The sequence below is a fragment of the Anoplopoma fimbria genome, chromosome 4 (assembly GCF_027596085.1).
Source record: "Anoplopoma fimbria isolate UVic2021 breed Golden Eagle Sablefish chromosome 4, Afim_UVic_2022, whole genome shotgun sequence".
Lineage (NCBI taxonomy): Eukaryota > Metazoa > Chordata > Actinopteri > Perciformes > Anoplopomatidae > Anoplopoma > Anoplopoma fimbria.
In genome coordinates, this window is record NC_072452.1 from 10,672,198 (window position 1) to 10,725,363 (window position 53,166).

At 43.5% G+C, this 53,166-nt stretch overlaps 4 protein-coding genes across 4 annotated transcripts; 1 reads left to right on the top strand and 3 right to left on the bottom strand.

The window, feature by feature from the left end:
• The first annotated feature begins 3,147 nt into the window (after positions 1-3,147).
• Positions 3,148-8,302, top strand: irg1l (immunoresponsive gene 1, like). The gene is made up of 6 exons (XM_054598185.1): positions 3,148-3,219; positions 5,072-5,126; positions 5,286-5,473; positions 5,818-5,910; positions 6,498-6,703; positions 7,390-8,302. Exons 1-6 carry the CDS (start codon positions 3,148-3,150, stop codon positions 8,300-8,302), a joined length of 1,527 nt encoding a protein of 508 aa, XP_054454160.1.
• Positions 8,303-18,213: 9,911 nt separating this feature from the next.
• On the bottom strand, positions 18,214-19,611 carry glod5 (glyoxalase domain containing 5). Its single transcript, XM_054597976.1, is given in 5 exon segments — positions 18,214-18,601; positions 18,751-18,906; positions 19,208-19,284; positions 19,287-19,362; positions 19,534-19,611. Coding segments are annotated over 5 exon segments (510 nt in total). The 5' UTR covers positions 19,591-19,611; the 3' UTR covers positions 18,214-18,457.
• Positions 19,612-19,784: 173 nt separating this feature from the next.
• rlim (ring finger protein, LIM domain interacting) lies at positions 19,785-28,827 on the bottom strand. Its single transcript, XM_054597977.1, has 4 exons — positions 28,666-28,827; positions 27,571-27,797; positions 24,395-24,508; positions 19,785-24,306 (listed from the first exon to the last, which is right to left on the bottom strand). The coding sequence occupies exons 2-4, from the start codon at positions 27,737-27,739 to the stop codon at positions 22,157-22,159; spliced, it is 2,433 nt and encodes an 810-aa protein (XP_054453952.1). The 5' UTR covers positions 27,740-27,797; positions 28,666-28,827; the 3' UTR covers positions 19,785-22,156.
• A 4,951-nt stretch (positions 28,828-33,778) lies between these two features.
• Positions 33,779-42,770, bottom strand: nexmifb (neurite extension and migration factor b). Its single transcript, XM_054598232.1, is given in 3 exon segments — positions 33,779-35,586; positions 35,589-37,994; positions 42,689-42,770. Coding segments are annotated over 3 exon segments (4,296 nt in total).
• Positions 42,771-53,166: the final 10,396 nt, after the last annotated feature.

Here is a 53,166-nt window from a genome sequence, read left to right on the forward strand (position 1 = left end):
AACACGATCATAAGCTGCTCCCACTCCTACACAAAATAAATTAAAAAGGTTGACGTAAATACTGGTATTTTAGATTTATAAGCTGAGACAGTTAATTGAATCCAGTAACACAGAATTGAAACTGAACAGTTTACCTAGTTTGAACAGCCAGTCTCCTTTGCTGACGATGCAGCTGATGCCTCCTGGATACACATTCCTCATAAACTCCCAGAGCAGAGGGCTGAAGGGAGGTTTGGCTGCCACCAGCTGCTCCACATTAGAGATGCAAATGCAGATGGGCTTCTCTGCTGGTCTGTCCTGGATGAGAACACGGATCACAGGTTGATGAATTTTACATCAAAGTCAAAATGTTTAAACTGGATTTGATGATCCGTGTCAAATTTCACTTCTAAATAATACCAAGTTAGCATATTTTTTATTCTTACTTTAATATTGTAGATTTTCTCTATAGCTTTAGGATTCTTGCAGGAGGCGGCCAGAGCATACACAGTGTCTGTGGGAATACCACACACTCCTCCTTCCTCCAGAATGCCAGTGATCCTCAGGAGACCACTGGTGAGTCGTGAATAAGTTACAGGACAGGGTTGTTCTGGAGCAGACTCCTGCCTCACCTTCTCCTGAGAGAGAGACATTTTCGTGTAAAGGATAGATTATGACAGACGATTATTGAATTAGCAGAGGGGGGACTTATTTGGTTACCTTTATTAAGGGAGGGCCCATAGGTAGCAGCCTATGTGAGAAGATGCAGTTCACCAGTGATGCCAGAGCTCCATATATACAAATTGTTGAAAGTAGTGCAAGCATGGCTACTGCAAAGAAAATGTTGTCACAATGTTTCAATTACTTTATGGATCTTTTTTACAGATAATATTCTCATTTCAGCCTATTCCTATATTTAAAAAAACATATACATACTCTCTAGTTCATGTGGCAGTCGTTGCAGAGTGGAAAGTAGGAAACAGACCAGAACAACCTCCATGACTGCTGTTAGAAACAACAAAACCAGGTTCCTATAGGCAGCTGACGTAGACGATGGAAGAAAGAAAACAAGCTCAAAAACAAACAATTAAATAAATGTATTTGAATTCTATCCAAAAAAAAGGAATCTTGTTGACCTTACCAATCAGCATGAGGAAAGCATTAATGACCAGAAGAGCAATGGCTCCTGCTGTGAAACCGTAAGCTGCCTCTGTGGAAAACTGAAGCAGGTTACCTAGAAAAGAAGAACGTATGATCAGAATTTTGTGTAATTTAGTCACAACAATTCTCCATTAAACATATTTTAACTGACATACCTGCAAGCCTAAACCAGGTCCAGGTTGCCCATACTGCTACATAGATGGTTGGGATGACTGACCCAAAATGGCCAGCTCCTGTGACTTGCAGTCGGCTGACATAGGTCTGGATGATGGCTCCAGAGATCAAGACCCAAGGGACAGTCAGATGAAGGAAGGCAGGATTCATACTGGCTGAGCTTACATTAACCGCTGAGAGGGCTGCAACTCCATTTGAAAGGTAGAACAGGGCATCTGAAGCCTGGTCAGTTTGGGGCAGCACCTCCTGGTCTCCCTGCTCGGCCCGGCAGCATTTCAAAGCCTTCTTTAACTGGTCAGAGGAGATGGGCTGTGATCCTACAGGGATTAGAGACTTCTCTGCTATGGTGTTGATTAGACGCGCAAAAGTACCATACAGGGAGGCTGCGGTGAACAGGGAGCAAGCTACACCAAAGAAGATGTAGTATCCCTGGAGAGGAATCTGAGGGATTGTTGAGAGTGTTAGCAGGACAAACAGCATGTTGTGGATCAGCTCCAGGACATCTGTGTTAAGGCTTACCACGCAGAGCACCACGCCTGCCATCACAAAGAACCAATTTCCCACCATTGTTTCCCTCCCTGAGACTACTTTACTATCCTCCACAACCAGAGCAGAAACCACAAACTCATCCCAAGCCTTGATCAGCCAATATGTGGCATGAAGACCAAACTTAGTCATGTGGTAGCAGTCTTGGCGCAGATGCGCATAGTAGCTGGAGAACAGCTGGGCAACTGTGTTAATTGAGACCCATGTTACTGCTACGCCAAAGGACTTCATGTACCCAAAGCTGTAGAAAGCAAAGATGAAGGGGGCAACGGTGTCACAGAAGAAACCCAAGGCCTGGGGCTCTGCATATTTCGTGTTTTTCGTCTTCTCTTGGCCAATGCTCTGGGCACTTGCTGAGTTGGTTGTCCCTAGCAGGAGAACATTAAAGAGGGGGGTACCGAAGCCTTTGAGGACTAGACGTTGAGTCAGACCTTTGACAAGCAGTGCAGCTGAACCGTAGATGGCAAAAATCAAAATGAGCAGTTCCAGAACCCCAGAGACCACAAGAGCCCAGGAGCTTGCTACCAGACCCACTGCTTCAAAAACTAAGGTGCCTGTAATGGCTCCAAAAACAAAAGGCATGATGTAGTTGACCGTGGCAGAGCAAAACGCAAGGATAAAGGACAGAAGAATATAGGGGACCAGACCAGCGATGGCTGACTCTTTTATGGACGTACATAAATGACAAACTGGGATCTCTGTGGTGGCATTCAGAGACATGTTTATTGTCATGTTTGTGGACAGGGACAAATTGTTCATCATTTGTTGTTGTTGAGTTTCAGCTAAGGCACCAAAGTAGATTTGGGTGGCACCATAACTGCACCAAAGAGCAGCATACCCAATGAAGGCAGTGCCACTCAGATGATCGTATTTTCTAAAGGAAAGCATCCCGGCCACCACCTGGCATAGACCACCAATCAGGATGAGATGAACACCTATAAAAAACATGGCATTGAAAATATTAGGACAATTTTATATTACTTTTTAGTGTATAATTTCCACAGATTTTCTAAAAGTTTTACCCGCAAGTATGTTTTCCACCCCGACTGGTGCATTGCCAGTGTGTGCTGTATTGAAGTTCTGTAGAAGTACAAGGAATGCACTGATCCCATTAGATAACATGCCTAGCACTCCTGGTTCACCATAGAAACTGGCTGGGAATCCATCTGATGTTGTCATCATGTCTTTGTTTCCGTTCCACTGGAATAATAAAACAAATGACAGAGAAAACATATCCATGAATGTATGTATATTTTCCCTTATACAAATTGAGAATATTGTCTTAACATGACTCACACAAAAGTTTACCACACGGAGCAAAACTACCTCAAAGGTGCAAGATCCGAGAATGGGAGCAAGGTAATAATAATAATAATAATGAATTTTATTTGTAATGCACTTTATATTGAGCAAACAATCTCAAAGTGCTACATAAAAAAAAAGAAAAGTAAAAGTTAAAATTTAGAGATAGAACGTCTCTCCAAAGGAAACAACTAATGAAAGGCTTTTTTAAAAAGGTAGGTTTTTAGGCCTTTTTTAAAAGTGTCCAGGGTCTGTGGTGCTCTCAGGTGGTCAGGGAGAGCATTCCAAAGACAGGGAGCGGCGTGACAAAAGGCTCTGTCTCCCAAGGTAAACATTACTCCACGTTATCTTTACAAATCTAACAATTGATTGCTTCTATAATTATCATTATATTTATGATCTGAATTTAGCACTTTTAATGCCTTCTTTTTGTAGAGAATTTTACAAAACGAAAATATAAAACGTATGATATATTATATATTAAAATTATGATAACTTTAAAGAACATAAATATACTGCAAAGTGCAGATGACAAATTGTTAAGTCCTACAAACTCAATTAAGGCAAATTGAAAAGTTCTTCTCTCTTTTCTGCCTTATCTGCCTTTATATTTAAAGAAGCTTGAGTCTTTGACCATGCACAGTCATAAGTGAAGTGGGCTCAACACTGTGAGAAGAGACACAGTGGAGTAGCTGTATTCAACTTCCCTGAGCAGATGACTGGAAAGTAGCCAGTGTCAGCATAAGTAAGCATTTTATTAATTACTAACAGACAGATATTTACTGACATTAACCCAAAAGACAGTTATTTGTATAGTTGAAAGTTTATAAATAATCATAAATAATCATAAATAATTAAAGTTTGTTCTGCCATGACAGATAGATTTTAATTTACTGCAGATATCTACCTCATGTGAAAAGCCTGGTGTCACCATCAATTAATGATGTAGCATTTTAAAATTGACATGAATAAAGTTTTTGTGCAAATTAGTAATACATTAAAATGAATATAAAGCTTACCTGGTGAAGACGCTCTGACAGATGAACTTTAGTTGTTCTAAGCAGGGATAAATAAATACCTCCTTGTGTGTAGGAGGAGTTCATGAAAATTCTGCAACCTGAGAGGTGACATCATTTCTCTTCACCTTAGACAATAAAGTAACACCTCCTCTGCCAGGAATGGTAATGCTAGTTACAATGGTGATGATGGTGATGATGGTGACGACAACTTCTGTGGAAATTCCGCCATTTAAGCTTTCAAATCATGTTACGGATATGCAGGTTATTCCCATTCCTCCCAGATCAGTGTCAGTAGCCATTGTGACTCCTGGACTATATAAAGCAGGCAGCCTCTCAACCTGAAAAACATCAGCATCCTTCCAACAACCTGTTGACTGCAAACCTAGTGCATCTAATATTAAGAAAAACGCAACAACAACAACAACAACTGACTGAAGCCATGATCTCCACATTACAGGTAAAGATGTAAAAATATTTTTAATAACAGGGAACACAATTGTGAATTTTGTTCAAGGTGCTGTTTAACTTCATCCAGCCCAGGATTTAATACAAAACTATAAAAAACACAATATAGCTTGAACTGTGTAGGACACCGTAATAGAGAATTTAACAGGGCTGTTTTTTTAAATGTGTAGTAAATAACACACAGTGTACCATACCTGATACACCAGCACAAGCTCTTTCAAAATAGTAACACAGGCTCTGTAATATTCATTATAGTGATGCCAATATCCACTAAAAGGCTGATTTAATTAGGTCGGAGTCTTTGGCAGAAAATTACGGCCCGTAATGCATCTGAGATGTGAATTTTTTTTAATTTTAATGTAATACAGAAATTGTAGTTGTTTACAGGTAAACAGTAAGGATATACTGTACTCTTTTTCCTGTAGAAAACCATAAGACCAGTGTGGGCTGTCAGAGGACTGCATAAGTCTGCAGTGGAAGGTAAATTGAACTCCATCCTCTTGTCCAAGTACAAGAGGACATTTCGGTCTGGTTTAGCCATTACAAACTAAATTGTACTTGTGGGAAAAATGACCTTTACTTCCTCCTTCCTCCTTCCTTATTTGTGCTCACTACATTACTTGCTCTTTCCATCTGTAGCCTTGAAGGGCCCTGCCCCGGAGGACACAGTCACAGCCAGCTATGGGAAGTTCATCAGTCAAGTAAAGCCCCAGAACTTGTCCTCCGTCGTGCTCCACCGCAGCAAAAGGATGGTGCTTGACAGCATTGGAGTTGGTCTGATTGGCAGCACAACAGACGTGTTTGAGCTGGCCCTGCAGCACTGCTTGGTTAGTAGGGGAAATAAATAACTTTAAGGTGTTATCTCATACGAGGAAATAAAGAAGATAAAAGCAACTGCTTGACCTTAAGCAGACAGTAGTCATAAATCAGTGAAACAGCTGTGTTTGGACGGATAAATTAAAAAAAAATCCCAGATTATTATCATACTGAATTTTGTCTTTTGTTATTTTATGTCTGGTGACCTTTTGCTCCAAATGTCTGTGTTTGACATATTACTTACAAAGAAACGTATTTAGCTTTCAACTTAAGAGGGATATGAACTAAAGTTCACTTTATATATGTGATGACACAATCTGTGACTGTGTACTGTTTTGTTTTTTTTCACCTTCAGCACATGTATGCTCCTGATGACATCAGCTCTGTGTATGGCCACAAGGGCACCAGACTCTCCCCGACACTTGCAGCTTTTGTCAATGGAGTGGCTGTGAGTACAAAAATGTGGAATGGGTCACTATGGTCCCAAGTGCACCTCAGCTGCACTCAGGGACCTACTGGGACTAAAGTTCAACCCAGGACTTTTAGAGAGGCCTTTTATGCAATGCCTGGAAAGCAGTAATTTTAACACTTAAACAGCTCTTTATGGTAAAAAGAGGGGTGATTAAGCTATAGACCTTCAAGACACTTTAGGATGTCTTGCTGACACCCGCCTTCTCAGTTTGTGTAAGCATGCACTGCACCGACACGCCTAGGGGAGCTGGAACACTAGACAAAGTTTGTCACATTCACCATGAAAATGAAGAAGCCAATCAGATATCAACAAATACTAGGATCGCTCCAAATGTGAGGGGCTGCTTATAATCCCTCTCAATATTAAAAGTATTGAATTGGCCCAATCTGACAAGTGGTGTTCCGCTCTGTGCTGTCTGCAGCCACAGTGAACGTTTACATAGAAAGGGGATGAATTGCATCATTTAAACACAACACAGTGTTTACAACTAGCTACTGTATTATTTCATGAAGCACAGTAAATGTATTTACTATTATTCATAATAATTTGTTTGTTTGTTGCAGACTCACTCCATGGATTTTGATGATACATGGCACCCTGCCACTCATCCCTCAGGAGCAGTCCTTCCTGCTGTTTTAGCTCTCAGTGACATGATGCCTGCTAACAGCAAACCTAGTGGTCTGGATTTCCTGCTGGCATTCAACATCGGCATTGAGATCCAGGGCAGATTGATGAGGTTCTCTAATGAAGCCAACAACATCCCCAAGAGGTAAGCACCACAGACAGTGAGTCAAATTGGACATAGATACTGTAATTTATAGTCTAATAGCAATGTTGCAGTAGGTTTTGTACTTTACTGGGTCATTAAAGTGATGATTTAATGGATATAAAGCCAGCTCCTTGTAAGGAGTTTCTATTTGTACTCTACGTGGAGAACAAGTATCCACATGAGTCTAAAGAGATCCATATTTGACCCTACTGATCTCTGCAGTCGGGTTTACAAGGAGGCTGGTGCAGTGTAATGTGCAGCCTCTTAGTGGTGTCTGTGAGCTGTAAAAGGCGTGTTATTATGTTCATCTCAAGGACAGCAGGGGCCCTGTGGGTAGTGTTAGCTCAATTAGCCATGTTAAGGGGAATACTACACAGGATTCCATTTGGAAAGCATTTAACACAAAGTAAAAGGACCCACCACATTATTTGCTTGTTTATCGAACATTGAAATTACTATAAATAAAATATCCTATATCCTTTAACGCCCTGAAATAAGCGGTCTGTGCATGTGGAGAGTCTTGTGAAAGAGTAGCTGTTTGTACAAAGAGGCACATTTACACAAAAACACTCCAACCATAATGATGGAGAGCAACCATTTAAAATGCTCCTTTAGTCACAAGAGTAAATGGTTCCAAAACACCTGAACAAAGTTTTCTTTTTTTCTTCTGTCCTTCTCATCACCAGGTTTCACCCTCCCAGTGTGGTGGGGACCATGGGAAGTGCCGCTGCATGTGCTCGCCTCTTGTCTTTAGATCACTCCCAATGCAGTCATGCCCTGGCTATAGCTGCTTCTCTATCAGGAGCCCCAATGGCTAATGCAGCCACTCAGTCGAAACCACTCCACATCGGTAATGCCTCGCGTTTGGGCCTGGAGGCTGCTCTGCTGGCCTCCCGAGGCCTAGAAGGGAGTCCCCTAATCCTTGATGCTGTTGCTGGTGTGGCTGGCTTTAATGCTTTTTATGAAGACTATGTGCCACAGCCTCTAGAATCACCCAATGATGACGGCCATTTGTTCCTGCTGGAGGAGCAGGACATGGGCTTCAAGCGCTTCCCTGCCCATCTGGGGATGCATTGGGTGGCAGATGCTGCGGCCTCGGTCCATAAGCTTCTTGTAGGCACTTTTTCTCCAGCTCAAGTCCAAAACATCCTGCTCAGAGTACCCAAATCAAAGTACATTGACAGGCCATTCCCTGACTCTGAGCATGAGGCCCGCCACTCCTTCCAATTCAATGCTTGCAGCGCTCTGCTGGATGGGGAGGTGACTGTGGAGTCCTTCTCACCCGCTGCCATGAGTCGCCCTGACCTGCTCGCTCTGCTGAGCTGTGTTCACGTTGAGTATCCCCAAGACAACCCAGCTAATTTCAACAGCATGTATGGCGAAGTCCAGGTGACACTTGTTGGGGGTGACATTCTCAAGGGACGCTGTGACACCTTCTACGGTCACTGGCGCGACCCGCTAACAAATGAGAGCCTGAGGAAGAAGTTCAGAAACAACGCAGGGGCGGTGCTTCCCCCAGAGAAGGTCGAGAGGCTGATTGATGTGGTGGAGGAGCTGGACAGACATAAGGACTGCAGGGTCCTTCTCTCACAACTGTAATGAAAGCTCACAGACATATACAATCACACTACTGGACAAATGTTTTTACATAAATACACTAAAAGAAGTTTTTTCAAAATGATTGACTTTAAATTGTATTTTAAATTACAAATTAGTCCAAATCAATGCTGTAGAATATCACCTGCTTACCTATTGCACTTGGTAATGGTCAAAAGCAGCTAAATGCCTGTTTCCATTTGGTCTTTTAACCGTACTGATAAATACTGAAATATCTCTTGAGCCCAAGTTAAGCCATATCAGAACATATAATATACATTGTCCTGACTTATTTATAGAATCATTTTTGAATTATTCCATTTAATTGTATTACATAGTTGTAATAGTTGAAAAATTAAATCTAGTTACATTGCAAGGGGAAAATGAAGGAAGATGTATGTATTTATAAGATTCATTATGTATTAATACGTTCAGATATCAACATTGTACATATATAAAGTGTTTGCAAAATACTCTACTTTATACAGTTTTTTTTTTGCCAAATGATGGATTGCTTAATGTTAATGTACACAATGGCATCGATTGATGCTTGGAAACAACAGAAGTATCTCTTTGGCTTTCCGAATTTCATTAAACAAATATAACATTTCTGTTTGTTTTAATAGAATTACTAAAAAACATTCTTGGAAACTAAACTGACGACAGAAGAAAATGGTGTAAAAATGAGAATGTGTTCCCTTTGGCCATGAAGAAAAAAACTCATATCTATTCCTGTAAGGTACTTAACCACACTTTTATTTAAACACATGTTGAAAATGAAAGCAAGAGACTAAGAGCGTGAGTTGTATGAGAAAAATATTACAAGCTCTATTTACCTAGTAAAGTATTAGTGTTGCAGAGGCTCTATGATAACAGGCAGGTTACTCAAGGTTGCAATCGCGGAGTGTGCATCTGTTAGAATGCTCTCCCTATTTCCCCCAACTCTTGGTCTGAATGATGATGCTGGAGACAGAAGTTCAGTTTGCTGCTCTTTAATCCAAGACACACTTGCATGTGTGTATGTGTGTTAGTATGTTTGGGGTGTGTGTGTGTTTGGGGTGTGTGTGTGTGTGTGTGCGTGTGTGTGTGTTTGGGGTGTGTGTGTGTGTGTTTGGGGTGTGTGTGTGTGTGTGTGTGTGTGTGTGTGTGTGTGTGTGTGTGTGTGTTTGGGGTGTGTGTGTGTGTGTGTTTGGGGTGTGTGTGGTTGTTTCTCTGGACGCACACACAGGAATGTAAACTTTGGGCAAACTGTCTCTCTGTGTGGAACATCCAACCTGAACAGATGAAAATATGTCTGACTCATGCTGCTCTCACTCACTACCATAGAGAACAGTAGACCCTAAGCGGCCGAGTCTGCGACAGCGCCCCTAGTGGCTGGGCCCTAAAATAGCCAGTTCTATAGTGTCCTTCAAAACAGCCGCCCCCAAATTTGCCCCAAGCAAATTTGCAGTATCAAGTCTTTCGTTGTGTATCCTCTTCAGGAACGGCTGGGAGTCTGATGAGACGACTCACAGGTCGGATGTAGGAACGGTCCCTGACTTTAATCTCCGCTGTGCGAATCAGGCCGTCGGCCCCAGGGAACACCTTGCTAATTTTCCCAACGGGCCACGATGCTCTAGGCAGTTGAGGATCAACGATCATCACCACGGTGCCCAGCTGAAGAGGGGCTGTATCTGACTGCCACTTGGACCGGGTTTGCAGTGTTGGCAGGTAGTGACGCAGGAACCGTGCCCAAAAGCGGTCAGACAGCACTTGACAGGCCCTCCAGTGACGACGGCCAAGCAGCTCCGAGTCATGGTACACGGCCTGAGGTAGCGAGGGGTCTGGCCGCCCCATCAGCAACAGATTAGGGGTTACTGGATCTGGGTCTGCTACATCGGATGACACGTAGTTTAGGGGCTTGGAGTTGAGAATACCCTCAATCTCAATCAGGACAGTGTTCAGCACTTCTCCACTGACGACCTGTGAGCCCAGGGTGGCTGACAGGGCAACCTTGATAGACCTGATCTCGCGCTCCCAGGAGCCTCCGAAGTGGGGAGCACTTGGTGGGTTGAAGCAGAACTTTATCTGGTGCTCTGCCAGCTGGGTTTGTAGTGAAGGATGCAGGGCTTTGAAAGCTTCTTGCAGTTCCCTGTCCCCACCTCGGAAATTGGTGCCTTGGTCCGAAAGCAACTCCGCCGGTTTCCCACGACGGGAGATGAATCTCCTCAGCGCCATGAGGAAGGCGTCTGTGCTGATGCTACACAGCACTTCAATGTGGACCGCTCTTGTCGTTAGACATTTGAAGAGCAGGCCCCAGCGTTTCTCACTCCGACGTCCTACTTTGACCTGCAGAGGGCCGAAGCAATCAATCCCTGTCGAGTAAAAGGCTGGCTGTTGAAGCCTGAGCCGAGCAGGGGGCAGGTCCGCCATCTTGGGATTGACTGGTTGGGCTCTCCATCGTTGACATTCAGGGCATGAGCGCTGCTCTCTCCTTATAGCCTCACGTCCACGGAGGATCCAGAATTTCCTTCTCAGCTCAGCAAAGAGCCGCTCTGCACCTGGGTGTTTCAGGTCACTATCAACCTGTTGGATGAGTAACTTGGTCACAGTATGACGTGGATCCAAGACTATGGGGTGGATCATATCGTTCTCCAAATCCTGACAGCGCCGCAGGCGACCACCCACACGTATCAATTGAAGTGTTGCATCATACTCTGGAGCCAGTGTGATCAAGCAGCTGTTTGAAGGGACTGCTTTCCCAGATGCTAGGCACTGGACTTCGTCGGGAAAGCTGTCTTGTTGGGCGGACCTCAGGACTGTGAGTTCCGCCTCCTTGAAGTCCTCTGCTGTTGGACTCTTACCAGCATTAACAGGCGCCCCCAGAAGATACTTCGCGGTCGCTTTCACAAGTTCGCTGAAGCTGTTAAACTGCTGAGCATCAGGTAGGGAGTGGTTTATGGCGGTTACCATAGCAGCGAGACAGGTTGTGGGCTTGCGCCTCTCTTCAGTGATGTCTTCACTTTCCGTGACTGGATGAGCAGGCCATTGGTCAGGTGGCAGCTTCAGGAACAGGGGTCCATTGGCCCAACGATTCTCACTAGTAAGGTCCTGCAGTTTTTTCCCCCGAGTAAGATCATCCGCTGGGTTCTCTGACGTTTCCACATAGTGCCAAGCCTGGCTGTCCGTCAACTTTAAGGTGTTTGTGGGGACCCGCAACTCAAGCGATGCGGGTCCCCACAAACACCTTAAAGTGGCAGGACTCAGACTTGATCCAGGCAAGGACAGTAGTGGAGTCAGTCCACATGACCACTCTGGATACCTCCAACGTGAGCTCTCTACTCAGCAGGTTCGCCAGCTGAGCGCCAGTGAGGGCAGCGCACAACTCCAGCCGAGGAATGGAAAGCTGACGCTTGGGAGCCACTCTAGACCGGGCTGTCAGGAAGGCCACTTCAACGTGTCCTTCTGCATCTTCTGTGCGCAGGTATCCCACACTACCATATGCATGTTGTGATGCGTCGCAGAAGATGTGCACCTCCCGCTTACTGGCTATGTGGTCCAGGGCCGAGCTCACATAGCAGCGATGCAGTCTGATGTTGTCCAGGTGCTGCAGCTCTTCTTCCCAAACTTGCCATGCCGTGAGCAGGTCTCCCGGCAGTAGGGGGTCGTCCCACTCCCGCTTCTTCTCCCATAGCTGCTGAACGATCACTTTGGCCCTTGTAGTGAATGGCGTGAGGAATCCTATGGGGTCGTACTGACTTGCCAGTACTCTATAAATGTTCCTCATGGTGGGAGGGGAGCACTTAAGCATCCTTGACTTGTAGCGCAGCGTGTCTGAGTGGCATAACCATCGTAGCCCCAGGGCAGGTTCTTGTGGGTCCATATATGTGTGGTTTAGCAACTGTTCAGTGCTCTCTGACTTTATATTCTGAGGCAGGTGGCTGATGACATCTGGTGCGCTGCTTGCCCACTGGCGCAGTTCGAACCCTCCCTCCAACAAAAGACCTCTTAGCTTGTCGATGACTTCCTTGGCCATGTCCGGAGAAGGGAAACTCTGTAGCCAGTTGTCCACGTAGAAGTGCTTCTCGATGGACTCACGGACTTTGTCCCCATGGTAGCTGTGATCGTGCACATGCCTCTGCAGAGCATATATTGCACAGCATGGTGAACAAGTAGTCCCAAAGGGAAGGACCTGCCACTCGTACACACTGGGTTGGGAGTCCCTTTGCAGATCCCGCCAGAGAAAGCGCAACAGAGGCCGGTCTTCAGCAGTCTGACCTGGTGGAACATTCCCTTTATGTCACTGCTGACAGCAATGGTGTGTTCTCTAAACCGCAACAGGACACCCAGAAGGGAGGCACCTAGGTTGGGGCCTGACGATAGTAGCTCGTTCAGGTTCTGGTCCCTATAGGTGAAAGAACAGTTGAACACAACTCGGTTCTTCCCGTTGTGTGTCACCATGTGGTGGGGAATGAACCAAGACTCCTTCGCCTGCTCCAGATTAGTTCTGCTGATATAGCCTGCCTTCTCCAGCTTTGTGATCTCAGCTCGGTAAGCCTCTGCCTTTACTGGGTCTCTGCTGAGGCGCTTCTCGGTGCCGCGCAGACTGGGTAGGACAGCTTCAGGCCCTGCCGTGAGCGTGGGCCTGTTGTACACACGCAGCAGCGGTGTGGCATATCTAGATACTCCCTCTACCTCCACTCTCATTGACTTCACCTCGAGAAGCTTAATGGCCTCTTCATCTCTCCGGGACCTCGTTACCAGCTTCTCACTTCTGTATGGTAAGGTGTCCAGTTGCCAAAGCTTCTCGACCTGATTGAAGAGTTCAGTAGCCGGGGAGATGGTGGCCAGGAACAGGCACTCCTGTTGGCGGCTGCACTGTTGGAAAGACTTAACTGGTCCTTGCAGTGTCCAGCCGAGCCTGGTCTTTACTGCAGCTGGGCCCCGGGTGGGCCGAGACGAACGGGTTCAGTAGGCGTGACTAGGTGTGGACAGTCTGAGCCTATCAGGAGGAGTGGCTGTGCATTCATGAACGGCTGCAGGGGGACCCCTTTTAAGTGCTTGTATCTATGCTGAAGTCCCTTCACTGGGTAGGAATGTTCAGCCAAGCCTAGCTCACCTGCAGTGAAGGCCCTCTCGATGGTGAATGTCTTTGTTGGCTGACCCGCTGGGGAGATCTTGAACGTCACTGCTGAGCCATGTAGTGTCCTTAGGCCTTGACGTACTGTCCTTAGGGTCAGACTTTCTGCAGTTCCCTGAAGTTGCAGCTTCTGGGTGGCATCCTGAAGGAGGATAGTCCTCTCCGAGCCGTCGTCCAATATGGCGTACATTTCCAAGGTGTGTTCACCGTTTCGCAGTAGCACCTTGATGACCTTCAAGAGCACCTGATTACAGCCGGCACGCCGGTCCAGGTACAGTACATCCGTTGATGACTTCACCTTTGCACCGGTGACGTGCACTGCTGTGGTCTTGTGGTCTGCAGTCCGAAGATTCACTTCATGTAAGGCCTCGAGGTGTTTTCCCTGGCACGTCTTGCATAGGACTTTCAACCGACACTGGGCGGCCTGATGGTGCCGTCCGCAGCGCCAGCAGCGGTTGTTGGACTTCACCCAGGCAGTCTTCTGCTCCTTGGTCAGTTGCCTGAAGTTTAAGCAATGATCCAGGAAGTGTTGAGTATTGAGGCAGTATGGGCAGTATGCTTTGGGCTTATCCGGGGCCTCTTGGGGGGCTGGGATCTCAGTCGGACATGCCCGGGAGGCTGTGTCATGGGTCGTACCGTGCAGCACAGTCATAGTCTTCCTTACGGCTTTCTTGTCTCTTTCCCACTCCTTCTTCGGCCCGTCTCTTGGCCACTCCTTCTGGGGCCTGTCTCCGCCTTCTTGGATTACCAACTCATACTCGAGCCACTCAGCAAAGTCCATCAATGATGGGACTCTGTCCCTCCGAGGGTATAGGTAACGGCGGAAGGTGGCACGGAGATCCTGGGGCAGCTTACTCGACAGCCGCGCAACATGAGACCCACATTGCAGCTCTATGCGCCCATCTTCACCGAGTTGTTCCAACATGCCGACGAGAGCTCTGACTCTCAGTGTGAACCTTCTGAATCCAGCTGTGTCCTCTGCACGAATGGAGGGCTCCTCCATTAACTCCGCGATCCGCTGTAGTGACAGCTGGTGAGGCTGACCGTAGTGATTGATCAACGAGGCCATGGTGTCCGAGTAAGGGTACGGTGAGTTGCTGTATGAGTCTGCTATCAGGAGGGCCTCTTCAAACTTGAGGTGGTCACAGAGCACTTGGTATTTAAACCTTTCAGTTGCGTCAGCGGGAAGAATGTTCTCAAGGGCGAGCCTCAGTCTGGCAAACTCTCTTGGATCATCACGTGTGAACTTGGGGATTGACGGCGTCGGGCCCCTGTATGTCCTCTCGTTGCTGCTTAACCCAGATTGTGGATGAAAAGGGTAAGCCTCTGCACTGAGTCGGCCTCGTGGGTGTAGGGAAGGTGCAAATGGCTGTGGCAGACTTCTGTATTGCTCAGCGTCTGGCATGGATAGGGCTGGTGATAGGCGTGCTTCTAGCTGCTGCAGACGTTCTCTGAGCTCCTCCACCAGACCAGAGGTCGCTGGTGGTAGTGCAGGCTGCACCTGTTGGGGCTCTTGGTCATCACTGAGGAAGGCTACTGGTGGGGGAGGCAGCGGCCATTCACCATCTGGCATAACTCTGTCTTGTGGTGCAGACAGGTAGCACGGCTCCCGTGGGTGGTGTGTCGGAGCAGGCTGTAAGGGAGACGGTGGTGGCGGCAACCAGTGGTCCTGTTCTCTTGAACGTGGATGACGCATATCAGACCTGTGTCTAGGTGGTGCATGCTGCCTAGAGGGGGGTGGCAATGGCGGCCCGGCTGCCCCTTCTCTGTGGTCGAGATTACTCTCTTGTGGATGTTGCAGCAGTGCAGATTGAAATCTGTTGCCACGGTTGCCAATCTGACAACGCCTCATATCCTTCAGTGCCATCAGCAACCTACTATTATCCTCTTGAAGCTGCTGCAGCACATCCATCACCACAGGTGTGCACTGGTACGGCTGTGGCGTGCTCGAGAACCCAGGCGCTGCAGCTCCTATGCGACTGGGAGACCTTTCTATGAACTCAGCTGAGCGCTGGGTATACTGTAATGGGCGATTGGTGAGGGGCGTCATCTCGGCGAATCCCTCTCTCTCACTGCTCCAGTCAGACTCCTCTCTCATCGCGGTGGGGCCTGTGGGGTAGCTTACTGCCTGCGGTAGGATGTAGCCTTCATAATCGTCCATCCATCCAGGTTGGCGCACTTGTCTGCGTGGGCGAGCATCTTCACTTGGGGGAACAAATTCCATATTCACTCCGTAATTATCGAATCCGGCTCGAAGGACCATTTGATGCAGAGGCTCTATGATAACAGGCTGGTTACTCAAGGTTGCAATCGCGGAGTGTGCATCTGTTAGAATGCTCTCCCTATTTCCCCCAACTCTTGGTCTGAATGATGATGCTGGAGACAGAAGTTCAGTTTGCTGCTCTTTAATCCAAGACACACTTGCATGTGTGTATGTGTGTTAGTATGTTTGGGGTGTGTGTGTGTGTGTGTGTTTGTGTGTGTGTGTGTGTGTGTGTGTGTGTGTGTGTGTTTGTGTTTGGGGTGTGTGTGTGTGTTTGGGGTGTGTGTGTGTGTTTGTGTGTGTGTGTGTGTGTGTTTGGGGTGTGTGTGTGTGTGTGTTTGGGGTGTGTGTGTGTGTGTTTGGGGTGTGTGTGTGTGTGTTTGGGGTGTGTGTGTGTGTGTGTGTGTGTTTGGGGTGTGTGTGTGTGTGTTTGGGGTGTGCGTGTGTGTGTTTGGGGTGTGTGTGTGTGTGTGTGGTTGTTTCTCTGGACGCACACACAGGAATGTAAACTTTGGGCAAACTGTCTCTCTGTGTGGAACATCCAACCTGAACAGATGAAAATATGTCTGACTCATGCTGTTCTCACTCACTACCATAGAGAACAGCAGACCCTAAGCGGCCGAGTCTTTGCGACAAATTATTTGCAAAGTCTAAATAAGGGTTAACAAACTACTTAAGAGGAAGGCCAAAATGATTGAATTATTAAAGTATGTGTGTTTCCAATAAACAATAGAAGAACAGTCTAAAGCAGCCCTACAATGTTCAGACTATAGCAGAAGAACATGCACTGTTTGAGTCCAGACCTGTGAATCTGTCCAATCCACCAAGTTCCAGTTGACAAATTTGTCTGGTATCGTGAAATGAAACAGCAGTTTTTCAAATATAAAGTAATCGACCAATCAGCACCAGCGGCAGGACTAACGGCATTGTCAAGTTGTCAAGCCCCTGTAAGCGTTGTCAGCTGTGCGCTGGAACCAGGAATAATAACAACAACAATGGAGACCCCTACAGACAATACTGATGCTGTTATCAAGGCTGTTCTAAGTCAATTTAAAAGTACCGTCCAGCACTCTGCTTCGATGTCTGGATACCTTTATCATTTACCTCTAGCGTACTGCTACAAGATGCTGGGATGAGACACTGGCCAAGCTTCTTTTTCCAACCACCTTCATTAACCAATAAAAAATAAATTTATAGCACGTCTTCTCAGTATCGCTTGACAGCGTAGGCTAGTTGAGTGTTTTTTTTACTCACTCCACACAAAGGTTCATTATCTCGCTTATACCATCGTCACTCGCCAAAGAAAAAAAGAATTGAGACCATTCATTTATGTCTTCATGCATTTTGCAATTGATACCTAAGTTTAAAGTGAAAACTCTGTTATCCTGGTTGGGGTTTGCTAATACTTGGAACAATCATTTCAATCCCATGAGGTCCTTCTGCGCTGTCAACATTATTCACTACTCCAGCCGTGAGTTGATCGCTGAAGGCCGTGATGGCAAAGTGTCAGAGGGGCCGTGTTACTTACTACTTACAGCTTGCGTGTTGTAATCGCCACCCAGCTGTGCACTGTTGTCTTACTCTATTACAGCCTTGTGAATAGTCCCGTTGCTTTCAAAAACCTAAATATCATTGTTCACCCCTCCTCCTTTTCACCATTTTTATCTACTCATGATGACTTATTATTTTCAGTTGGTTCCACTACTTCTTACCCCAACTATATTTTGTATTTCATGTATTCTCTTGTAACACTATCCCATTGCTTGATTAATTCCCTCCAAACTATGCTTTTCCCCTCCAATTTTGAAAGTTTAATATTTATTTCCACATATTTTCTCCTGATTGCCTCCTTCGCTATCATGCCTACTTTATTATTTTCTAGGATCCCTGAGTGAGCTGGTTTGTCTTTCTCCCAACTTGCCACCTTTAATTAGTAAAAATATAATATTTCATACACTAAGTCTTTGTGATGATTTCTGGCTGATCCTATTTTAATGCTTGACAATGCTGACACTGAGTCACTACAGATGTTACTTGCTGTCAAATCTTCCACTCACTCTAATGCTTACAGAACAGCAAATAACTCGATAGCTTACACATTCAAATAATGTGATGTTCTGGTTCTAACCCGAGAATCATCACAGCTGCCCCTGTTTCCTTTGTCAGTGGATCCTTTGACCCATCTGTAAAAGTCTGCTGCTTTATTTCTGTAGCTGCATATCCACACAAGCATTTTGCCGCCACCTGTCTGGTCTCACAGGCCACAACACAGTTGGACAAAAATCCATTTCATGAACTTCCATTTGTTCTGTTATGTCCCTGCTTACCACCACAACTGCAGTTTAGATTTTTTGTAGCATTTATAAAAGTCACCGGAACTATAGACACCCTACAGCCAATCGGAATCGAGCATTCATGCAGCCCATGGTATAATAGTTAGTGCTGCACATCAGCAGACGACATTTGCAAATATTGTGTACCAGAGGAGGCTTGTCCATTGAGGCAATAGGTTTCTTCTTTGGATACATTTATAAGGACGTCTTTCATTTTATTGTGAATGTTATTTCCATGCCATACACCATTCTATCATACTATAATTAAATTTAAGTACAAATCTTGTCTTCATCACCTATTCCATATTTACCTATTAGTCAAACTGACATCAGTTGAAGCCGTTATTTCCTTTGTCCTTAAAACAGACTGTCAGGGGACTTTGCCATGCAGCTTTACATTCAATTAGAGCTGGGTTCATTTACCAACAAAGGCAAAGGAAGTTTTAAGAAGTCCCCTCTTTTCCTGACTGGTTATAGTTTGACACTTCAATGAGATTGTGGTCTGGATCTCTTAAGTAAAGAGAGGTGATGGTCCCCACAGCTCCGCTCCTTTCCACTGGACCCTCCTCAATCTCCACCCCACAAACCTGCAAGGAAGAAGAGACAATAGAAACTGACACCGTGCACTTCAGTGGCATCTTAGTCCAAAATGGTGAGGAAAAGTGGCATGTAAAGCTGACCAGAGGTCAAGTGGTTCTAAATGGGTAGCCATCTTGCAAGTACACGAATGAACAACCTTCAGATGTGCAGCTACTGTCGCCAGGGGCGTTTCGGTGATAAGGCACAGATCTGCCGAGCCTGCGGTTGGATGCATGGCTTTGGGCTCAAACTCCTGACCCAGCTGGTGAAGGTTTAACTTCTGCTGCCCAAAACCCAGTGCCTTACGGTTTCCCTTGAAAATGCAGAGACGGCATGTGCGGGTGTTGAGAATTGTCTGAAAGCTCAAAGTCCCATTCAAATGACTGAGTTGAGAGGGTTGCTATCAACTGGCATACAATCAAAGCCTGCCATCTAGTGGATGTTCTCTCAAACAAAAAGGACTAGTTCACTTGTACCTTTTGAAAACAATGCATAAAAGCCTGTAATGACATTTGTGACAATATTAAATAATGAATTGGCAATACCTAGTCTTACAACTACTAAAATAAATAATAATGATTATTAACAATACTATACAAAAGCACCTTGCATACCTTGAAAGTGATGACCTCCATGCCAAGGACCGAGGAATAGAAGTCGATGGTGTCTGGCACACTTTTCACTGTGAGACCAAATGATCCAGACGGCTCACCTGAACTGGACAGGTTCGTTTGAATCGGACAACTCCAAGTGTTTGGACGGAGACACTCTACAAGAGATAAGACACATACATTCTAGGGAAACATAAATACAGCTTTTAAATGTGGTAAATGTGCGCAGCGTTTAAGTATATATAAATGTTACTTCCGTCCGTACTATATAGTAATGCGCGGGTGAACGCGTTAGCGAGAATAAACTTAACTTTAATTCATTCATTCACCTTGAAACAGTTCCTCTGAGAGCGCAACAATCGACCCCCAGCTCTCCGGAGCGCCATACCTGCCGTACTGTGCCACTGGTACTTCCTTGTTTTTACAGCTGTGAACAAGCTGCAGCACCACATTGGCCACAGCACCCAGTGACGACTATAGAAATGGGGGGAGGGGCTAAAAAAACCTAACATTTTCTAAACTAATAATTTAGTAAACCAGATTGCACCGATGGACTGTCTCCAACAAAAATCACGCTTGTTATCATACAACTTTTATTTGATGTCAGTTGGGAATGAATGGGGATTGTCAGTGTGTCAGTGGCCAAGTGCTTCATAGATAATAACATGTATTCAGTATATTGTGACCAAGAGCACTGGCACAATGGGTGTGATATTTAATGCCAATCACACCGAGGGGGCCACCAACCATCCTCTGACTGCACTGAACACCATCATTCAAAGTCATTGGAATCAAGGAACGTGATAAATTCAAGTCTGGAAAGCTCAAATATGAAGAGGTTAGGGGAAGAAAAATGCTGTCAGATGAAAGCAAACATGGAAATAAATTATATTTAGACTGTTTAATATAAGTGTTAATATGGAAAAAAAAAAATTATATATCATAATGTGTGCATCTTAAAGCAGAATGAAATTACCCAACAGCATAGTGAGCGTACAGAATGCATACCTGCGATGCATTTTGTAGCATAACAACTTGTTTAATTCAGCGGTTAGATTAATTTAACACCCAGTTAACATACTGCACTGGGTGACACAGAACAAGGCCAAAACTAAAGAATGGCCTGAGAGGGAACATACATTTAATTTACATATTTATGGTATTCAACAATGACAATGTCTTGCATTCAAAATTTTATGTCCCATAAAGGGAACTAATAATTGTGGCAAAGACATCAAACAGTGGAACAAGAAACATGACAGAATGGCATTAATAGTGATGCCCTTTTCTTACTTTAGCCAGTGTTCCTGATCAACAGTGCTATTAAAACCTACAGAACTTCAAAATAAAATAAAATAACTTCAACACATTTTTAAAAAGTTAATAAGTCTTCATTTAAGATTTTAGCAATTAACAACAGTTTTTAACAATAGCATATATTTATATCATGGTTTGTATTTCCCTACTTTCACTTTAGCATGTATTGCACACCGATACGGAGCATCTGCTCATGGGGCAGAAGGAGGGCCCAGTGGGTGAGCCTCTTGACTTTCTAGTGGAGCCTTATTATGACAAAAGTACAATTACTTGAATTGGTAAATGTGTGACACTCAAACCCTTTCGATTAATAACTTAAGTTTTCACGTGTAGATTGGGGAGGCCTCCAGGTGAAGAGATCTGACTTGAGTTGACATGTCATTTGAAGTCCATTTCTGGTCATTTAAAATCAATGTCATACCATCTTAGAGAACTTAATTGATCAATCAAGACTTAAAGACAGTCCAATATGTTAGTTGAAGAATAAAAGAAATCCAAAAAAAAAAAATCAGACCAGTAGCTAATAGATGACAGGACAAATGATTGTGAAATCATTGTTGTACATTAAAAAGTAAACATCCTCTTACATCTGGGGAAAAAAGGCAAGTATATTCAGATTGTTTTACATGTCATGCCTGTTATAGTATTTTCTTAGGTGTGTAAATTCACATGCCTACAACTTGATATCAACCCAATACCGCTTCCAATATTGAGACATCCCTAATTTCTGGTATGATTGCTTCTCAATCGTTTAAATGATCAAGAGAAAATAAAGATGCCATGATTCCAAAATAATTTTGCAAAACTAGCCTGGTTTGATTTATCTTTCCCTTATGTCTGTACAAAAATCTATTTTTTAATCAATTCATCACACAGAGTTTTCATGGTATTTGTTTCTTTCAAATGGAAAAAAAAAAAAAGGGAGAGTACAATCACACTGTTAATGGCAAACCAATTTATGTCCTACATCCTTTGGACATCACAATCTCTAAATGATTCTGCTGTGTACACTAATACCACCTATTTGTTCAACAGCAAATTTAGGGATGCTTTGATAGAGCGTAATTGCGGCTAACACAACCTTAATCTTTATGAGATAATTTACAATTCAAAACCAATTCACTAATACAAAGTATGATTCAAACTTATTTTTACAAGCTTATTTACAGCTAATACTTTGAACTTGTGTAACTAAGAACTGTACCAATACCCAACTTCCGGTATACAAGGCGCAATTTACGAGTTAATACAAAAGAGTAGATGTGACTCAACTACCTGCAGATGTGCAGCATTTATAACCAGGGGATTCTTTAAGAGATACCAGTCTGCTTGTGTGCATGGCTCAACGCAATGCAACAGACTGCTTGGTCACTACAAGTTGATTCAAACAGCATGCATTGCTTGTGCCTAACTTTGGACTGCAATAATAAATGTCTTACTAGAGACTAAATTTGTCCCGATGTCACTGTATGGAGCATCCCAAATCAAACCTGTGAATGCAATATGATCAAACTCACAAATGGTATGAAGGAAATACATTTCAACAGTGGAGACACATTAATTCAAAGCCTCGTATGGACTGGGGATATTAGATTACTTAGGGGTGAGACAAAAAGGCCTGCAGTCTTTAATAAGCTACACCACACTCTCTCGGTTGGCTGATACCAAGACAGCCCTGCGGCAGATGGGGCAAGTGGAGTTTTCGGACAGCCAGCGATCAATGCAGTGCACATGATACTCATGAGAGCAGGGCAGCTTACGTAGCTTGTTACCTTCTGCATATTCTGTTATGCATACACTGCAAGTCTTCAAGGCATCACTCTCACCAAAGTTGCGCATTGAGAGGTTGTCAATCTGCTCTTTGGTGAGTCCTTGGGGCTGGTCCTCGTCGTCATCATTTAGAAGGAAGAAGTGGGCAAGCCGCAAGAAGGGCAGTGAGCTGGGCTCCTCCAGGCTGATAGGTGGTCTAGGTCGAGCCCTGCCCCCAGAGGGAGGTGGAGCAGTGGCAAGGCCTTCATCAATATCAGTCTCAGCTGTCCTTGCTCTGACTCCTGCAGCCACAGGTGGTTCATCAACATCAGCAACAGGAGCAGCAGCAGGAGTAGCATCTGGGTTGTTGAGGGCTTCAGCCAGATCTGCAGGTGTGCTGACTCCACGGTTTGAATCTGAAGAATCAGAGTCTGAATCCATGAGGTAGCCGAGTTCACCAAAACCAGTCATTATCTGCCTAATCATAGATTGGAGAGCCATTGAGGTTGCCTCTCCCAAACCTGCATCAGAGATTCTTCGGATGGGGATGCGAATAGTGCTGACGTAGGTCCTCACACCAGCACGCTCTGATCGTGAGAAAGTCCTACGAAATCCACCACGCTCACTCTCATAAAGAAATGTGTTGTTTGAGTTCTGGGAGCGCGAGCGGGTTCGGCTAGCAATGCTGTCTCTTTGGCGATATTCGCCTGGGCGCACACGGCGCACCTGGAGATCAAGCATAATAGTAGGAGGACGGCGCCCTGCTGCGCCTCCTTCCCCCCCAGCAGCTTCTCCTTCCTGAGTTCCCATATTTTGGGCCTCTGGGACTGTTTCTGCACCAGCCCTAGATGGCTGAACATCACTGTCAGCAGTGCTTTGCCTAGAAAGAACATGTTGTCGAGTCCGAGAACTGCCCTCCATTTGAGGCACAAGGGGAGTATTGGTGGCAGAGTTGAGGCCTTGAGAGCTGTGTGGATTACGAAGACCATCCTGCTGATCCAGGTTGAGAGGGGAGCGGCTCCTGGCTGTACGGGCCCTAGTCCTGCGTGGTTCTGGACTGCGGCTGCGTGCTCTCCTTTGTCCTCTGCGTGGAGAAGGAGAAAGTGGTGGTTGAACCGGTAGGGCGGCAGGTGACCTGGGTGGTTCTCCAAAAGTCTCTTGTGAAACAACTTCTTCTATCTCAGGCTCTGGTTCTGGCTCCACAATGACAGCCAATTCCTCTACAACTGGTTCTACCACCACGTCCGTCTCCATGGGTACCTGCGGTTCAGCAATGGACTCCTGTGGTTCGGCAATGGACACCTGCTGTTCGGCAATGGACACCTGCGGTTCGGCAATGGACTCCTGCGGTTCGGCAATGGACTCCTGCGGTTCGGCAATGGACTCCGGCGGTTCGGCAATGGACTCCTGCGGTTCGGCAATGGACTCCTGCGGTTCGGCAATGGACTCCTGCGGTTCGGCAATGGACTCCTGAGGTTCAGAAAGGGGCACCTGCGGTTCAGAAAGGGGCACCTGCGGTTCATTATTTGCCACCAGGGGTCCAGCATTCGCCACCAGTGGTCCAGTATTCACGACCAGTGGTTCAGCATTCCTGATCAGTGGTTCAGCATTCGTCACCAGGGGTTGAGCATTTGCCACTAGGGGTTGAGCATTTGCCACCAGGGGTTGAGCATTTGCCACCAGGGGTTGAGCATTTGCCACCAGTAGTTCAGCATTTGCCACCATTGGTTGAGCATTTGCCACCAGTGGTTGAGCATTTGCCACCATGGGTTCAGTCACTGCTTGACCCTCTGGAGACTCTTCTTGAGACCCCTGCTCCCCTTCAGCAGCGGCCTGCTGTTCAGCCAGGTTGCGATTCACACTGATTTCTAGGCTGAAGCGAAAATCGCCACTGTTTGGGTTGGTCTGGCTTACGGCCCGCCATGACTGGTTTCCACGATGACCAGTTCTGGTTGTGTTGCCTGTGCGCCTTACTGTGTTCAGCCAGTCTAAGAGACTATCCCCATTGGCAGGATCCTCAGAGTTTTCTGGTGGTTCTGAAATCAATAGAGGTAACAAGTTACAAATCATATATGAATATGACAGTACATCACCAAAAAGTCCCCCAAAAAAAGGCAAACTTACCAACTGGATCTTCTACACTTTCAGTGCTGGGGGCACTAGTACTGTTATTCTGCTGTTCTGGGCCATCTTTTATTTGCTGAAGTCTGCTAAACAGCTCATCTTCTGTCACCTCTCCTGAAGACACATTACAAAAGAAAACAACGGTCTGTTATTGAAAAAGAAAAAAATGACAATACACATATTCCTTGAAGGTTTTTGAGTGTTTATTACACTTCCTCTTCTCTCTTCTGACCACCAATGTAAGCTGGGAGAAAGACATTTGCAGGTGCTGGGAGGAAATGAAAGACTAGCTCCCTGCAATTAGAACAAACATTTTATGCATAGAGAATGGTGAAGTCAGAAGGGGGGACACAGCGAGTACGTTTAAATCCACAGTAACATTCCTCTATTATTCCAAATATGACAATATTCCAATTTTGGGTCATATTAACAGCATATTCTGTTTGGATATTCCAAATGCAGCCTTTTCAATTAAAGACATGTGGGATATGATGATTTGTTCTGGTTTTAGGAACGGTTATGGACATGTATACAGGGCATATGGAATAAGAGTCTCAATTGGGGTTTTACCCCGGTTTTGAGACTCAAGTTTGCTTGTTCACAGTCCATTCTGTGCGTGTCAGTCTGCTCTCGTGCGTAGCCACGAAAAGAAGAATTTAAGGTAGGGAAATTAAAGTTACTTAAAGGGCGTAGCCGTTGGTGATACACCATGGGGGGCGTTTTAAGTTAATCGCAGCATGCACAGCTGCATGTTTATAAGAATATTGGTGGAAATGTTCTTTTTTTTTTGCAGTTTAGATCCATGTCCGTCCAGACTCATAATATATGTAGTGAAGACTTTGAAGGAATTTGACATGTATGATTCAATTGAATAATTTCCAGTGAAAAACATGTCACCTTTCCTTTATACACCATTTATTTTATTTTGCTTACAGAAGACTGATAGAGAGCTTTGTTACATGGTGCAACGACAAGCACCTGAAGCTTAATATCAGCAAAACAAATGAGCTTGTTGTGGACTTTAAGAGGAACAGGAGGCCCCCCGTCCAGGTTGTCATCCAAGAAGAGGAAGTGAAGAGGGGGGACTCATACAAGTACCTTGGGGTCCAATCAATAAAAAACTGGACTGGACTTACAACACCTCAGAAAGGGACAGAGCAGACTTGGATCCTTCAGTGTGTGCTCCTGCAGATCTTCTATCATACTGTAGTACCCAGTGCTCCGTTCTTCATGGTGGTATGCCCGGGAGGTGGCATCAAGGCCTTGAGGTCAGCAGTCTCAACAAGCTGTTAAGGAAGGCCAGCTAGGTGATGAGGTTGGAACTGAACAGTGTGGAGGCAGTGGCGGAGAAAAGGATAAGGGCCAAAATCAAAGCCATCTTGGATAACCCTTCGCACCCTCTCTACAATGAGCTGTGGCAGATTGACTGCTGGTTGCAGAAAGAAGGATAAAGGACAAGATCAAAACCTGTGGGTGTTTCTAAAAGTCAAAGAAGGAATTTCCCCATTGTGGGACTAATAAAGGATTGATTATTATTATTATTATTATCAATGGCTGAATTTCAAGGATGCTACGTTGTCAAATCTTGCCAAAAGACTGTTCCAATGTCGAGGATCCTTTGAGCTCTACAGGACTTACTACTTCGTTCAGGGGATTTTTAAGAATTATTGTGAATGTGTGTGTGTCCTCCACATTCCTTAAACACTCACAATCATATGTGCACAATGCATTTCCTGTCCCCCAATTTAGGAAAAATTGGAAGTATGGTAGTAAACTTTAAGTAAATTGACCTCAGCAGTCTGCCAAAATCTTTTCCTCAAGAAATTGCAATTCTGTTACTGAATTTACACCCATATTACTTCTAAATAGCCTAAAATAAAAGTTTTAAATTTAAAAACAGCAACAGACTTGTTCAGGACCTATTGGAAGCACTGAAGCCAGCAACGGAAGAGATGGACAGCAGGGTAGAGCAAGCATATAGTCACTGCTACATTGGTTAATTAGGGCTGTATTTAGACCAAACAGTTGCTGATTGTTGGAAGTGGAAAGACTAGGCTAACCATGAAAGTTTTATTTGGTTCAAGTTTGAATGAAATGTGTTTTACAATTGGCGAGGTAGATGTCTGGTGGCCTTGAGAAGAGTATTTTCAGAGTACTCAAGCATCTTTGGGTACTCTGAAAAGCGCTCTATAAATAAAATGTATTATTATTATTAATAGTATGTTTTGTTACTGTATAAATAATATTAATAGTACAAATCCTTGATCATATTATTTCATCTTTTAACAGGCCTACATATTTTGAATCTGTCTTTATTGTTTTAGAGAATACAATACCAATATTCCTACTAGAAATTATATAAAAGAATAATATATGGAATTATTCTAAATAAAGTTATTAAAAAAAAACACGTACACTTCTTCAACACACAGACACACTCGCTAGATTGTCCCAATATGTGTTTTCTGAATGCTAGAAAGGTGTCTTTCCCCGCCTGACTTAGAATGACCTGTCCTGCCAAGGAAGCATCCTTAACTTTGAGAAACACCCTGAGAGTTGTCCCTCTTCCGAGTTGAGATTTTTATGATAGAGGTCCTTTACTGTACAGATTGTGAAGCACCTTGAGGCTATTTCTTAAATTTGTTTTAATCTGTATTGGCACTTTTCTTTTTTACTTTATTGTCAGCCAGCAGTACGATACTTTGAAAGGGAGGAATGAAATTAAATTCAGCTCAGACAAAGCATATAGGAAAGAAGATAAATGACAATTGTGAATTATTTTTTTGATAGAAAGTAACAAAAACAGAAAGTAAAACCCAACTTAAAATGACTGAATCCTATATTATTCTGTACACATGACATCTATTGCACGTCTGTCAGTCCTGAGAGAGGGATCCCTCCTCTGTTGCTCTCCCCAAGGTTTCCTAGTTACTACTTACTTTATTATGTATTATACAAATGTCAACATTTTCAGTCAGAGATTATGATCATTACATTACAGTCATTTAGCAGACGCTTTTATCCAAAGCGACTTACAATAAGTGTATTCAACATAGGTATTCAAGAGAACTATTAGTAGTAATCATAAGTGCATCTCCTTTCTTAAACAAGCATCTAAGAGCATAAACCAGATCACAAGACTAAGGACTATTGTAATAAGATTAAAGGTGTATTACCCGGGGTGCCCAGAAGATTGTTGTCTCTCATGAGCCGATAGTCCTCATCACTTAGATTGTTGACAAACTGGTAGAAGGCCTCCTCCCGGTCCAGGCGGTCCAGCTGCCTTCTGCGCTGTGACTCCGGCTGGTCGCTGCCACTCTGCTCTAAACTGTCAGACCCTTCCATTGATTCAGAGGGGAGGGAGGTTGAGGGATGCTCTCTGATCTTCAGCAAGATCCAGCTGCTGCAGAAAAACAAAAACAAAAGATAATATGTTTAGTGTATTGACTAATAAGAAAACCCAGATTTAGAACAGGATTCATCACCAAGGGGTTATGATCCACTCTGTTAGATAAGATGGGAGTTATGGCTTCAGTCTCTGGTGTTACAATTAACCAGGGAAATAGTCATGAAGGGAAAACTCTGTTAGGAATACATCCAGTACTATAGTCCCCATAAACACAACACTGCCTAGTGTCCCAGCAGGAGCCACATGGGACATTTGGTCAATCTACAGCCACAACAAACGTGCCTACTTCAATGGTTTTGTGTTGTTCTAGGTCCTAAGCTAAAGCAGTGTGTTTGTCAAAGTCGAGATAAAAACAAAATGGCATCATATAGCTTAGCTTAGCTTAGCCAGTATTGTAATTAACACGATTTACACCCCTCACAACTTCATTCACAACAACCTACACGAGAGAAACCACTACGTGTGTGTAGTCACAGGTGGAGGGCGATCAGAGGAGTGTGCTCACGTCACCATGTGGACCTTCAGGCTCCTTTAATGACCAAACCACCCCGGCTGTGTTGAGCTAAAGCTAGCTAGCCTCCATGAGCTAAAGCTAACTTAGCCTGTAACTTCGTGACAAGTGTCCTCAGTAATGTCACCGTGCTAGCCGGTGTTGGGGAACACGGGTGTGACTGATAACAAGTCTTGTTTATGGTCACAGGGGTGGGGGGAAACACGAGGAGTTCATTAAAGAGACATTGACGCTACTGTTAGCATCGCCACAAGCTAACGTGGCTAGCGACGTCAACCAGTGACGTTCACAACAGAGCAGAGCTACAATTAGCCGGCTAATGCTAATCAAAGGCAGTTTATATGTCATTACCTGTTCGATAGTGTTCGTAGCAATGTAATCGTAATTCCAAATTGTTCTTCTAATACTCTCTCAGAAACGCTCGACTGTTTAGCTAAGTACGAGTTCAGGTTTCCATTTTCTTTCTTTTAGGAAGGCTACAATGGTCTTCCGGAAACGGAGCGGCCGTGATCTCTATCCCCTGAGTTTAACCTCGCAGGTAGACGCAAGCGCACGTAGCGTCACAGGCTTGAGTCCACGCCTGCCAATCGTGACGAAGGGGGCGGGGCTAGTTGTCAGCGGCGATTGCCTGTAAGACCGAACTCGGAGCGTTAAAACATGTGTTTCCTCCGAGAGCAGCGATAGAAAGAGGATGTTTGTGTTGGACAGTGCTTCACTGTTGAGCTGTAGCGTCACGATGCGGTTGTGAACGCAAATACTCTCAGCTTCCTGCAAAATTCAGGCTAGAAGACAAAGATCTGCAGCTTAAATGGAGAGCACACATATCATTCGGGTTTTAATAGAATGCTCTGTCTAATGTGCATAATCATGCATGACATTTAAGCTGAGGATCATTCAATGGGCTATGTCACATCATAAATCATAAATTGAAGCAAATAATGTAGGCTATTTTAGTAGTAGGTGTCACTATCGTGCTGTTTAATCCCATTTTGACCATGTGTTTAGTGTGTTTTAAAACGGTTTCTATTATCTTGTTGAACAAAGGACAGAATGCCTCATAGTGATTTACATATAGCAATGAAAAAGTGCAGTTACTAAAATCCAATGTTTTGCATCATTAATGCCTTACTTAGTTGTATAGTTCCTAGTGTTAAACAACATGGTGTTTTGCAAGGTGAACAAAAGAACACAGTAAAGCATATTGCCAAAGACAGTGTTGTATGTAGGCTAAATATTTCTTTGCAATATTAACTCACTAAATTCTCAAAAAAGTGCTTTTTTTCAGCCAGCGAAGACTACGGAACTTCCCAAGTTCTAATGATAAATACACTGATCCTGCTATGTCTATCATGCATTGTAGGTACGTCTACAGAGGGGGTCGGCAACCTTTTTTATATAAATAAAGAATCACACAAACAGTTGTCCTAATGAGATAGTCTATGACTACCCATGCAGTGTGAGCAGGCACTGACAAAACAACTAGGGTCTCATTTAATAACCACAGGTGTACCTGATCCACTACGTTCGACATTCTGTCTTATAATTTGCTTGCTGACTTATCGGCTATGGGTGACTAAAGAACAAAAACAATGCTAATACCACCTGACAATTTTGGACGCATACATCACAGAATCTGTTATGGTCTGAGACAGTATCTCCAGCTCCAATTAAGCATGCCAGAATGAGTTGCAGTGTGGACCACAGCAGCCCAGCTCAGAGTTATGGATGAGCAGTCACTCTAGCAATGCCTGACCCTGAGTGCTAATTAGATATGACATTAAAAAAACATGAGCCAAAGCCAGGCTTGTGCAGAAATTAAAATGCCTTGTGTCGAAGAAACGTCCAATATAACAAACAAGGATAGACTAATTGGAGTTATTGAGGTTATACTTAGATTTTCACATTTTGTGGAAACAGCTAAAATTGAATGTAGATTATATTATTCCCTATTACAATTATTGTAATAGGGAATATCCGCCCCACAAAGATGGGGCGGATATTTGCTTAACACACATCTCACTTACACTTCACTCCTGACAACAAGCTGTTTGTAAGTGTTTTCACAAAATTGCATGCCATAACCTTTTGTAATTATTGTTTTAAATGGACTGAATTTGTAAGGGAGGAGATTCCATGTGTACTGTTTATACTGTAGTTACTGGCTACAACAACGGGTGGGCGGTAAAAAACACAACCCAATGCTCTTCAGAAAGCAGCATTCAAAATCTTATTTTAATTTGTATATTTACTCCATAAACATTATTACAAAACTCAGCAAGTTACCAATATTACATTATCACCATACAGGCTTGATCACAAATATTTAAAACCTTTGCAACAGTTACAACAAAACAAAAAACTAAATAATACTCAAATAATTTACATGAAAATCTATAAAACAGCAAATTGTTCACAAATCATATTTTTTTTTCCAGGTTTTCATTTTTTTCTTTGCTTATTTGTGTTTTGCACAGTAACACAACACTCTCACAACAAGATCATGGTCTTATTACAAAACTCCCAACAAAATGTAAATATTTCTAGTTTTTCTGTTGATATTCATATTTTGGTTTTTAAAACCAGAAACTTGTCATTGTATATCCTTTCCACTGCCCATAGAGGCGCATAAAAGGTTACTCACACACACAAATACTTCACAGCACTTTCTAAGAAAAATATACACTTACAAAATATGTTACAAATTGGCACACAAAAAATATACAAGATTTTGTAGTGTCAAGAGTTCATTAAGATTCCTTCTGGTAACAACTCTAGACAGTATATATAAAGCTCGGTAATCTTTTAATGAAAAGAGCAAAAGTAATTCCAATCAATGTTAAAGAATCATGAAGTGAATACATCAAACATAACATTATAATATACATTCATAAAGAGGGTTAGGGACCTAATCTATTTTGCATTTATTTTTTGTTAACTCTGGGAAAAAAATTGAAACAAAAACAAACAAACAAAAAAAGATTTTCAGCTTTCTTAGCACCATTAACATGAGGCAGCTCAGCAGTGGCACATTTTAAAAACAAAAATAAGAAAAAATGACTAAAATAACTATGAACTCAGAGAAGTACATTCAATTTGACAATAGGCAGAAATGAGAGAAGGCAGACTAAATGGGCTTGAAGCCCATGTGGAGCTTCCCATCAGCAGCTTGTCTTGGTCCTAACCCTGATACACGGGAGAAAAGAAACAATGGATCATGGCAGAGAGGAGAAGGAAAAGAGACAGAGAAAGATTGATTATGATTCTTGCCATATGCAAGCAATCAATTACTATCACCTCAGAATTACCATATCCAGTGTGACAAGGCCTGTTTTTGAATCAAGCCAGGATTTGTCCGCACATTTCCATGTAGTCTCATGTAATTACTGCTATCTTTAAAAATTAGGTTCAACATTCAAAAGAAAGAAAAAAAATAGGCCTTTTGTTAGATTATATATTTATAAAAGATAATCTTGTAACCAGTTGAAGGGGCTCTGCATTTCCCCTGAAATACATTTAGTATAAAAAATCAAAAGATTTTATAACTGTTTAAACATGATTGTATGGTTCAATTTAAGGTGGATTTATTTTTGTGCAGTGAGGCAGTGAATGAGCCACAAGTAATTAATATAAATGGCCCAGGAATACATTGGATCAGATAGTACAAATACATTTTCTTTTTCAATTTGTGCCTTTATTTGGCCTTGATTTTCTGGTGACATTATTTCTGCCAAAATATTGACCCATCAAAACTGAAATAACAGTTAAAGACACCATATAAAAGAAAGTAGTTAAATTAAGACATTATGTGATTAATTAACAAAAAGTAACCATACAACGAATACACCAGTGGTGCAACTTATAAAATATGGCAGTGTTGAGAAACAAATTACATGAGAATGTCAAGAAAAATTACTGTTTAAATTACCATTTCAGGTAAGATAGAAGTAAGATTCCCATGTGGAGCTAATGCAAAGACATGCTTTCCTTCATTTACAGGATTACTGATTCCATGTGTACTGAAAACTGCTTTCACATTCACATTTAATCTAACTGCAAACATGTTATGTCCATTCACCACTGATGCGTGCATCAGAATCTCTTTGAGTTATAAACTGCCTTGAATTTCTAGTACAAAACAGCAATCCAGTGAGGCACAGCCCCAACTGACAAATAATTTCCTTGCTTACCCTCAAACATCTGCACTACACTCTCCTTGGTCCAGAGAAAGCTATATCTTTTATCGTTTTCCTCTATAGTAGCCTTCAGAGCAGATCTCCCCTTTGCCTCTCTTTTGTTGCTTCTCAGTGCCAGGCGATGTTGAGGTAAATTGAATTTGGCAATCAAAGTGGGGGAAACGAGGAGAGTCTTTCTGATTTGGTTTAGTGAGTGGAGGTGTACCACTGCCAGCTGTTGGTGCCTTTCATCAGAGAAGAGAGTAAAGTCCCAAATAAAGAATTCCTGTGGTGGCAAGTCTTTGCAAGGAGTCTCCAACCCGAGCAGCCAATACTCCAATGGATAGAAAAGAGGAACAGCCAATATTCACACATATATAAGAGGTCATTTACACAGCATTGTTACTTTTGGCACATTGATTTTAAGATTATAATCATCTTTTTTTGCAAATATTGCATGTCCCTGTACAACAACATTGACAAAAATACTCTGAGGGTGGAGCTTTATGAATTTGCAAGGCGTAAAAATGTAAATTTAGATAACCAGTTCCTCGAAAACTCCAGAGGAAAAAGAAATGCTTGATTAAAGAAAAGGGGGAGTTATTCCAACTTTGAGGGGTTGAAAAAAAGACAAAGTCTGATATGTCGTCAATACAAAATGGTCCCATCTTGTGTTTTCAAGATGTCTTGGGCTTAAATAGGGCTCATTAATTGTAGGTTCCTTCTTGAAATGAGCCAGGCAGTGTATGAAGGACAGCAACAACAGGACATCCATATTCTGCATACAAAAACAGATGAGGAGGAGGGGTGCGTAGATGTCACTCAATGCATTTGTGTATATAGCTACATCTTTAGGGAAAGGGGGAATAAATACATAATTCAGGGGAGCTAGTTCTGCTGAGAAATACAAAAACAAAGTTCCTCAAAAAGGCGACAGAACTGTTTTCAAGGCTTATTCTTTTTTTCAGACAAAAAGAAAACAAAAACGACTATAAGAAGAACAAACGAAGCAGAAACAACAAAAGCAAGAAAAATGCAGCCATGGTCGTTTCAAATCTCAATCAAGCTTGTCACAATCACTCAATAGGTAGTTTGCAAAGTACAAGAAGTTTTTCATGCAGATAGTAATTTCCTCTTCGGGTGGGGGTTAAAAGGAAGTGGGAGTAGTCAGGGGCAACGTAGTACTCATGCAGCTCTGGCATAGCGTCAGTGTAGGTATGCTTGGAGGGGAGGGCTGAGCAGGTAGTGGGGGGAAGTGAGAAGGGGGTGCAACAGCAGCTGATAAGAAAATATTACCTCAGTTTCTCAAAAGAGGTCATCAGTGCTATGTCCTTATTTGGGTCTCTCTCAGCTCGCTTCCCCTTCAGTGTCTCAATCCGCGGGAACTTTGCACTGGTCTTGTGGCGGTACAGCTTTTTGTGTGCAGGCCCAGGGTTAATAAAGTTGGGTTTATCAAACATGTTACAGCCAAGAGCTAGCTGAGGGAATAAGGGATGAGAGGGGTTGAATTTGGCCTGGTTCTTTCCTCCCTTTCCCCCTGCCTTTCTGCCTCTCCCAGCCCCCGTTAGCGCGGCTCCTTTTTTCTTCAGGTCGGCTTCGGTGCCTGCCAAGATTTTGAGGGTCTTTAGGTTGAGGCTATTGGCCTCAGAGGGCATGCAGGCCTCAGACATGGGATTCCACAGTGGCTCAATGGAGGCCATCATGAACCTTTGAACCTCAGCCATGCCCGAGACAATGTTGGACAGAATATTGGAGGGCTCCTCGAATTCTCTCTGGTCGTCCCCTACCAGGCTGTTGCTCTCTGACCAACCGGTGCCAGACCAGTCCCCAGTGCTGCTACTGTCTGTCAGGCCTGTGCCACAACCACCTGCCTGGTTCTTTGCTGCCTTACCCTCCAGCATGGCCTTTATCTTTTTGGTGGAACGTGAGTTCTGTTTGGGGGTCTTGACCTTTTCTGACTTTGGAGCTCTAGGAGCCCGGACTTTCTTTGGGCTCTGCCCCGCAGCTGTCTGCTTGCAGTTGCCTTTCCTCTTTGACTTAATGCTTTTTGCACCAGCCAACATCTCACCAGTCTGTTCATCAAATTCGGTAACTCCCTGCTCCTTTTTATCTAAACGTAACACATCCTGACTGTTAAAGTTATGCAGCGGAAACTGTCTGTCTTCCACTGTGTATGCATTTGCTGTGTGCTCTTGTTGCTGCATAACGTCACAGTTCCACTTTACCTCCCTGTTGCAGTCCATAGTCATGTCATTCACATCCTGGTATTCTCCAGCATTCCCTGCCATTTTCATCTCACGGCCCACCACCTGGGGGGACAGGTTTGGGGTCTCAGGAGGGGAGAGCTCTGACAGTGATGAGTGTCTAAACTTGTCGGGGGTGAAGTTGGAGATGTCCAGCAGGTCCGAGGACTCCCTGAGTGGGGTAAGGGCGTCCACACTCTGCTGAATCACCACTTTGGGACTGCAATGAGCTAAGAAGCTGTCTCGGCCCTCCTCCTCACCCTCTCGCTCGCAGGACTTGAGGCTGAGGGAGCTGTAATTGCTGGAGGAGGCTGACAGAGAGCCCACTGAGTCATAGCTGATGAGCCTGCCATTGTCTGTGCACAGGGACCCTCTCTGGTATTGCACCTGGCCCTCCACACAAGCAGACTGACACACTTGCAGATCTGCCCCAGGCTGCATCCCTGCCTCCGTCAGGTAGCTCTTCTCATAAAGTAGCCTGTCAGCTTCAGGGCTTAGCTGGCTGTAGTTAGACACTGGCAGGCTGTCATTCAGGGGCACAGCAGCTGGGAAGTTGTTGGGTAAAATGGGAGTCTCAGGGGTCTCAGGCCCAAAGCTCTGGCTGTGACTTGCACAGAGCTGCGGGTGCCACATCTGGGGGAAGTTGGGGCAGTTCTGGGGAGACTGCTGGAGCTCTGACTCGGAGGGAGGCGAGAGGACGCAGCTCTGAGCGAGCTGCAGAGAAGAAAACTGTTTCTCCTCTAGGGATAGCCCCAGAGGGTAACGCTGCCTAGAGGGCTGTTGGGGGAAATAAGAGATGGTTGCTCCACCAGAGGAGTCAGTAGCATCTAACAGGGTCTGCAGGTAGCCCCCGGGATAACAGGGACACCCGCCTCCACCGCCTCTGAGGGGGGAGCTTTGTCAGGAGAGCAGGTGGACGACACGAAGGGGAATTTCTCCTCAGATGTGTGAGCGTTGGTGGTATTGTCAGAGAAATGGGGTTTGACTGTAGTTGAGCTAATGCCTGCCTCTTCTAACCCAGCAGCAGGGTCCCCAATCTGTGCCGCAGTGACACAGGCATCCGTTTCATTTGTCACGCTCCTCCCCTCCTCTCCTTCTGCCTCTTTCATTTTCTTGCTCCTCAGCCTGGCTTCGCTTTTGAATTTCCTTATCCTGACTGTTTTATTTCCTCCCAATCTCCTCCCCTCCCTTTCCTCCCTCTCCTGGGAGCGGCTCTTGGCTGTGACTGCGTGCGTGATGGAGTTTGTGTCTGATGTGACTGGGAGGCCTGGGGCTGCTATTATTCCCCCTACCGTGGGGGTGGCCTCTTCTTTATTGACACCTCCCTGGCCCCGATCAGAGAGAGGGGAGCACTGTACTGTCGCTGATTGCTCCACAGCGTGAATCCTCTGAACCTTAAGCCTGTTTGCAATCTTGTATTTCCTTTTGGGATGACTAGAATTAAAAGGGCGATGATGGCGTCCGTTTAGATGAAAACCGCGTTGTTGTTTATCTCTGGCAGCCAGCTTAAGCTGTTCCTGTCTCTCTCTTTGCTTCTCCTGCCAGAAATCCTTCAGAGGAGCCAGTGTCTCATATTTGCTAACTGTGTCGGTGTTTAAGCTCACAGTAGCATCCACAGGGTCCAACTTGCCCAATTTCACTGACATGAGTCTCTCCCCTTTAAACCTGTTGATGATAATGTACTTGATGACCACTGGCGGCTCTTTACGACAGGATTTTCGACGTTTTTTGGGGCACCAGTCTACATCCTCCTCCTCTTTTTGACCAGACGGGGCTTTCTCTTTTTTCTCTGCATTCTTCTCACTCTCAAGCGAGTCAACGTCATATAAATAATCGTCACTGTATCGAACCTTTCTCTTGGAGCGCAAACCATAGTTGAGGGGGTTAGAGGGACTGAGCAATCTCTTTGAGTGGCCCTTCTTAAACTTGCCCTCCTGCAGGGTGTCTGAGGAGGAGCCAGTGCAGGAGCTGTCATCACTGAACTCGCCTGACTCCTCTGTGGAATTGAAGTCCATTAGGTAGTTGACTTTGGGAGTTGACATGGGTGAGCCTTGGGAACCACCAAGGGGACTCCTACCACTGCAGTCCCCAGCCTTTCCTTCCTGTCCTGTCTCAAGAATGAGCTCATCAGTTTTGGGCTGAAGCTCCTCAGCACTCCTCCTCAAAACTCCAGCTCCTTCCTCTTTCTTGGCACAGTTGGCCAGGACACTAGGGAAGAAGTTAAACTGCGTCTCCTCCTGGAGCACATTTGTCTTTTCCCTCATGTTGTCCTGGAAAGACTCGTAGCGAATCTTCAGTGAACAGACATCACTGCTTAAAGTGGAATCATCGTCCTCATCATCAAATAGATTGTCAACGTCTTCCTCAGAGAAGAGGTTGACTGACAGTTCATTCTTAGAACAAAGGTCCAGCAGTTCCATCTTACTCTCACTGATGAAGGATTCAAAGTAGCCCCAGTCCTGACCGGCGTTAGCCAGCAGAACCTCCTCTCCGCTCACTTTGTCCAGTAACAGTCCCTCATACAAGTTCTTAGCTGTTGCATCATCTTCTGGGTCATCACAGTCCTCTGTTGTTTTGTTTCCATCAACTCTCTTACCCTCACCTGGGGCTTTGGGCAGAGGAAAGCTAAGTAGTTGGTCAGAGAGGAGCTGTTCTCCATAGTGACTCACTGCCTCCCCCGCATGGCTCAGGCACTGGATGCTGATGTTGTTGATGTCGGAGAAGTCCTCTCTGCTCACATCACCTATCCTTACACTTAGCCCAGTCTCTGTGTCAGGGCTGGTGTTAGGGTCATGGGGCGGGTTCGGGATGGAATTAGGGTCGGTGGCATCACGGGTCTCGATGAAGCATCCAAGGCAGGTGCGGGTAGGCTGAAGAAGACACTCCTCTGTCAGCGCAGACACAGAGGCAGGCTCCATCATTGTAGCTGACAGAGGGAGGGCAACAGGCAGCAGAAGAGAAGTCTTCTGAGTGTCTCCCGTTGGGCCCCAGGAGCTTACAGCTGGGTCGGGAAGTGGTGTGGGAGTGTGGTGAAGGTGGGAGACTACAGTTGGAGCATCATCAGAGGGAGGGCAGGGGGCCGCTGTCAGGCCCAGAGAGGAGTCAGTGCCAAGGGGCAGGGAGAGTGTTGGGGATGTAGGCGTGGTCCTCTGGTGTGTTGGGCAGGCCCGCTGTGAAGTCTCTGCGGCAGGAGGAGGTGAGGATGGAGGGAGAGCAGCATCAACAATGCTGCACAGACTCAGATGACCACTCTGCTCACATACCCCTGCAGGGAAAAAATGGAAAATATGTCAGATCTTTCAACTCTTTAAACTGTAATTCTTCCTAAGATTTAATTACATTGTTCTGTAGTTATCCTGACATTTTTTTCTGGGCTGCTGAAAAGCAATTAGTGCCAATTTACCACCTAGAGCTCAAAATGTCATTTTGTGATGCGAGCCTTAAGCATTAATATTTCAGTTTTGGTATTAGATTAAATAAGAGGTATGAACAATGTCAAGTTGGGACAACTTCTCACCTATTACTGATTGATTTCCAAATGTAAAAGGCGAGACGAAACACAGACGTAAAAAAATTCTCAGAACATATAAAACACGAGTCAGGTCACTCAAAAATGAAGTCACCTGCCTCATGTTAAGTCAACATAGTGGCACAAGTGAAAGTTTGAAGAACTGCTGGGAATGCAGTTGAACAGAACAAATTTAGCAGTTTTATCATACCTCTCCAAGAAGAATAAGTGTTCGGAAATTGGTTGTTAGTGATCAACAGAACAACTTCTACAATTATGCAACACTTATTTCAGAGATAATAGTTACTAAATGTTTTTTATTTTGTGTTAAATTAAGCGTAAGAAATACTTTATGGAAATAATACACAACAATGATACAATGGTCTTCCTTTACCAACCCAGGAGCAATCAGAGAGTTATAATATGAGATCGATTCAATGCAGTCATCTTGCATTGCCTCCCCCTCCTTTTAGCATTTCATCTGTATAGAAGCAATTCCAACTTAGCTCCGAGGTATAAAAGATACTACAAGATTTGTGGCAACAATAGCACTAATGACTAAATTGAAAGTAGGTTTCGGTGATTTTCTACAGGTCAATTGTGACAATGTCTTAATCAGTTGAAGACATCCATCTGATGAGAAACTATCAAAACCCACAGAAGCGGGCTTGTAGCAGCAGGCAAGATAGCTTTGTTTGCTCTGCATAATTAGATGACAGCAGCGGAGGCAGGTACCTACACATGGGACACGACAGGCCCATATGTTGGAGACTGTATAACCAATATCATCTACACCTGCCTCCCTCTACAATCCCAAGCTGCTCCCTCACTCGTATTCTTTAAAATCATGCCAAAATTTAAAAAAATTAAAATTTAAAAAAATACCACAGCAATTAATGTGTTCACAGAGGTTAACTAGCAACGTCCCCCATTTTATAATGGATGCGCCTCATTATTGAGGTAGTGATAAATGCTTGAGGGAAAGACTGCTTAACAAACAGTATTCAACATGGCTGTATTAGCAGTGAGTAAATCTTTGAATATGGATATGATTCAAGAGTGATTTAACGAGTTAATGAAATTTCTGAGAGAAAGTCTCTCTGGGTCTGCGGCCTGCAGACACATCGGAGCAACCAGAACGCCTACTAAAAGCATACAACTGTGCTAACTGTCGTCCTTAATGAAGAAAACCTCGAGAGAAATATGCATCTTCTCTCTTTCTTTCGGAGTCAATAAACTGTTATAGCAGCAAGTTGAGAGAGGCTGCAGAAGCATCACAGCGAGGCGTTTGCCATCAGTTCCCTTCAATCTGTGAGCAAAAATGACCTCAAAGCAAAAACATGTTACTGACATATGTTCTCTGACGACGACAGATATCCTTTCTACCTTTAACAACTACTATCTTTTTGCTTTTACATTTTGTGCCACACTCCTTTGTATAGCATTTGTTGTAAACATAGGAGGGCCGCAATGACATTTTTGTCCAGGTGTGGACACAATTAAGCAAGTAAGTAAGTAAACAGCACCAGTGCTTGAAATCTACCAAGTCATTTTCCAGCTCTTAGATAAGTAATAATATCTTTATGTGTCTTATCTCTTTAATTAGCCCTACAAAGCAGCAAAGCCGCAGAAAGAGGGAAATTACAAGAAAAGGGGAGAAATTAACTTTCCTTATCCCCTCCATGCTCGCATGAAACCTCAGCTGCCACCTGATATTGCCAAAAGATTGTTCAAAATTGCTGTGAAACATTAAACTCACATTGAATAATGTGTTTCCTCAGGGTTTATAATGGATTAACAATGTATCCTATCCAATGTGTGCGTGCATGTGATTATTATGGTGTGTATGTGAGAGAGAGAGAGAGAGAGAGAGAGTGTGTGCATGCTTGGATGAGTGTGTCTGGGTGTGTGTGTGTGTGTGTGTGTGTGTGTGTGTGTGTGTGTGTGTGTGTGTGTGTGTGTGTGTGTGTGTGTGTGTGTGTGTGTGTGTGTGTGTGTGTGTGTGTGTGTGTACGTGTATGAGAGGGAGAGTGATAGAGTGTGAGTATTGGCTTGGGGGTATAGTGTTATCGGGAGGCCATCTGTCTCCAGCTGGACCATTAGCTCTTCAGCTGTTCAGAATGTGCCACAGATCAGTCAGTCAGACAGGTACACAAGATACACAAACAGAGGGACACACACACACACACACACACACACACACACACACACACACACACACACACACACACACACACACACACACACACACACACACACACACACACACACAGGGTCTTACAGCGATGATTGTAGATGACAAATCAAGTTTGACATTAGAGGTCAAAGGGGGATCGGCAGCCTCATATTCACTGATACGGAACAGCGTAATGTTACCACTGCATCTGAGCTGGCAAATGTAAACAAGATAAACATCCAAAACACTCACTGCTGCCAGAATTCAATATCTAGCTTTGCAAAGAGAGCAGCTCATATACTAATAAAAACAAGCTTTATACCCTCTGAGATAATCGCAACACAGTTGTAGTTTTGTAATTGTGTTATCAGCAGAAGTGCTCCTTGAATAGAAACTGAGGCTGGATGTGACACAGCTCACGCAAGCTGGCATGGACATTCACCACCGAGCATATGGAAGGACCCCGGCTGCTGGCAGGAGGTGGTGATCTTCTGATCCTGAGCCCTGCCAAGCCCAGCCGTGCTAGACAACCCGACCACCGCCAAACTAGACCAGACCAGACCGGACCAGTTAGCGCTCAGGGTCTCGCCTATCTTTCTAGGCATGATTTTCAGGGCTTCATCCACCTGAGGTAAGCCCAGGCCGCTCTGTGCCAGGTGGCTCTGCCGGGGAGACAAGCCCATGCCGATGAACATGGTCATGGACACGAGGAGAGAGGAACGTTGGCGTCTGTGCCTCATCTATTAGTGTGTCAGATGCCACACAGCCACGCTTTTTCTCTCTTCACTAACAATCCACCTTCAGTCACTGATATTACTATGAATCCAACTCAGGCCTTCATCCCATGTGGCCAAAGGGAATACAATAGCTCAAATATTACAATATGAAGTACGATGCAAATGAAAACAGCTGACATGGCCTTTTCTTCCTTTTAATGGCTTTTTGAAATCATTCCTCACACCCATCCCCCCTTTTCCGTCCCCTTCCTTCTCCCTTTTTTGCTCGCTATCTCCTTCTCTTCCAACTTCCCGTCTCCTTATCCCTGCTATAAGGAGGCTTTTACATTCGTAAAATGCCGAGCTAGCCATTCTGCAGCTCAGCCACCCGGGGCGTTCACTCATCCGAGCTGGTAGACCAGCCACAGTAGCTGCTTGCTGCCTATGGCTCCATCTTCACTATAGGACATTTTGTGAATGGTGGGGGGAAATCAATCCAGCCAGTACAGAATGTTCATAATAAGTGGTGAGTAACTGCAGCATGATTCACAGCCATCCTCCTCAGAGAGCTGCCCTATTCCTGCTCAATGGAGCCGCTTTTACTCTTTTTTTCTACCTCCCTTTTCTACTCTCATTCTCCATCCTCTTTTCCCTCAGAAGGAACAGACTAGTGCCGGGGATAATCTGTGTGATTCTCACAGTGGGGACCGGTCAGTCCCCATTGAGCCGGACCAGAGCTGAAACACTGAGATAAACCTAATCTACGGATCAGTGCTGCTTGGTAGAGGTAAACTTTAGGGGGCTGTAGGTAGCGCCTGAATGAGTCTTGGAAAATGCACATTGCATCAGCTTTTGTTCAGAACACAGAAGGAGCTACTGACTAAGTTGAATTAGGTTTTAGATCAAGGGCTTACATCAGGGAACTATCATGGTATATGTTATTGAGAAATCACAAAGTGGACACAGGTATGACCTAAATAAACACTAAATAAATCAGAATAAACACACTATTTTGCCTACGCTAATGACTGTGAATAAGTGTGAAAGAATTAATAGTTAGACCCTTTTTCACATTTGCACCTGTCTTATGAGAAAAGGTAGATGTCATTTTTCCGAGTTGGGGGAGCATCAGACGAGAGGATTATCAATAGCTTAAAAAGCTTCATTTAATATTTCCTTTCCACTTTTCATTTAAAAAAGAGAGGATGTGTTTCACCTCCCCCCTATTTGTCAAGGAGCTTAAAACCGAGTGTGAAAAGCTAATTCAAGAAAGCTAGTTCAATGGTTTGCGGTAATACTAATTGTCCTTTCAAAGTTTTTGAGCTATTGCAATAGAAACTGTTGTCATTAAGTTGTTTCATTTATTTCAACAAATGCTTGATTCCTCTCAGAAATATCAGAATCTCTTCTCTTAGGTCGACAACCAAGTATCTCTTAATGTTCAAAGCAAATGATCAAATAATAGAAAGGCTAAATTAAAATCTTTATGTACATTTTCTAATTCAAAAGAAGTTAGATATTATGCCAACAAGCTACAAATGGAAGACGAAAGTTTTCACCTGTGTTCTCCACTGCATTCGCATTCTCTGGTTCTGAAGTCTTCACAATCAATGTGAGACTGCTGTCTGTTAACACATCCATCAATACGGCTCAGCGCTTCACCTCCTACGCATCATTTTGACTGTCCCACCTGTTGAAAGAGAGAAACACAGAAAAAAAAGAGAAGTGAGTGCGGAAGGGATCGTTAAAGGGTGACTGCAACTTGTCTAATGCAGAATAACATTAACAGCATTACATTAGATTTCATTACAACAAAGGCAGACAAACATGAAGTTGCAGTAATTGAAGGAAAAGCTTCAAACGTGATTGAGACATCAAAGAGTCCCTTGACAATCACTCCTTTCTTCTCTGTATCACAGAATCGTATCTAGGATTAATTTAAACTTTAACAACCAAGAAAGTACACAAAGAGTCACAGCAGAGATCGCTATGGCAACTGTATGCCATACTATCCTATTTTAAGCTTCATTTAACATTTATAGCAGAGTCGTTAACCTATGCGAACCTCACATAGGCAGCGCTGAGCATATTTGTTTATTGTAATTAGCTGACTCTCTCCCTTCCGTGTGCCTCGGCATCTCGAAAAAAAAAAATAAAAATCTGGCTCAGAGAAGATGGATTAAAGAGATGTGAGACTGGCAATACTTTTTACTGTAGCAAGTGATGTTGGTAGAAGTGGGGGTGGGGATGATTGAGCGCATGTGTAGCAGGATGCAGTGCAGTGGATGCAGTGGTAAAATGTTAAACGCAACCATACATTAAGGTAGAGAGAGTAGAGAGTTAAGTTTCTCAGCCTCCTAAACATTGTGTGGTGTGGCATTGGGAAGAAAAAGCATATTAACCTTGTGTGATTCCTGAAAGAATAATGATGATACAAGAGACTCTGGGCTAGTAAATGATGAACATTTGATGTTGTGGCCTCCTGCCTGTTTATATTGTTTTCTTTTTTTTTCAGCTCCTTCTCTGGAGGAGCGGTGCTGCAGGATGACAAATGAGCCAGGGGAGGGGATCTAATAACATGATCTCCTTGTGGTGTGAAAACTGCGGCTGGGAGATTAAGACAGACGGCAGACAATAAGACAAAGGTAGTGCGCGGCTGACTACAAACAAGTGCCATCTCTTTCATCCTATTGCTTCTAAATGTCATTAGCTGTTCACTGACCTGAGTGGGGAGAGCTACCTGAAGGGAACCCCTGCTTCAGTTTACAGTTGCATAGATACACACCGGCTCAGTGGGTAATTACCTCATGAGCCATCACAGCTGCTCATGGGTGCAGCAGGTACAAGAACCCTGTCGGTCGACCCAGCTAGAACCCTTTCTTCTCTTCATAGAGAGGCACTATTACTCCAGAAGCCGAGGCTTAAGTGCACATGGCATTTACAGAGCTAAGAGATGTTTTTGAGGTCATCTTGTATCAACTTGGCAAACTGAGAAATTGAAATTCTACATCTGGCAACGGATACATCCCCTTCAACAAAGCATAAATTGGAATTGGATACCCTGAACTGGCTGACCCAGATGAGCTAAGCCTGGATTTTTCAATGCAACAATCCACAGACTCAGAAAAAGTGAAGTCACAGCAGCAAACTAATAGAAATAGGCTGCAGCCATCGAGCAGTGTGTCTCCAGAGTGACAGTGACACAACACGCAGCTGGGATGCTGGTCAGGCTACAGAGGTCCTGCCAGAGCTCAGCGCCTACAGCTGCTGGTGGATGTGTATTGATGTCTCTGCATGTATGTGTGTGTGTGTGTGTGTGTGTGTGTGTGTGTGTGTGTGTGTGTGTGTGTGTGTGTGTGTGTGTGTGTGTGTGTGTGTGTGTGTGTGTGTGTGTGTGTTTATGCCCAATTGCATGTGTGTTAGACAAAGCCCAGAGGCTGAGGATCCACAGCATCAGCATCCACTGGAAGAGGCTGCACATACAATCACATGAAGAGCGAGAGAGAGAGACAGAGAGAGAAAACGGAAGCCTGGCTTTTCACAACACTCACAACACCCCTCCAATGCCTAAAATGTGTTTATTCTCCACATTATTCATGATTCTCCTGTATGCCCCCCTCCTCCTCCCTGCCTTTAGCATCTCCACCACTCTGTCAAGACCTGACGAAAGGCCATCTCAATAATGAAGATGGACTAACTGCAATAGAGAGTGCACATAAATTGGAGCTACAGCCAACAAGCATGTCCAATTTGCCAAGCGGTTAAGCCTGATGTCTGGGTGCAGCTTTAAGAGAGCGCCGCGGCTGCCGTCAACAGGTTTGCGCCGACCTGATTCATCCATCCACATCATTAATACTTCACAGAGGGCACCATCATTTAACTCTGCAGCTGGAAACCGCTCTTTAAACACCGCACATTAGGGCACGTAATCACTGAGCACTCATTTCTGGAGCATTCAGCAGGTGTAGGAAAATGGTTAGCACTTCTGACCTCGCCATTGTTCAACGGCATGTGCGCCGGGGTTCTTTGCACGATGACAAACAGAAATAGAGACAAAGAGCAGAGAGTGGGAAAAGCCAAACAGAATGATTAGGATTTGATTCATCCTTTTAAGCCCTGCTCCAACTCCTCCACACACCATGTGTTAATGTGCAAGCTGGATAACAAGATAAGAACATGTTTACCCGCTCTATATGGAACTTATCAGTACTACAATCTAATTCCTGCAAGCCTCTTCCCGGGTCCCCGTCTCACTGCATTTCTCCTCGATTCGATTGCGTTTCTCTCCAGTGAAGCGGCAACAAGAGGCATGGCTGGAGTGGGATCGTGTATAATTGCCGAACATACTAAGCCAGGTCCCACAGCAGTAGTATACGTAGGTACAAAGAGCCCATTGTGTCAACAGAGGAAAAGAGTTAGGGGTCAAGGAATAGATCCCCAACAGAGGAGCTCTCAAAGAGGGCATAGCGCCACAGGGAACAGTGATCCAAACAGACAGCGCTGAAATGGCGACTCCTCTTTTCAGCACAGGTGTACAGTTTCAGAGCAGGATTCACCGGCCGGCTGCAGACAAGCTGAGAAGACTGCCTCACACACAACTAGTGAGCTTGCAGCAGAATATGGTATAGTACAGACAAACACAAATATAATACAGCCACAGCTACACATAAAAACTAAATAGTAGAATTAGCTTTTTTGAACTTGTCTGTCTATTTGAATAGGAGTTTCTAAATTTGGGAAGAAAACCTTCACTCAGAACTAGACTGACGGTCTGAGCAACTTTCAACAGAAGCAGAGACTCTTTCGTGTCCAGTACATGCTTCACCTACCTAGGTTTGACTATAAATTCATAAGAAAAGAAGACACAACAAGCTGCTGGATCTTTAATGTAGCTGATAAAAAAAGGAAAGACTAACATAGCCCTTCAATTTCACTTTTGAATATTGCTAGATGGACGTTTTGAGCAAGATGCCATTCTTTGGGGTTGTTCTGGCAACAAATCATATACAAAAGCAGGGTTAATTATAGGTGACCGCAACCAGCACTGCAAATATATCCCAACAGAGGGAACCACAACCTGTCCAGGCACAAAGTCACATGATCTAGAATACTCCCATAAAAAAATATAACAACACAAACTATATTCACTTTAAAAGAAACAAGATGATGACATCCCCTCATTCGTCCCATTAGGAATGACTATTGTCAAGAGTGCAAACTTTCTGTGACTGTGAATCTAAGATAAAGGGAAGTGCTCTGATTGAGGGAGAACATGCAAACTCCACACAGAGAGGCCTCTGCTGTCCTGATATCAGGTGACGGTTGTATCCACAAAGCCATCATTCCGTCTCAATTCTTGACATTCTCTTGTTTAATGAAAGGTGGACGTGTCGTCCTGTGTTGTCTGTGCTGTGTATGTCTCAGTATGTCTCTCGGTATGTTCCTTCTTTGTTGCAGAAGAAGCAGTAGCTCTCCGGCTCCTTTCCTTTCTCTTTTCTTTCAACTTACATGAGCATTGCTCTGTCGAAGGTCAACAGGCCTCCTCACAGACGATATGTCAGGGCTCTCCTCTTCTAAGGGCACTGACACACAGAGCAAACCTCAAAGACGCAACGCTGTCAATGGCCAACAAGATCAAACACTTTGCATCACCTCACATTTGTTGAATGTTTCACTTGAACATTACGCACAGGCCACAGCCGACTGGACGCCAACACAATAATATGTTCTGTGTCTGCAATAACATGGAAGGTGTCAGAGTTTGTAATAAGACCTGGTTGACTGAAATCAATAGCACAATATTAATAAGAGTTTTTTCAGTATCGATATAATGTATATGACACAGAGGCATACATCAGAATTACATGAAAATTCTGACAAATGTTTACATGAATTGAAACTTGTAATAAAACGTGTCTTTTAGCCTTTTAACAGTGCAAAAGGCTGTAAGCAAAGGACTGACTAAATACACCTTAATATGGTGAACATGTTAGCAAACAATTGGTAATTTCCACATCCACCTGACATGGTGAAAGAGAATTAATTCTGAGTCATGTTTTCGTCCATTATTCACTCTTCTTTTTTTCATTTTGTGAGCAAGTCTATTGGAGCTTTTCTGCTGTCAGAGTGAATCAAGGTAAAGGTGTGGGCCATAAAACCAAAACAATGATTTACAGGTGCTATAAAGCATTAGAGTAGGTTAATGATTCTCTGTTGGTTCATTACTGCAAGTGACACTTTTCACAATACATGCAGTCATTCCATTAAATGTTAATTTAAACATATTGATATAGCTGCTTCAAATAAATAATAATTTCTTAATTTATAATTCCAATAGGCTCATGACTCATAATCAATAATTAGAACAAATTATACTTGCAAATTGAATTTTTTAATATTATGACTCCACTTAAAGTCAATAATCAATAAAAGTGACTAAACAATATCAAATTATTTTATTATTTGTATGCCTGTTTGCCATCTAAATAGAAAAGAAAGATTAATGACTTGAAACACGTCTCCGTACCACAGTAGTCCCTGACCCAAAAGGTGGTTGTTAGTCAGGGCCATGACAGATCTAAAGTATGTGTTTCCTGGATTCAGTCAATGTTTTTGATTCAACCACCTTTAAACACAAAGCTCTGATTGTCTGACTCTGTCACGAAGAATGTTTGTCAGGTAACATTGTGCTGTGGCAAAAGACACTAATTAATAATAATAATAATTATTATAATAATAATTTTGTCTCTGACACATGAAGAAAGAGAGAAAAAAATCTTTATCTATATATCTTAATTCAGTGGTGCCTTCTACACGTGCTTCCGCCACAGTGCGTCTTCTCCGTCAGCTGTTTGGTTCTGTATTTGATCACCTAAAATCCCAGACATGGCCGCAGTGATGGCAGAGATATGGCATCCGCTTGAGATAATCATCGTCAATCACGGGCCGCTGAAGAGCCCATGAAGCATCTGATCGGTAGAGATTGACTGTGAATCAGGATTATGGAGCTGGATCTTTATCAGCACAGCACAACCTGCAGAGCTGAATCTGGACAACTGTAACCACTGTTACGCCTGAAGCCTTAGTTTGCTTCACAATAAAGGTGCAGGCCTCTGCTTGTATGTGAGAATCCAGCTTTTTCTCAGGAGACTGTACAGTCAATTAGTATTTTCTTTCTTAATGAGATCCTGCTTCTGCTCAGATACAGTATATGACACTGCTGGCAGGATTTAATCTTAGCTCAGTACGTGGCGTCAGAGATGAGTGGATTTTAACTCTCTTATATGCCTTCATTTATCTTTTAGCTTACACTTGCTGAAATGTACTCAATTTAATGGAAATACTTTACCAACCTTTTAAGGGAGTCAAGTTTAAGTTAATGTCATTAACTGACTGATTAATAGTTACACTGTGAATAATGCACAATGCAGATACGGCTCCTAAATACATGTGCTCTAATTTCAGTCATGTGATAAAAGCAAATATTATATTTTTCACACAATTATATTGAGTCAGTTGCTTTAAAGCGGCAATCGTGAAGATTTTATTTTCAATAACTGTCTGTTGAGTCACTAAGTCAATACAGATAAAAGTACTGGATTATTAATATACAGTATTTACAAACTGCGTATCTGTGAAGATGCTGTATTACAGTTTTTTGTCCATTATATACACATGGTACTTTGCATTCTGAAGCTTGTGTATCAACAAAAAGACTCCAGACTGCTGAACTCGGAGCACAATTCCATTGTTTTCACTTTTAAATTCTAAATCAACCAGGACTAATAAAAACTACACCATCTCCATGACAACTGAGGGGCTCCATCCACAGAGGAAGGCCGCGAGATGTGGAAACAAGAAAGTTGGACCTTGTGTTGAGATTTTTTTTTGTAAAGCTGCTATTTCCAAGGTCAACAATGAACCTTCAGCCTAAAGGAGTCTCTAGTCAGTGTGGCACTAAGAGCTCCAAGTACCAACATCCACTGTGTATGAGGCTCCTTTAGACCGAGAGCAAACTGAAATACAGTGATCACTGTGGGTACTGTATGTCTGTACATTTGGTAAGGGTTTTAAGTATGGATGCACCGATTCGACTTTTTCAATCGCAATACCAATACCTAGGCTTTTGGTATCGGCTGAGTACCGATCAGATACCAGTGTTTATTGATAAGCTGTCTGCCTCACTGTGTGGAAGAGACTGGGATCATTCATTTATGTGTAAAGCAACATCAGGCTGGACTTAAACATGGCCTTTCTAGCTTTGTTAAAAAAAAAAATATCACAAATGAATACATAGATTTAAATGTAGTGAATTGTTTTGAACTGAAATACTGATATCCAATACCAGATTGCCCTACTTTCTCCGATACATGATCCAGCTATTTGAGTCAGTATTAGACAGATATGATATATAAGTATCAGTGCATCTCCAGTTTTAAATTATAAGTCTATTTTATGCATTCAGAATTAGATAAATAAATAGATAAATAAAACACAATTAACTGTTCAGCTGGGAGCAGCAGAGTGACTGCTACTGATCCAACTGGACATTAGCTTGTTAGCTTGTGTGTAGCTACACTGCATGTAGCTCAAGGTTCCACATGCAAAAAGCATATTTTAAGGATATAGTGCTTTGCTGCAACATATGACCAATTATTAAGTACTTATTGCCTCTTCACAACACTAGCCATGAAGGTCAAATCTAGTCAAGAGGTGGACAAAAAAACATAGACACCTGTAAAATATGATTCCATGCAAAACTGATCCTAAGAGAAAACCTTTGCAATACATTTACTGATTAATTAGTCTCATGCCAATCAGTGAAACATACTGTTACATTAACACCTTGTTGTTGAATTGTATTGCATTACATTGCAAGCTGTTTATTACTTTGGCTTCACAACCATTGCATTAGACTGTAATATATTTTTCAAGTGTATCTCACATGTTCATGTTATTGTGTTAGCCATTGTAATTTAATGGAGGGAAGCCATTACAGGTTCATCAAATTGAGACACTGTGCTTTAAAGAGAAAATTCATTTCAAATGATTGAAGTTGTTTTAAAACAGTACATTTATATATTTAATCAATGCACAGTGAAATACTGCTACTGCTAATGAAGATGTCCACCTAGGTGTTTGCACAGGGATATTTGTTGTTAAGTATTTATTATCTTGGAAATATGTACACAGCAGAAGGAGATGGCGGATAAATGTATTGTTAAATTAGTTATTCTCAAAGTTTTCCTTATACATACAGACACAATATTCAATGAATAAAGAAAACAAACACGTGATTAACATGATATATAGCTTTGAAATTACTTATTATATATATATATATATATATATATATATATATATATATATATATATATATATATATTAGCTGATAACTGGACTGTTAATCTATTGCACAAGCTGAGCACTTCAGCAGAAAGAAAAGGAGGATAGAGAGAGATTAGGACAGGAGAGAAAAAAGCAGAAGGAAGGTCAAGAGTGAGGAGAGAAACAACCGATTACAATACATCACAGCATGCCACCAGAGACTGCTGCTGCCTGTGTTTAAAATGCTGCTTCATTCGTACAGATTATAAGACAAAACAAGGCTCCTGCTTAAAATCAAAAAAGTGATGGAGTCTGAATGGGGACGGGGCCCCTCTGGTGAATGGCAGAGAGAAGAATGGCAATAAGGCAGGTAGTAGGCAAGGTGTTAAAAGTTGATTAGGTTGCTAAAGGTCACTTCGTCAAGCCTCATCAGCTGTCCCAATGGGGCACAAGAAGCAGCTCAGGGCTTCAGCACTGCTGCTAATGAGACAGAAGCAATAGCATCTTCACTATGGATATATCTTGCTCCCATGTACAGCAATCATCTGACGGTACATGCACGGCAGTTCCCCGTTAATGTGACGACGATAACAAAAAACATATTGACTAGCCTGAGGTTAATGTAACAAGCTGTGCACAAGAACACCCAGTGCAGAGGAAGACTGGGTGAGGCATGTTAAGCTAAACTATTTGATCACAGAAATTGGGAATGCAGTGTAGGTTTAAACATGCCTATGTGCTACACAGCACACACACACACACAGCTCTCACACACACACACACACACACACACACACACACACACACACACACACACACACACACACACACACACACACACACACACACACACACACACTTTGGTTTACACACCATAAACTTTCATATTACAGATTCATTTGCTCATTTGAGCAAATCTATGTTTGGTCCACCCACTGCTCTTGAAGGGTCAGTCTTATAAAACGATTGCGTATTTAACGAGGCTCTGCATACAAGTTCACACAAACGAACACACACACACACACACTCATTACGTACACAGTTCTCCCACTCAGTACAGTTAAAAACATGCTGATGTATGAGTAACTGCTGATAAATATAGAAGGTGCATCCACCCCCCAGAAACAGAGAGCCAAAACTACCAATCATGACCAGACCTTCGAACTCCTGACTGACACAGACACACACACACACACACACACACACACACACACACACACACACACACACTTGCATGCATCAACTCATCTTTATTGCAACAGTGAAAAAAGGTCAGCCATCAGAGATGCAATTATCATATTTCCAACAGGTGCATTTATTAGAGCTACGCTTCGTTTGCTTTTCTGAATCTAAATCAGGTGGGGGGATCGGGGGCCATTACACTGCAGTGATCAGTGCTAATACAGCTACATAATGTCCTGCAGGTTTACATGCCTGCAAAGGTACTCTGTCAATGCCTGTTTCTGCTACAACAATGGCTGTCAGACACATTATGGGTTGAAGTGATCAATATTTTTTATTACCACCACTTTGTTCTACCTCTCGCACATAAGCTCCAGAATAATTGACATTTATGCAATTTTCGGGGCCACTGCCTTGTCTTTTCTTCACAAGTGAGTGTGTGTGTGTGTGTGTGTGTGTGTGTGTTAGTGCTTGTGTTCCTCACTATAAATTAACCTCTTGTTATGTATGTAGAGATATGAGTATGACTGTGTGTTTTATGTTCTGATCTGTGTGTGCTTGTTTTCGATATTGTGTGTCTGCCGTGTGCATGCCGTGCACGTCTGTTCATGTAAGACTTCAATAGACTTAAAGTCCTTCATAACGAGAAGCCTATAAAGGTGAGACTGGATCACAAGGAAAGGGCATCAGAACAAGAAGTGATGATGGTCGCTATGGTGCTGGCCTCCATGATAACCAATCACAGCTGAGAAAAAGAAAACAATTGGAACATACCTATTTTAATTCAACCTCTGCAAGAACAGACCTGTGCCTACAGCGGAGATGGTGGAAGAAAGCAAAATCACACTCAATATCAGTGTTGGCTACAACTGCCATCAATGGCTAATCAATAGAGCAGTGCACCTTTGGGAGAAGTGTTCCATTAAGTCTGCGTGTCAATGTGTTTGCCAGCAGATAGCACTAGTTTATTTTCCCTGACGCTTGTCCCCAGTCTGATACCCCACATGCATTATTAGCTGCCCTGCTTGGCTCCATTGATGTGTATCAGTGGTCAACCCCGGAGTCCTATCAGTCAGTGGCTCTTGGAAGGCAGGGTGTGAGCACATACGACCTCTGACCTCTGACCAGGATGACCCTGGGTTAATTAGGTGTGTGTGTTTACCAAACATCTGCTCGACTTGCACCATTACTCTACTGTCTGAAAAAATAGAATCACATTTGTAACAGAGACACAAATGATATTAGTAAGTTATGACGCAGAGATGGGCTAAATATTGAGTGAGATTACTAACAGACAGAGAACTGCAGCCAAATTTCAACCACCCAATATGTTATTGGCTGGTTAAACTAAACTGTGAAAATGTTGGTTTCATTTATTTTGTTTTAAACATCAGTGGTCATTTGTCCTTTGGTTGATATTTCAGTTTTTGTCAGTGGCAAGCTCCTTTTTTTCACCAGCACTACACCACTACACAGGCTGACAACATGCACGTAACACAAGAGCTAGTAATTAATGAAATGACCTCCG

What these genes read in the sequence shown, in the direction of transcription:
- irg1l (XM_054598185.1), top strand. Translation starts at nt 3,148, where the DNA reads ATGACTCACACAAAAGTTTACCACACGGAGCAAAACTACCTCAAAGGT. An exon ending in TGGCCCTGCAGCACTGCTTG is followed by an intron (nt 5,474 to 5,817) that starts GTTAGTAGGGGA and finishes TTTCACCTTCAG; the next exon opens with CACATGTATGCTCCTGATGA. An exon ending in GCCAACAACATCCCCAAGAG is followed by an intron (nt 6,704 to 7,389) that starts GTAAGCACCACA and finishes TCTCATCACCAG; the next exon opens with GTTTCACCCTCCCAGTGTGG.
- rlim (XM_054597977.1), bottom strand. Translation starts at nt 27,739, where the DNA reads ATGGAAGGGTCTGACAGTTTAGAGCAGAGTGGCAGCGACCAGCCGGAG. An exon ending in CAATCTTCTGGGCACCCCGG is followed by an intron (nt 24,509 to 27,570) that starts GTAATACACCTT and finishes ATGTGTCTTCAG; the next exon opens with GAGAGGTGACAGAAGATGAG. An exon ending in AAGTGTAGAAGATCCAGTTG is followed by an intron (nt 24,307 to 24,394) that starts GTAAGTTTGCCT and finishes TATTGATTTCAG; the next exon opens with AACCACCAGAAAACTCTGAG.